We start from the raw sequence: 61453 nt of genomic DNA, 5'->3' as shown, positions 1-61453 counted from the left end.
GTACTATTTTCTTTATATCTGGCTTAACGGATTCTATCATCTCTTCTGTTGTTGACGATGTTATCACTTGAGATTGTTCTACAACCGGCATACTTAGCATACTTTGCTCGGCTATTTGTTTTGCTTCTTCTAAGCCTTTTACAATTTCTTTTATCTCTTTTTCCGTAGCGGTTATTTGGGTGACTTCGACACCTTCGGAAACGCGAAATGAAATTTCGGCTGTAGTACTTGGTATCTTTTTATCGGAAAGAAGTAAACGTTCGCTTTCATGAGTAATTGACACCATCTGTTGTATACCTTCAAATGGTATTTGTTCGGGTACTATTTTTTTTATATCTGGCTTAACGGATTCTATTATCTCTTCTGTTGTTGAAGACGTAACCACTTGAGATTGTTCTACAACCGGCATACTTAGCATGCTTTGCTCGGCTATTTGTTTTGCTTCTTCTAAGTCTTTTACAACTTCCTTTGTCTCTTTTTCCGTAGCGGTTATTTGGGTTACCTCAACGCCTTCAGAAACGCGAAATGAAACTTCGGCCGTAGTACTTGGTATCTTTTTATCGGGAAGAAGTAAACGTTCGCTTTCATGAGTAATTGACACCATCTGTTGTATACCTTCAAATGGTATTTGTTCGGGTATTATTTTCTTTATATCCGGCTGAACAGACTCAATCATATCCTCAGTTGTTGACGACGCAATCACTTGAGATTGTTCTGCAACGCCCATGCTCAGCATACTCTGCTCGACTGTTTGTTGATTTGTTTTTTCCAGGTTTCTTATTACTTCTTTTGCTTCTTTCTCCGTAGTAGTTACTTGAATAACTTCGACGCCTTCGGAAATGCGGAATGTAATATCGGCAATTGCGGTTGACGGCTTTTTATCAGGAACAAGCGAGTGTTCTCTTTCATGAAGAATTGATTCAATTTGTTGTATACTTTCAAATGGTATTTGCTCTGGTATTATTTTCATTATCCGAGGTTTGGTCAATTCTGTCATTTCCTCCGTTGTTAACGACGCAAGTATTTGCGATTTCTCAGCAACGTGCATGCCTAGCATAGTTTTTTCGGCTATTTGCTTAGTTGGTTTTTCTGGAGTGGGTAATTCTTTTTCCGATTCATTATAAGCCACTTCAAAGATCGATAATGGTAACAATTCTTCTAAATTTTGTTTACCTCTATATTCTTCGGGAACTTGTGATTTTGCAAGTTCTTCGACATTACTTACTGTCAAAACTTCTGACATTTCTGCGACTTCTATACTGGATAGTTTTGGCAAAGCTTTCTGTTGTTTTGGTATCTCTTGTGTCGGTAATTCTTGTTCTGTATCCGTAGAAATTACTTCAGACACAGTAATGCAACTCATTTGTTCAACATTTGGTTTTCCTTTTTGATCATCTTTTTTCTTCAATTCGGGTATTTGTTCAACACTTGCAGCAGTTATAATTTCGATTTTTTGAGCTATCTCTCTACCTAGTAAACATGGTGTGGCTGTTTTCTCATCCAATTTTTCTAAATTCGGCAATTGTGCTTCTGTCTCAGTAGATATTACTTGAGAAACTATAAGCGAAGAAAATTCATCTAGTTGTGGTTCACCTTTTTGTTTTGTCGGACTTTTAGGTTTCGAAAATTCTTCAGTATTTGTAATAGCGAGTACCTGAGAGGTCTCGGCAATTTTTCTACCAGAGATCATAGGTATCGCAATGAGTTTATTAGGTGTATCGGAACTCTCGAAAGTTTCTTCGGTTTCGTGAGATAATACTTGAGATATAGTCAAGGAAGATAATTCTTCTACTTGTACTTTGCCCTTATGCTTGTCGGGTAGTACTTGTTTTGAAAGTTCGTCTATGCTCATCAACGTTAAAATTTGATTAGTTTCGGCTACATCTCTAGCAGATAAATTAGTTTGCGCCATTTTTTCCGTAGGTATTTCTGGACTAGGCAGCAACGTTTCCGCTTCATTAGATACAGTTTGCGTTACACTTAAAGATAATAATTCCTCGATATTCGGTTTTCCCTTTTGTATTTCAGGTTTTTGCGGTTCAATAAATTTATCTAAACTTGATACAGTCGTTATTTCCGTAATTTCTGCTACATCTCTGCCATATAAACTTGTTTGCACTGTTCTCTTGTTCGGTATTTCGGGATTGTCAAGAACATCTTCAGTTTCTTGAAGTTCTACTTGTGAAATCGTTAAAGGCATAAGTTCTTCGAGACTGGATTTACCTTTCTGTTTCTCGGTTTCTTTTTTAGGAATGAGTTCTTCGGTATTAGTCATTGTTAAGACCAGTGTTGTTTCTGCAATATCTCTACCGAACAAATTTGGTTGTGCTGTTTTTTCTGCGGGAAGCTTAGTGCCAACTAATGTTTCTTCGGTCTCATTAGAAATTACTTCTGAAATAGTCAGTGGAATTAATTCATCGATTAATCGACTACCTTTCTGTTCCTTAGGTTCTCCTGTAGCAAGCTCATCGGTTTCAAATATTGTTGTTACTTGAATTGTTTCGGCGACTTCTCTACCTGAAATATTAAAATCAGCCTTGCAGTCTTTTGGAAGAACTTTACTAGCTAGTACATTTTCAACTTCATTGAAAACGATTTCGGAAACGGTCACGGATAACAATTCTTCAACTCCTGGTTTGCCTTTCTGTTCGTTTAATTTAGTAGGTTTTACAAAGTCTTCAGTCGTACTCGCTGTAACTATTTGAAGAATTTCCGCAGCTTCTCTGCCTGTTAAGTTTGATTGTGCCTGACGCTGTTTTGGTTTAACGGCTTCAGGTAAGACGTCTTCGATTTCGTTAGAAGCTATCTCAGTAATTACAACCGTTGTAAGACCTTCGAATTGTGGTTTGCCTTTCTGTCCCTCGAGTTGGAGTTTGCTTTCAAAAATGTCCTCCCTTTCGGCTGGTGTTGTTTCTGATCTCACTATTGTTTCCATTGTAGTCTGAATCATGCTTGCTTGAGTGGAAAGTAATTTCTCTTCTCGAAGCTCTTGAGTACTTTGTACGCTTTCTACGAAAGAACTTTCGATAGTTTGGAATAAATCGATATTTGGCGTAGCTTTGACTTCAATTTGCTTTGAAACGATGTCCAATACTTGTTCTTTGTCCTCGATAATTGTTTCTGAAACCTGTAATGGTTTTATTTCCGTTATATCAATATTTGCTTTTTGTGTCGCAGGTTTAAAAAGACCATCGAAAGTCTTCTCGCTTTCTTCGACAATGTTTTCGTTAACAATAATACTTTCAAATGTATCTTGGGCCGGTGTGGCATTCTGAGGTGTTGAAACATAATCAGAAAATCGTTCAGGTACATCGACTCGTGATTCCACCATTGTAGTCTCTATTGTATCGTGTTCGGTAACAATAGTATGAACAGCTGTCCGTGACGTTTCATGTCTTTTCTCTTCCAATGATGCTTCAACATCACCAGATGTTATTTCCGTGATAAATACACCATGATCCTCTTCGAATGTTGGCAAAGCTGTACCGAATATTACTTTTGGATATTTATCGAAAGTACTTTCGCTTTCCGCACTTGGAACTTCATGAACAACGATAGATTGAAATGTATCTTGCTTTATGTGAGCTTCGGCTTGTATCTTTTCAAAAGGTTTTACCGACCCCGTATTTTGTTCAATAAATATTTGAGTCTTTTGAGCAATATCCATGCCAAGTTTTGCTAATTTTACTATTGCCATACTCTCTTTATGTTCTGGAATATTCATCGGTTCTTCTTTGTCTTGTGTTATGATATGATCTATGATAATATTTTTTCCTTCAACGAAGCTAATCTCGGCGCTACGTTTATCGGGCTTGAATTTGTCGACGAATATTTCACCTTGCTCTTGAAAAACTGTCTCGCTGACATCAATACTTTCCAAAGTAGATTGCGTTCTGTGTGCTTCGCATACAGTCGGTTTCAATGTTGCAGATAGCTCTCCGATTTCTTCGCGTAAATTAATCTCCGTTCGTTCGGCTACTTCTTTACCTTCCATCCAAAGTTTTGCCACCTCTTGACGAAGTTTTTTCGTAGCAAATTCCTCTTCAACGTCTTGAGCATTAATAGATTCTGTAATAGCGACGAATCTATTTTCATCTAAAACAACGTGCGCTTTCATTTTTGTCAATGGCGTTTCCTGAATCCTATTTGTTTCTCTCTCCGCCAGAACTTGTTCAGTCAATTGCACTGTCTCAAAAGGTTTTTGTCCAATGAGTGCGGTTACTTTTGTCGGTGCTGTAACTTCACTCATTTTACCTGTACTTGAACTGGGAATTACTTCAGATCTTTCTGCGACTTCATGACCAGGAACAATAACCGAGAGTGCCAAATGAGATCTATCATCCCGTAATGTTTCGAGGGGAGCTTCTTTGTCAGCCATTTTAATTTCCGTAACAGAGGTAACGCGTTTGCCCTCTTCGACATTTAATTCTATTTTGTGCATTTCTGGCATAAATTTATCTTCGAAGGGTTTCTCTTGATCTTGAATCATGCCTTCAGTCACTAAGAGACTTTCATACATTTCATGTGTAGCTGATACCGTTTTAACATTTGGCTTTTCGATGGTTACTTCCCCTATGCAATGTTCGGTAGCTACCGCGGTCGTTTCTGCTATACTATGAGTAGCATCGATATTGAATGAAGCAGCGTGTTTACGCGGTTGTTCCTCCATGACATATGGTGATTCTTTATCTGCTGGTGTTATATGTGCTATACTCGCGATTGCCTTGGCTTCTTCCATATCAATGTTTACAACTTTATCTTTTGGTATTAATGTCGGCGTAAATTGCTCTTCTCCTTCTTGAATAACAGGTTGTGATTCTATTAATGGATTAAAAACTATGTGATCTGGAATTGCGACAGCAACCAGGGGTGCTTCGTTAATAGAAATTTTACCAGTACTAAAATTAGTAATTTGCATTGTTGTTTCGGCGACACCATGAGTTTCGATTAGAGCTTTCTCGGCTGTTTTTGCCTTCGGTATTTCCTTTGGCTTATACTCAGTTTCTTTATCTTCCAAAATTATCGAAGATACCTGTACACTTTGTTCCATTATCATGGTAAGATCAGCTTGAGCCATGGATGGTATTTTATCTTTCCCGAATATAGCCTCCGCTTCCGTCGGCTGCGTTTCCGTTGCTACTATAGCTTCTAGTGGAATACTTGAGAATACAGCTGAAATAGAAGTCGGTTTTGTCTCCGTCAATTCTCCAGTACTGGAATCTAGAGTGACTTCACTCTTCTCAGCGATAATGTGTCCAGCAAATTGAATTTCGGCTCTTTTCTCTGCAGGTTTTTCGGGAATTCGGAGAATATCTTCCTTTTCGCCTAAAATCTCAGTAGACATAGTGGCACTGATAATCTCGTCGACGGATATTCGGGCCGTGTCGGATTTGGCTGGTTTATCTTGAAATTCTGTTTCTGTTTCTGTTATAATAGTTTCGCTTTGAACGATACTCTCAAATGGCAAATGTTCCTCTTTCGCTGCTGCTTTCACTGGTGTTTTCACATTGAGGTTTCCTGGATAAATGGCTGGTGTAACCTCAGTGAGCTCAGCAATTTTATGTGCGTCAAAGCTGGTAGTGATTTTTTCACCAGGAATATCCGGTTTCTTCAAATATTCTCGCTCCTTGTCAGATGCAATTGTTTCAATCACTGTTATGCTTGTCTCTTCTTCGAACGCTACATCAACTCTCTTTTCGTCTGGTTTAACGAAGTCAAACATAGGTTGTTCTGAATCACCAGTTGGCATTTCGGATGTAACAATACTATGATGAGTGATATGCTCGGTCGTAGCCATTGCAGAAATTGTCTCTTCGCGTGTTAATTCGCTAATGTTATCGATTGCGGTTACTTCAGCAGCTTCTGCCACGATATGAGTAGGAATATCGAAAGTAACAGATTTTGGTTGTGGTTTTTCCATTTCTGCAAGCGTGCTTTCTTTGTCACTCGCAGTTACAGAAGACACAACAAGAACTTCGCCCATTACAAATTCAAAATTAGCTCTTTTCTCTGGCGCCGGCATATGAGGAAAAGGCTTTTCAGTTTCTCTTGTTTGTACTTCTTCAGCAACGGCTATTTCAAGTGGTAGTAATGTCGCTTTAGGACGTGCTTCTTGAGTAGATTTGGCAGATAATTCAGTTAGCGCAACACCACTAATAATCTCAAATGTCGACGCTATATTTTGTGTTACTACATCAACTGTAGCTTCAACTGTTTTCGGTGTCTGTTTTTCACCAAGTATATCTTCTTTGTCTTCAGGATGAGTGATTTCAACTGTCAGACTTTCTCCTTCTTGGAAAGTAACACCAATCTTTTTAAAATCAGGTTTTATATCTGTTTCTAAAGGAGATTCTTTCTCAGATACTGATACTTCCATTTGTTGTACGACGTCTAGCCCGCTTTGCAACTGATTGGCACTTTCTTGATTTGGTTTTTCTTCTTTCAATGCACTTATATTGCTTGCAAGAATCATCTCCTGTGTTTCGGCTATTTCATGACCCTCAGTTATGTCTAACACAACCCTTCGTTCGTCTGGTATCTTTTCCATTGACAGCTCTTCTTCCTTCAATACGGTTGTTACTTCAGTGACAGTGAGATTTTCAGATCGTGCGCATACTTGAACTGCAGCATTCTGTTTAATAGGACTCGCATCCTCATCCCTGATTCGTTCCGTTTCGCCGACATTTGTTTCGATTACTATCAATTCTTCCAAAGCTTCTTGTTGTACTATCGCTTTACCTGATTTTGGTAGATCACTGCTTATCTTTCCAGCACTTTGCTCTACTAAGATTTCTGCCTTTGATGCGATGGTGTGACCAGTTATGGACGACTCAATCGTGTGAGACTGTGGTCCAGTATCTGGCGTGTAAATGTTCTCAAGATCATGTGGAATTATTTCTAGAACGCTAGCACCAGGCCTCGTTTCCGTGAGTTCAATATTCGCTACTTTTCCTTCGGGTTTTATGTTTGCTGTATAAACATCTTCTTTTTCTGCGATTTCTTGCATAACGATACTGATAGTTTCTATAGGAATGTGAGATGAATATGCTATTCCGCTCACAGGTTCATCTACCGCTAGATATTCTTCGGTCGGCGATTCTGTTCTTATTTGTTCGCATATCGGAGCCACTTGCGTCATATATTCAGTATTTGCAAATGCACTTTTAACGTCGGTTTTCTCAAGATATTCAGTTTCTTTCTCATTCGCTACGATTATTGTAGTGTGCAAGCTTTCAATCTGATTCATTGAGATTATGGCGGTCATTGTCTCGGGACTCTTATCTTTCCTCACCGGAGCTACCCCTTCCGCTGCAATAGTCTCACCAACAATCGTTTCTTGTAGACTAACTGCTTCGATTTTAGCTGTAGCAGTTGATAACGCTTCTTTTGTGACATCGCCTAAATAATTTTCAGGTTGAGTTTCCTGGACTTCAAGCGAAATCATTGGATGAGTGGGTACCGTTTTGCCGCGATGTGATTCAGGCATTTCAAAGATTTTTAGTTCAGCTTCTTTTTCTATAAGAGTAGTTTGCGATATTTCAATACCTCTAACAGCATCGTAGATCGTTTCGATCATATGAGTTTCCGGTTTAGTATCTTCCTTCATGCTAGCCTCTCGATCATGAGTGAGCGTTTCAAGAACAGTTTTCGCTTCGGTTAATTGAATAGATACAACACCACTCTCTGAGACGTATTTGAGCATATCCTTCAAATCCGCGGGATAATCTGCGGTTTGAACTTGAGATATTAAGATGTGTTTCTCCGGTTTGACCGATGTTTCTGCCAGCACTTCGAATGGTTTTTGATCGGCACTATAAGTTCCTTCAGACTCTTGAACAATTGTGTCTGTTACAGAACCAATCTCCAATGGAGAGATCGATGTAACGGCCAGTTTAGTAGAAGGCTTTTCTTCAGGATGATAGTCTCGTTCTTTTTCTGAAGTTATTGTCTCCATTGTCACAGCTGACATAATTTCGATGACATTTAAGTCGGCTGTAACTTGTTTATCTTTGTCTATTGTTAAATCGTTTTCTTTTTGTTGAGTATCGATCGTTGATATCGTGACTCCTTCCAAAAGGATAATATTTGGAGTAGCTTCGAAAGAATCCGCTTTACGCTCGGGAATATATTCGCCTTCACGTTCTTGCACAAAATCATGACGAATAATAGCCGTTTCGTTTCCATAAGAGATTCCGATTTGGGCCGTTTGACTCGGCGGTAATCTACCTGGAATGTAAGCTCCTTCTTTTTCGGGTGCGTTCATCTCTTCGGTAACACATTGTCGTTGCGAAATTACCGTTTCGGTAGCGACTTCAGTAGGTACTATTAACTCCGGATAATATTTTCCTGGCTTATCCTCGGAATGAATTTCTTCCACCATTAGCGGTTCTATTGTATTTACGTTAACTCGAGGTTTTGAAAGTACTGTTTTTGCAGGTTCCAATTTATCTTCAGTCAAACCTTCCTGTATTTCATAAACTGAAAGTGATATTTGCGGCAATACAATATCTTCCGCCTTAACACTTAAGGGTGTTACAAAATCTTCAGTGGGTATTTCACTTTGATTAACTATAGTCTCTCTAATAGTTGTAGCTTCCTGTACAGTGACATGCATATCTGCTTTTCGACTCGTTTCTGGTGTGATCAAAGTTAGGTTTGATACACCTTCATCGTGAGTCAGCGTTTCGCTGATGAGAAGGCTTTCCTTCATTATTATAGAAGGTGTAGCTTCATAAGAAGCAGCTTTGAAAGATCCAGAGAATTCATCCGTAGACATATGTGCAGTAGTTTCCGTGGTAGAATATGGTTCTATCGATGAGACTGATATTGACGCTTTACGTTCGATAGGCTTGATACTCACCACTTGATCAATTTCTTTTTCGTGTACTGATGTCATTTGTTCCGTTAGAGCGATAACAGTGTCTAATGTGTATTTAGCTTTCTCTAATTCGGGCTTGCCAGGTGCTTGCTCAATTGTACGATCTAATGGTATCACTTGATTTCGTTGGCTAGATACATTCAAAATCATAGATGGCAGTAATTGATCTTTCATTATTTTAAATTCTTCTATTTCCTCCAGTTGTATTTCGTCTTTACCTATGTTTGATCTTTTTGGCTTTAACGTCTTTCTAATTTTTTCAATCATTTCTTTCTCCTCCTCTATGTTTATCTGTTTTTCCACATCTTGCTTTTGCTTACGAATTAATTTGCCCTTTGAATCCCGTTCAAGTTCAATAATCTCTTCTTCGATTTCTTCCTTCGTTCTTTCTTTTTCGACTTCCTCGACCTCCTCGATTTTTATAGATTGAACCCCCTCTTCCCTATCTTGTGTTGTTTCTTCAATTTGATCCCTTGATTTTTTATCTTTGCGTTTGCGCAATGTTGTGTGTGCCTGCCGTGTGTCCTCGTATTCTGTGGAAAGTATGTGAGAATTTTGTGTCAGACGTGAGTGTTGCGTGATGTCTTTATTCTTGCATTCACACACGTACGCACACACGCACGCACACACTCATACTTTATATCTTGCGTACTTTATTCCATGACTAAAGAGCGTGTACTTGATTATGATATGAACGTTACAAACAAACAAACAAACAAACAAATAATAAGTGTTTGGATTTCCAGAAACGTGTGTATGTAGAAATTTATTGTAAATTTAGTAGAATGTAACAATATTAATGTTGTGATCATGCCACATCTTTATATCTCATACTATTTTGTGTTGAGCAAATTATCAATAAATAAATAGAACTTACATTTCAAGGTACAATTGATCCAGTATGAATAAGCATCAAATCACGAGGCATTAATTTCGAAGCTGATATGAAAAATAGTTGATTAAAATGCGACAGTATTATATATTATATTAAATAAAGGAATAGGATTTTTTGTCGCGTGTGGAAAGCATAGCGGTGGAAAGATAAGTGGAAAATATCGCATAGTTATTATTCAAGCAAGCTTCATACATCTGAAAGCATAATAAAACAATGATCATTACAGTTTATTTCAGTATATCTTTTATGTGTTAATATTTTTATATATAAATAAAGAAGATGAAGTTTTAAAAAAGAATCATAAAAAATATAGTATTGATTAAAACTTTAATTTCTACAAAACTATTGTAGTAATCATAACAATAAAAATAGATTTTATATTGCTTTTTTATAAATATAGGATCCATTAATGGAAACTCTTACGACTCCTGAATTAAATCAATTAAAATTATAAATATATATTATGTACTTATGTTAAGTATATGTTAATATTAATTGTTTGCTAACAATAAAATTATAATCCAATAATAGCAATAGCAATAATTTATTAAAGCGAAAAATCAATTTATCCAATTGATAAATCATACATACAGATATTTCATGCGTCAAAATTTATTATTCCAAACCTTTAATTTCTCGAATATCCTGTATGTGAGTAGCTTTCCTATCATCTCTCCTCTCTGCAAAATCAAAAAATGCTTATTTTTTTTTTAATTCATTCTTTATATGAAAAACAACAATATATATAACGAAAATATCGAGAGAAATTTCAAATAAATCCAAATCTTATATATGAATTCTTGGTTATGTATAATTCTTGGAGTTATATCTACATAGAGAAATCACACACACATACATTTTGCAATCTTGACTTACCCATAAAATGAACTTCCATTTTGTGAACGATATCTACTCTTTCTGTAGCATGTTGCTCAGTTTCAATCTAAGAAAAGAAACATAAAAGGAATTTGTAATTTTTGGAACACTTTCTCTAATAATACTTATATAAATTTATATAATGTTTGTATCATATCTGTACCTCGGAAATTTCTGTAACTTCCCAAGCACGTGGCCTGAAATCTTCTGGAGCAAAATGTGTAATGACTTCTTCTACGGTTGCATGTTGAAGTTCGACCATTCTCATAAAAGCACGAAAACCGACTGTCGCTGCAACGAAACTCTCGTCGGTTGTCGTCTCTTCAGTAAGTACTTGAGTAATCAAAGGACCGTGGCCCTTTCTTTCCACCAATTGAACCAAAGCATTCTGAGCATCGGGTGTTTTTAAAGCAGGAAAGACATCAGTCCTGTAAAGGCATTGGTTGATCTCATTTACGGAAACTCCTTGTCGAACCAAGTAGCCAATTGTCGCGAGTTCTCGAAGGGGAGATTCTCCTGGGCCAAATTCTTTTGCATCAAGTACCGCCATTATCTCGTCGACTTCCCGAGCTATATTTTCTTTCTGTCGCTCCACAATCTCCTTTACAGTAGTATCTTCTTTAATTTTTTCCGCTTTTATTTTCTTCATCTTTTTCTGCTTTGTCTCTATACGTTTCATTTCTTGCACACTACTTTCTATATGTGCTTCAGAGACTGAAACTTTTTGTAAAGTTTCCGAGGTAACTTGAGCGTGATCAAGTTTTGTTTTGATAGTAAAATCAGAAGCAATATCTTCACTCATGATTTCTGATACGACGACACTTTCTCGTTCTTCGACAATTTGTTTGGCATGTTCTTCGAATTTTGGTATGTGTTCTCGAAGTTTTTGATCGTCAATTTTCTTGAAGGAAGCTGTTGCTTCGGTCACAATTGGTTCTTGGATCGGTACTATTCTTCGTGCTCTAGAAACCTAAAATGTGCAAAATAAAATAGAAGTTTATGCAAGATACATAGTTACAATCGAGATACTTAAAAAATTGCACGTCTTATAATACCTGCTCGAGTTTATCATCTATGAATTCTGTAGTTTCTAATAGTTGAGTTTCTTTAACATCGACAATTCCCCTGAAAATACAAACAAAAATTATAATTTATGAATGAAACAAATTAAAGATTCCAATATGGAATATGCCGTATTGGATATATGTATACATATGTTGGATAGATAAGACAAAATGATTACTGACTTTTCTTCTATCTGCTCCCTCGGAATAAGTTTCTCTTCATGGATTTCTTCTTTATCTATTTTAATACGTTCAGCTTTTACTTTCTCTTTGATCTCTTTTGCTTTTTTTAGCTCGGTTTTCTTTTTTTTGTATGGTTTCTCTTCTTGTTTTTTTGGCTTCTCTTCCTCTTTGTCGTCCAGCGTTGGTTGTGATTCGCTGGTATCGATATGTAATTTGGCTTTCGTTATCAGCATACCAATTTCGTTGGTAGCTTTACAAACATACGTGGCATCGTCTTCTTTAGTAGTTTGCTTAATTGTTAGAGTAGTCCTACTTTCTTCATCAAATATGCGTATTTTTATATTCTCCGTATTCATTATAAGTTTATCATTCTTATACCAAACAATGTCTAAATTGAAGAAATAATTAATTAAAATAACTTTTACAACTAAATTTTACAATATTTGTACGATGTACGTGTAATGATTACCTGGTTTTGGATTACCAGAATAAATACATTCAAACAAAGCGACATCTCCTTCTTTTGTGTAAATGTCTGTTATTTCTTGGATGAATCGTGGGATAGCTTGAGTAGCTGAAATATTATAAAGCTGTGATTATGAAAAACTCACATAATAACAAAATGTATCATATTGAATTTTTACCTTGAATTCTTACATTAAATTTTGAGTTTGACACCAAGATTACTTGTATTAATTTCGTGTTGTCAGTAGTCTAATTAGACAAAAACGTAGGAATAAAATCAAGCAGAGTTACTTTTAAATGATACATCTTTATTGTTAGTTTTAAAGTAAATTCTACCTAACATTGTGCCTCTTTTATCTTCAATGTAATATTTATTATAAGATATGAATATATTGCTTGCTAATCCAAAATTTCCGCTGTATTGATTTTCAAATAGCAAAAATTCCTGTAATTGTTTTTGATTATCCGCTATATGTATAGTTGCTAAAAGAATTTCAGACGTCAATTTCTCGTCAATAAATAATCTGATATTATTCCCAATGTTCATCAAGGTCCTTGCTTTTTCAAGGACTGGTCACAATTGGATAATTATCCTTTTGAGAATTCTCTTGTTTCTTAATGCATAGTCAGACTGTCGTTCGAGAAACTGTACTCCACATCACTCGGCATGCAATCGAACATTTTCAGATGATAAATTCAAGTCTTACCTCTTAAAGCCTCTTGCATTTCTTCCATCTGTGTGACCCACTCTGGTTTTCTGTACTCTTTTGTTCCGAGTATACCTAATCGAATATAAAACGAATATAAGAAACATATAACGACTATAACGACTGTACAGCGAATCTCTCCGGTATTATTAGCAGAAAATTTGGCTGAGACTAAAAAGATTTATGAATTTGCTTGAAATATGTCAAAAATAAGACGAAAGACAGTATAAGTCGAGGATGTTGCGAGTGTTTGATGTAGTTGATGTAAGGAATGCAGGATAATAATTGGATTTTTACTGGGATGCTATAAGACTTCGATGCTTCTCCGATTGAAGACCGCAGCTGAAAAGAATTTAACTTAACCAAATTAGCGAAACCTTTAGGACCTGTAGACAGGGAGGTATTACCTTCTACTGATAAATACGCCGTCGTAGTTGATACACCGAGCGGATTGTGAGCTTCAAATGTAATCTCACCAGTGTCATCGGGGAAAGTTTCAGCGATCGTTAATACTGATGTACCGTCTTCAAATTCTTCAATTTGAAATTCTTGTGATGAAACTATTTCAACACCCTGTTTATACCATTTTCCTTTCGGTTTCGGTTTACCTTTTACTTTTACTTCCAATCTATATAGGAAGAGATGATAGTGAACACGCATGAACTCATTATACATAGATAGATATGTATGTGCATATTAATTCATATTGGATACAATTATCATTCATCAAATGTATTTTAAACATACCTAGTTAATTCCCCATCTTTGGAAGAAACTAACTGAGGAAGCTTCTTAATTATCTCTGGTACGATTTCTTCTACATCAATGTCGAAGATAGGAGTTTCCTAGAGTGAAAATAATAATTTCAATATCTAACATTGTACCAACTAAAGCACAATTCTATTGTTAGATATATTGTTAGATCTTGCACTTACTTTTGGAGATAGAAGATCTTCTTCCGATCCGCTTTGTCCTGTAGTAAGGGATGTCGCAACTATCGACGATGCAATTTCCGAGTCAGGCACGTACTCGTACGCTAAAAATAAATTTTGCAAAACAGACAACTTTATAGCTATTTGCGTAAAATAATATACCTTCAACAATGAGCGATGACGTGCAGACAGTCTCGCCAACAGAATTTACAGCACGACAAGTATATTCTCCAGCATCTTCCGGAAATACTTCAGTAATAGCTAGGCTACAGACACCTTCCATGTCCTGAACAATTGTAATTTCTTTGCCTTCTTTAATCGGCATGTCGTTGTGGTACCACTCTACTCTGGGCGTTGGTTTCCCTTCTACGACGCAGGTTAAATTAACACTTTCGCCGTCCATAACTTTTACGGGTGACAGTCTCTTAACGAATGTCGGTGAAACTAATTCAATTGCTTCTTCCCAGGTTGTTTTCGTCAAGTTAACGGTGGCCGTACAAGTGACCGAGCCACCGACGTTCTCAGCACGACATGTGTAATTACCAGCCAGTTCTAATGGGATTTCTTTTATCATTAAGATTGATCGATTTTCTTGAGTCACGATTCTTATTTGCGGTGTTGACTGTAACACACAAATTATATTTTTTATTAATTTTGAACGAAATTTTAAATAATATATTATTCTGTGTAAAAATTAAAATTTTATTTTATAATCAAACAAGCATAAAAATTGAAAAGTACCTCAAGAGGTTTGCTTTCATGAAACCATTGAAAAGATGCCGCTGGATATGATTCCACTCGTGTTTCCATGATAACTACTTCTCCTTCTGCAACAAATTGAGGCTGAATGGGTTCCACAAACATTGGTGCTTTCACTTCGCTCGTAGTGTCTTTGCGTTCTTTGACGGTAACAGAACTCGAACTTCTCGCTTCGCCGGCTTCATTCTGAACTCTTATCTCATATTTGCCGCTATCCTTAGTTGTTGTTTCTGTTATATTTAATTCGGCTGTACTCTTGTAGATATTTATCTTATGTTTGTCAGTTGGTGTAATTTCAATACCATTGCGGAACCATTTGACTTCCAGTTTCGGTGTGCCGTCAAAATTAGCTAGAAGCTTCAGAGGCTTTCCGCGTTCAGTTATTAAGGCGGGCAAAGGTCGTGTAATTCGCGGTGCTCTGAGAGTAATTGGTTTGCTCACTTTAATGATGTTACTTATTACTAAATTAGCTCTACATTCAGCGCGCCCGTATTTATTTATAGCACGAACGCGATAAATTGTTTCGTCTTCGGGTATTGGTTCTAAAATTTTCAACTTAGCTTCTCCAGTTGTTGGGTTAAAAATCATCTCGGTTCTTTCATTAGGTTTCATTTCCTGCTCACCGCGATACCATTTCACTTCAGGTATTGGGGTACCGGTTACAACGCATTCTAATAAAGCAGGTGCGTGTTCTTCAATCATTAATGGTTTAATCGGTGTTGAGAAATGTGGTGCTATGCCTTCCTCTTCTTTTTCTAAAAAATAAATATATCGTGTAACATATATAATATTTATAATTACTTGGAAATATGAGATAACCTTTATAATTAAGGTATGCGCATACATCTACTTCATGCTTGCTATTTCGTAAATCCATTGTTAATTTAGATGTATATATATTGTAAATATAACTTTTTATATTAAGTTATTAATATATAAATACATAAATTACTACACATATAAATATTAAAGACATTTATTTAAGTATTTGTAATAAAGAATGTGGTCTAGTATTTACTAATTTTATAACAAAATTATAAGCGTTATGTCGTAATATTCTTATATTTTATGATTCTACACAAATTTATAAGATCAATAGAACAAATAAAAAATATAAAACGATTGAGTAAATGTTTAAATAAATCTCAATTAACATAAAAATTAAATAATTCATATATAGATAACATTATTACCAAATATCACAAGATTGACAGTGGATGTTGCCACGCCAGCCGGATTGGATGCTCTACAAGAATACATTCCAGCATCTTCTTCTTTAATTGTTGTGATTTCTAAGGTTACTGTTGTCTCAAATATAGTCATAGTATAATTTTCGCTCGCATGGAGTTCTTGTTCATTTTTATACCAAGAAATTTCAGGGAACGGATTTCCTATGACAGTACATGTAAATTTGGCAGGTTTTTTCAACTCAGCAATAACAGGTTGTAATTTTTGAATAAACCTTGGAGCAATAGTTTTGTCTTTATCTGTAATCGATATGTCGACCTGAGTACGTTGTCTGCGTTTTCTTTTACGATCTTCTATTTGCGTGATGTCTTCCTTAATTTGTAATTTGACATCCTCTACTTCTTTTTCAGTAATACTAGAAGTGATTTCTTCAGGCATTTTTTCTTTTACCTTAGATTTTGTTGTGACTGATTCAACAATGACTTTATCTTTTTCTTCCGAAATTTCTGTAATTTGCTCTGTAAACTTAACTGGTTTTGTTTCGATAACTTTATCTTTCTTCGTTAATTTTTCTTTATCTACTAGTTTTATTTCAACTTCTTTAGGTAATTTTTTCTTATCTTCTACAAGAGTTAATATATGTTCTTTGGGTTGTATGGTTTTTGGCTCTAATTCTTTCAATTTTTCAGTGGGTTTTAAAATAACAGTTTCTTTCTCTTCTTCTATCTTTGAACGTACTTGCTTTTTCTTCCTCCATGAAACTTCACTTGTTGTAATTACTTCGTCAGTTATCTTATCTTCTTTATGTATAGGTTCCATTTTTCTTTCAATCAGATCCTGAGTATCTTCAGTTGTAATTATCATCGTCTCTTTTTCCTCGCAAATGTCTGTAACAGATTCTTCTTGATCAATAGGCACTATTGTAACTTCCTCTTTAAAATCAACAACTTTTTTTGTTCGTTTACGCCGCCACGGAGTTTCTGTTGCCTCTATTGATTTCTTCTCAATAAGTTTATTGTCTATTGTTTTTGTTACTATTTTAGATACTGGTTGTAATTTTACTTCTTCCTTTTCTACTGGTGTTAAAGTGATTTCTTTCTTTGATTGTTCTTCCTTAGGAAGCTTTCTAACAGGTTTTAATACGACCTCCTCAGGTTTTGGCTCTTCAGATTTCTGTATCTTTCTCACTGGTTTCAATTGGACCTTCTCCGGTTTCTCTTCAACTTTTTCCTTTTCCACTGGTTTCAAAGTAATTTCTTCCTTTGACTTTTCTTCCTTAGGAAACTTTCTAACGGGTTTTAATATAACCTGCTCGGGTTGCGGCTCTTCAGGTTTCTGCATCTTACTCATTGGTTTCAATTGGACCTCCTCCGGTTTCTCTTCAACTTTTTTCTTTTCCACTGGTTTCAAAGTAATTTCTTCCTTTGACTCTTCTTCCTTAGGAAGTTTTCTAACGGGTTTTAATACAACCTGTTCGGATTGCGGCTCTTCAGGTTTCTGCATCTTTCTCACTGGTTTCAATTGGATTTCTTCCGGTTTCTCTTCAACTTTTTCCTTTTCCACTGGTTTCAAAGTGATTTCTTCCTTTGACTCTTCTTCCTTAGGAAGCTTTCTAACGGGTTTTAATACAACCTGCTCGGGTTGCGGCTCTTCAGGTTTCTGTATCTTTCTCACTGGTTTCAATTGGACCTCCTCCGGTTTTTCTTCAATTTTTTCCTTTTCCACTGGCTTCAAAGTGATTTCATCCTTTGACTTTTCTTCCTTAAGAAGTTTTTTAACGGGTTTTAATACAACCTGTTCGGATTGCGGCTCTTCAGGTTTCTGCATCTTTTTCACTGGTTTCAATTGGACCTCCTCCGATTTCTCTTCAACTTTTTCCTTCTTTACTGGTTTCAAAGTAATTTCCTTCTTTGATTCTTCTTCTTTTGGCAGCTTTCTAGTAGGTTTTAATACAACCTGCTCGGGTTTCGGCTCTTCAGGTTTCTGTATCTTTCTCACTGGTTTCAATTGGATCTCCTCCGGTTTCTCTTCAACTTTTTCCTTCTTCACTGGTTTCAAAGTAATTTCCTCCTTTGATTCTTCTTCTTTTGGAAGCTTTTTTACAGATTTAAATGTAACTACTTTAGGTTGTGTTTCATGAAGCTGCTCTTCACTTGTTTTTAATTCTAGTTTCTGTTCAATTTGTGTTGATTTCTTTTCACGTCTCCATGGTATGTCCATTTTTTCGGTAGATACGTCTTCGTAAATAATTTTGTCGATTTTTTCAGATGTAGCTTCTGATTTTAATGTCTGTGTTGTTATTGGTTTAAGTATGATGTTTTCTGATTCTTCTTTCTCTTTGGGTAATTGTTTTGCTGGTTTAAGTACAATTTTTTCTATCGGTGTTTGCTCTTGTGGTTTATCGTGCCATTTTGCCGGTTTTAACACAACAGATGTGAAATCTTCAAGCTGAGGTTCTTCTTTAACAGGTTTTATTATTTTAGTTTTTTCAGGTTTTCGCCATGCTACTTCGGATACTTCGTTCATATCAGATTTTGCTTTATCAGCTTCAATTTCTGAAGTCGTCTTTTGAACTAAAGATTTTGGTTTACGGCGCCACGGAACTTCTGAAATTTCCATAAGATTATCCTCTTCCGGTTTAGTTTTAGGTTTCATTACTTGAAATGATTTTATTTCTTCAACTTCTCTTTTTTCTTTTGCCTTTTTACCTCTATCCCATAAGACTGGTATTTCTTCTTTTTTAGACTTCTCGATTATATCATCAGTTTTATCGATACTGAGAATCGTAGTATTTTCTTCTTCGGCGTATGGTATTCTTTCAGCAAACTTATTTTTATTGCTCACTTTGCTAGTAAACTCGTCTTTGGTTATTTCGATAATAATTTTATCTTCTTCTTCGTGATATGGTACATTTTCTTGCGTTTTGTCATCAATGAAGTCTGTACTTTTTATTTTAACATGTTTTAAATCTACTTCTTTTAATTCTTTCTTCAATGTTACTTTATCCATCCTTGATGTTGGCTTTAATGATATTTCCTCAAGAGTTTCTTTTTGTACTTCTTTTAGTTCCGGTTTTGTTCTTTTTAATATTATTTTTTCTTCCATCCATGTCTTTGACTTTGGCTTTTCTTGTGGTATTTTTTCTTGCTTCTTTTTATAAATGTTCGTATCACGCTCTGACATAATTTTAAGCCAAGTAGTATCTTCGTCTTCGTATGTTGTAATCACATCAACGTCATGTTTTTTTCCTCGTATTAGCTTTTCACTTGTACTCGGTTTTAACTTAATATCATCGTATATTTCAGTTGAAGCTTGAAGTAATGTAGTATCTTCCTGTTCAACATATTCAGCACTTTTAACGATTTCTTTAATATTTGCCTTTTCTTTCGTGACAGGTTTTAAATCTATTTTTTCCACATTTGGTTTTTGAGGTACTGGTTTAATGAACTTAGATGATTTTAATTCTACTGTTTCCAACATCTCTTTTTCAATTTCTTTTTGAATAGGTTTAGATTTTCTCAAAATAACTTTTTCTTCTATCCATGGTTTTGCTTCATCTGCTTTATCTATGACTGTTTTATCTGCGTCTTTGCTTGCTTTTCTTTTTTTTTTATCTGTAGTAACGTCGAGCTGTGTAACTTCTTCTATTGAAATTACTTTAACTTCTTCTTTTAAAATTGGTTTTAGATCTGCTTTATCTAAAGTTGATTTCACGAGATCTTTCTTTACTATTTGCGAAGGTTTCAATGAAACGGTTTCGAGAGTTTCCTTAGATATCTCTTTTCTTTCTGGTTTTGCTTTTTTCAAAGCAATTTTTTCCTCCGTCCAAGGCTTAGGTCGTTCTACCTTTTCTGCGAAAGGCGTCTCTTTTCTTGACTTTTTCATTTCTTCGTCCTTTGAAATTGTAAGCAAAGAAGTATCCTCCTGTTCGAGAAAATTTATTTTTTCTATATCTAATTCGGAAGTTATTTTTGTCTTTGGTTTCATTTTCTTTAAAATAATTTGCTTCTCTGATCTTGGTTTCTCGTGCTTCTCTTCTTTCGATATGGTTTCATCTAAACGACGCGACGTTTTTAACAGAGTAGTATCATCGCTATCATATTCTTTTGTTATGATCTTTGTTTTCTCTTTAGGCACTGATTTCAACTGAATTTCTATACTAGGTCTACGTATATCTTTTTTTTCAATTTTCGTCGGCTTTAACTCAACTTCTTCTAACTTTTCTGTCATTACATCTCTAATAATCTTAGGAGTTTTCTTCAAAATTACTTCTTCAGTCCATGGTTTTATTTGACTTTCGAAAGCTCGAAGTTTTTCCAATGAAGAATCTCTTGATTTTGTTCGTAGTTTCCGCCATGGAAGTGAATCGCAAGTTTGAAGTCGAGGCTGAACGTATCCTTTTCGCCAAGGCAGCGATTCATCGCCGGATTGAAGTTGTACTTCATGCGGTAAACCATTTTCGTTGAAAGCTAAAGATCTCAGTATTATATCTTCCTTCAAATCTTGATCAAGTTTCGTATCTACTTCACTGGCACCTGTTTCCGCGGGAACCGCGTAATAGGCTTCTTTTCTCTCTGCAAGTGGAAAATTGTTATGGAAAATTATTTTAAGTAGATTTTAACGTTTTCGACTATTTGTTTTACACTAATATACATTGAATTAGAAGAAAATTTTGTACATTCACATTATACGATACATGCTATTAAATTAAATTAAAGAACAATTTATGTATTTATAAACTCACAACAATTTATCAATCATAACATTATAAAATTTATTAAATAAATGTTTTACAATTGTATGTAAATTTATTTTGTAATCACCGATTAACAAGGAATGAATTTTAACCGAATTAACTTCTCATGGTAAAGATGAAGGCATTTTGCCAAATAACCAACCTTGAAAGAGTGGATTATTTGAGTTATTAATATTTAATATGCAATATGTAATTTGTGAAAGATTATATTTAACGAACATCTATCTTTTCATGATATTACAATAATAATAAAAACGTTCATAATTTTGTGACAATTGTAGCAATTAATTACTCACAGACAATTATGGAAATGCATGAAATTTTTAACCAAATTTTGTTAACAAAGAATATTAAAATGTAACACACATACACATACTTATATATTTATGTACATATATATAAATTTGTATATACGTCGCTTAACGAATAATTAGAAAATAAAGTTTATTAACAAGTCAGTCAAACATTACAGTTGTTTCGTAAAACGTGTGAATCTACATCGTTTATGTTATGTTATTTTTAAATAGTCTGAATGTCTAAAGAGCTTGTCATCTGCGTCTCGACTGCGTGGGAGTTTCTTTTGCGAAAAAATGCAAGAAAAAATTACATTGCTATTCCAATAATATAATAATATCGCGACATAATTTTCTCTAATATATATTATATATTACATGTTTCAAGGACATATTAAAGAAAGATCTCGGATGATGAATAATAACAAAATTTATTAAATATAATCGCGCGAACCGAGGCGTTTGCTTGTAGAGCTTCGGTTTGCGTTGCTTGTGAGCTTCCCTCAAGTAGTCTCCCGCAGAGTAACTCGGTGGGGATCTTTGACGTATAAGACACGTCCCTACTTCATGCTACATCTAGTCGTAATAGTAATCAGTTGAAAGTCGAAGACGAAGGAATGAAAGAAAACCCGACAAAATCGCTGTCGCGCTTATTCTTACGATAATGATGTTGCAGTTATTGCATTAGTCAGTGAAGTGAATAAAAAATAAGATTTGAAGAAAAAGAGACCTTCTCGGTTGACAAGTTTTAACGTTTATTTCTAACGTTCATTATTTCAATAGAAGTTTTTTTCTTTTATGTGATTGCTATGCCGTTATATTCAAACTGGACACATGATCCATTTTGCCGTCGTAAAGTGATTTATTTAAAATATTCGTGTATAACGTATGAAGAGTGAATTGTTCAACAATGTATATACATATATCTGTTTTAAGTAAATATCTCAATACACTCAAAAATATTAATTTTTACATAATCTTTATTTTAATTGTGTTTCCCAAATATATAAAGTGCTTTCGTGCTCATGCATTGATTTTTTTCTTAGTCGTTTAGTCAAAATGTATGTGTAAAGTGCAGTTATTATTTAATTATTGACATAATGATGTAACAGAGATTATTGAAAAAGCTGTCACGCTTCATCGGAACGTTAAAACTTATCTATTCACAGTTGAATATTGAAATTATATATGGAAATAAATACAAATGTAGATGAGTGAGTGAATACAAGGATAGAGATCTACTATTTTCTGCACGATAACATAGTTTATTACATAAATTATGTAAGATAATGATCAATATGATTATATACAGAATTAAAAATAAAGACAGAGACAAACGCAGATACGTATTCGCTTTTACTTCTCTATCTTGATCTATAAGTTTTATGACTAAATATATATATACATATACACACGTGTGTTTATATAGTATATTGTACATCGACTTTTTTTATTGTCATATAAATTAATATTAATTAAAAAAAAAGTAACTTTTATATAAATATCTTTTACAAATAAATTAATGTAAGTAATAATGTCATACTGTCAATCGATGGACTGTATTTTTAATTGTAATATTTTATTTTTTGTTCTAATTACGGATAAATCGAAAGAATACAAAGAAACAATAGATTGTTATTTGTCTAATCTTCAAATAAATAACAAACGATTTTTTTTCGCTCAAGCTTAATATTTATGTTGACTCATTGAGTAGAGTGAAACAAAATTATAAAAAGTACTTGAAGAATTTAGTCTATTACTGACTCACATTTTTTCATAAAATATTTTGATTACATTAACAATAAAAATGATTGTGATAATGTTTATACATTATAAATGGTCTATTGCATTAGACAATTGCAACGTAGCCTATCTTGCAATATATCTTGAAGTCCAAGTTGCTGATTTACTAAAAATAATTTTAACTCATTTTGTGGAGTACGCTGACACGCTCTTCTTCGTATTATTCCTGGCACGACTGAATCACTAGCAGCTGGCTCGAGACGAAACCAAAATAGTCAACTACCTCGGCCAGCTTCCTCCGAAATTACTGTGCTGACGAAGCATCAAGCGATGGTGATTTGGAATCAAAGGTGGGATAAATATGGACCACAGAAAAGAATATCTCCTTGATGAATCAGCGTGTTCATTTGTTCTCTTGGGAAGTATTATTGTTCCATCTTCAAGGTCGTTTACAATTTATAAAAAAAATTATGTATGTGTATATAGGTATACATATATATATTCTTTTTTTTTTAATCATGTTCAGAACGAAAAATAGACCGCGTGTGTTTTAAGGAATTTCTCTTCATTTCCAAAATAATTTCAAGATAGTTAAATTGGAAATTGAAGTTTTTTGAGATATATTTTTTCGATTTGATATATGAAATTTCTATTTATCTCGATATCTGAACAGATATCTAATAAGATTTAGCGCTAGTTACAAGGGACGAATATTCAAAATTATTTATGTCAAATTTAAAAATTTTATATATATATATATATCATAATATATATATATATATATATATATATATATATTATATATATCATTAAAATTTTGTTCTTGGTTACAAACTTACATCATATATGTGTGTATATATGTATATATATATATATATATATACATATATGTGATGTAAGTTTGTGACCAAGAATAAAATTTTAATGATATATATAATACGCTCAAATAATTAGTTTAAAGATCCTGCAAGTATATGTGCATGCACATGATGCATTTTGAAATGTATACAAACTTACACATTTTTTATTTGATTAAGTAATAGTAAAAACTAAAAACATTTAAAATATAAAGTTGAATAATAATAGATTATATAATATTTTTAAATAGCTTTTTAAATAGCTTTCATAAGTACGCGAATGACCTAAACCATCGTGGTCGACGAATCTGCAGAATTCTGAACCAGCGGCCAATTATAGCCGCTATGCGTAATGTAATACACACATCACGCGCTTAAAAATAGCCTAAGAAAAGGGCCTAGCTCAGTGTGCACACGACACTGCAAGACTGATTTTCGCTTGGAACATGTTTTGCACGACAGAAAAGGCTGATGTAAATATATTATATATATAAATTCTTGAGTGTGTGTGTGTGTGTGTGTGTGTGTCAATCAAACCTCAATTATGTGTTTCGATAATTGATCGACAATATTTGATCAAGGAAAAATGAGAAAAATTAAATATTTTTGTTCCTATTATGATATTTCCTTTGATATATTACTTAATATATTACTGTTCCTATAACTATCTGTCTCTTTAAATGTTAAATACGCCGTGTTATGTATTTTTTCTCTCGCACATCTATTTGTCAGAGTCCGAACGAAAGAACATTCTTCGTTACAAAAGCCTTCCTTCCTCCAACAATAGGTATTTTTTCCTTTATCATGCTCCTTTATTACAAAAGCAATTGAATGTAATAATTTACATAGATGATTTACGCATAGCGCGAAATTTGTAAAAATGTATTTCATGAATAATTATATAAATTTAACATGTTGGATTAGAATCATCGCTTCAAAGATTCTCCTATAGGGGATCATAAAAATTGTTTGTACGATAAAGATTAACGACATATCTATAATTGAAACGATGGTTATCAAAACGGCAACAAACGGCAACAAACGAGACTTGGACGTATTTAGAACATTCGGTTTTATTGCGATTTCCATTGTACAATAATAAATAATTGATTAGTAGGATGTTAGATGATATTTTTATGTGCGTATATGTGTATCATTTGTAAATTCTTAATAAATGAATATATATATATATATATATATATATATATATATTTATAATTGTAAAGTATAGGCGTACATATATATTGAGAAAATTGTGTAATATATGTATATAAATAAATAAATATATATATATATATTTTTTTTTTACGATATACTTTTTATAATAAATATCAAGACTATACAGTGAACGAGTAAACGAGTTACGTATTCAACGCAGACGCACATCAATATTTTTCTTTCTTCTTTTATCCATATTGACTGTAATATCGCGCAAAGTTTCATTTTTGATTCTATTACCTATTTACAAAGTTCATAATATTAATTCTTTGTGAAAAGGCTGCGAACATCACATTTTTGTTATGAGATGCAATTCAAAACTCAAAATATTAACGGTACAGACATTTCGCTTTATCATTCGCCTACGCTAATTTAAAAAAATGCTCGCGCTTGTTCCGACCTATTACATTACAACGAAAGTTTTGAGTTTTATTTTAATTTTGTTGTTACAGCATCTCAATTTTAACAGCACCTTCGCGACTTTCGCATACTTAAATGATATATATGTCTTAAAATATTTTTTTCGCGCGAAGTTTGTAGTTTTGTAATGCAGCCTCTCAATAACCTATTGTTATTAATTACTCCTCGTTTCACTCGCTCAGCTATTCTCAAAATATGATGAGTTAGTACAAACTCCCCGGACGCGTACGATTTTTAATTAGAGAGGATCTGTTTGAGATGGAAGTTGAAAAATATAGCAAGATAAGTCGGTTACGTTCTTTCAAGAAGGCAACAATAAAGCACAAAAGAAAAAATACGAGTATTTCTACGGATATTTACGGCAAATCGCGCTGCGCGAAGACAATTGTACTTGAGACGATGTCAAGAAGTTAGTCGCAATGAATACGTTAGACGAAAATTAGTATATACATTAGCAACGATCAATTGTATATTGGAAAAATTCTTAAGTTCAACGAGTTTTTAAGTTTCACTCTACATCAACATTTATTTTATATTCATTCTGTTGTATCATGTGCCATTGTAAAGCAACTAATTGTTCCGAAATCCCAAAAACTGTGTATAATAATTTATAATTCCTGTGAGATATTATCGCTTATGCAGAATATCAAAAGATAAAGAGTTGCAATTGAATAATAATTGAAATTTAATCAATGTACAAGATGTACAGATAACAGAGTAAAAGAGTTAGAATATAAACTTTTCCAAGATTAAAATAGACTTATATTAATTCACTAATATTATTAACTTGTTAATGTTAATCAATTTGTCATGCTTCTGTCTCGAATACACGTTCGTCTCCGGCAATTCTTGGAGATGTATAATATAAGAACAATCGCGCATGTGTCGTGTTAGCAATTGATTCTATATCTTTGATTCAGTTCTTACTTTTGACGATGAGTTTGGCGGATGTTTCTACAGTACCGGCTGAGGTTGTAGCGCGGCAAGTAAAGGTGCCAGTATCCTCCTCGTAGGTAGTTGCTATTAGTAGCACCGCATTGTTGCCTTCATGAATCATCTGAAAATGATACGCCATGTCTTCCTGAGTATCATGGTCCTAAGTCGAAACGTAAAATCTCTTTCGATGTTTTACGAGAGAACAGTAGCGAGATATCTACCTGAAAGTCTGGCGATTGTGGAATCAAGGCACCCTCTCGATACCACTGAATCGTTGGCTTAGGCTTTGCCGGACTCACTTGAGTCTTAAATTGAGCTGGTTGTCCTTCTATCACTATCTGATCCTTCAAAGGTGTCAATTTTGGCAGAATATCAGCTGTGTCGGGCGCTAATTGAAAGTGAAGAAAAATTGTTAATTTTATATAGTACGTTAATAAAAAGCAATTTAAAAAGATTGAATCCGAATTTATTTTTCTTTTTGTCTTACCAAGAACTCTAAGATTGGCAGACGTCATTATTTCACCAGCGGGGTTTTTAGCGATACATTTATAAACACCTTCATCTTCGGGAAAGGCTTCAGAAATCCTCAGAGTACAGAAATCGCCTTCTTTTTGCATTTGAAAGTACTTGGACGGTTTGATTACCTATTATGCAAAAAACGCGATAAGCATTCGCGAGTGAAATTAATATCAAAATTATTATTATAGCTATATCGTATATTATACCTTATCAGCTTTTTTCCATTGTATAGTAGGAATAGGTTTCCCTGTGATTCTGCAGGCAAAAGCAACAGAAGTTCCTTCTTTAATGGTTTGATCTCTTAATGGTTCTAGAACAGTTGGTGCTTTTTCTGCTGTTGGCGTTGTAGGTTTTGCGATCTTTGTTGGAGATTGAGGTCCGCGAATAGTACATTCCGCTTCGCAACGCGCTTCTCCGGCACTGTTAATCGCAACACATTCATATTTCCCAATGTCCTCTGGTACTGTCTCCAGAATCAGAAGTGTATAAATATTGTCTTCTTCCAAAGCTTTATAACGGATATCCGCTGTTATCTTTTTACCGTTCTATAATAAAAAAAGACATTCAAAAACAAATGTTAGTGTCGGTCCACAAGGACTTTAAGCCTTACGCCGTAAGATATTGACCAATTACAATCAATTATTCTCTTCATATTCGACTACGATCTATTTCTTACTGCTTAGGGCTTAAAATCCTTATTGTGGACCGATACTTAATCAATTTAAATTTCTTACTATGTGTATAAAATAATTATTCAATCGAACCGGCAATTTTATAGCTTACGCGCGCGCGCGCGCATGTGTTTGTGTGTGTACACTTATTTTACCTTGAGCCAATAAACATCCAGAGGTTTAGTGCCGGTAATTTTGGCATCGAATCTGGCAAGTTGTCCGGTAGCAACAGAAGCAGATTGAATCGTGGATAAGAAACTGGGTGGTACCGCGCCACCTCGTCCAGGCTGCCTTCTGCGTTCTTCTACAACTAAATTGGCACTACATTTAGCTTTTCCTCCTCTATTCTCAGCGATGACGGAAAAGACACCAGAGTCTTCCATAAACACTTGTCTGATAATTAACACCGATTTGGTACTGAAGGTATAAATTTGAAGATCGGCTGAGTTTTGTATAGGAAAATCTTCACGGTACCATTTGATAGTCGGTAGTGGATCGCCATCGAATTCAACCTCAAATTTGGCCTGTTCTTGCTCAAATGCTCTACAGGGTTGAATTTTCTTTGTGAAAATGGGCGGTTTGGCAGGTTTAACTTGACCTTCCACCATGCGTTCTTGCGTCTTCGCTTTATGTTCTACTTCTGTAGTCTCTGTTGCTGTAATTTTTCTCGTTATTTCTACGTCGCCCTTGACTTCCTTTTGCGTCTGTTTTTGTTTAGCAACATGAACTTCGCGACCATGAACTGTGGATTCAGACGGTTCCGGAGGATATTTTCCTGTGGCTTTAACACGTTCTGTATCTATATCCACTTCGGTAACAAATGGTTTTTTCACATATTTTGGAGGTGGTTGTACCGATTCTTGTTGAGGTGGTTCCTCTCTAACGAGTAACGAGAAATTAGTAATTAGCAATTATTTAATTATCACCAAATTTTTAAAAGTTTAGTAAAATATTTATATGCTTTAGTAATATTATCAAATATTCGTTATATATACTTACAAATTTTCTTCATACTTTTGGGCCATTCCCTTTGCTAAGGAATGTGCAACGATCTTGTCACCGGGAATAGCAAATTGATGCGAGGTTTCCCTTAATCGGGTCTCTTTGAGCACTTGTTCCTCTTCGAGATTCATCAACTTGTTGTAATAATCTTCATTTTTCTTGCTCTTGACAGATTTTTGCCACTCAGTCTCAGGCTCTTTAATAACTTTCGGGCCAAGATGCTCTGTGGCAATCTCAATTCCTTGGGAAACACTTTGGTGGCGTTCGTCGAATACACGTTCCAATTCTGTGTCTTGCCGCTCGGTCTGGTATTGTGTTAGTCCATAATCGTACCAGGCTAAAGAAACAATACATGATAATGGTGTGCCCTGATATATCTCGTATTTTTCGTAAAGAAAAAACGTGTTTAAACATATCGTTTAATCTCAATATCGAATACAGCTGCGTCCTTCAGTGAGGCATTTTTGCAAGTATTAACATTCGTATACATTTTTGCTTGAAAATGTAACGAATCATTTGCGTTATAATTTATTACAAGATCAGATTCAGATACCTCATTGAAGCATCGTTGCGCATCCCTTAATCAAGAAACAAGAGTATCTAACCGGAAATCATAATACCTAAGACACAGTACGTGAACGACGATACAACACATATCGACGACACCTATAGATAACAACAGATAATAGAAATCGAGCTGGATATGGAAAATTCGAATAATTAACATATATTTAAAATTATGCTTTGTTATATTATCAAAAATACTGTTAGACTAAACCATTTGTTTTTTTATGAACGTGCTTTCCTTCGTGTTATAAGAAGGTTTTTTTATATAAAAAGAACAAATCTGCTAAACTGTGAAATTCCTTCATCTGATTATAACTAATTTTTTATTATAAGTAATTCTGCATAATTCATCGAATACTTTTTTCAACGAATTAGTTTTAACATACAATCGCTCGCTACTTTCCGTGCGAGGCATCAAAGGAGGGATGATATGGAGAACGAGCATATCTATCGAAAAGAAAGAGAAAAGGAAAAACAGAAAAACAAAAATACAAGAAAAGCTATAAATTAAACACATGATAGGGATTAGGAGCAAATCATATTGATTGCGCAATATTGAGAGATACGGAAATCTGCTCGATATTTGCACTTTCTACAAATAATACCTGATGTAAATTACTTTAACAGTAAGAAAGCAGCATAATTCTTATAATGCTTATAATGAATATAAACAAATATTAAATAAATATCTTAAATATAGATTAAGGAATAAGTCTAAATGTGAGATAAATTGTGAAATAAATTGAGATTAAATAACTTAAAATAATGAGCAATAAGCCCGTGCCCTCGAGCGCAACAATATATGATTATATATTTATAAGAAAAAAAACATAATTAATAAAATATAAAACAATATTAACGCTCTTCCGACGATTATACATTATTTCTCATACCTGAATATTGATGCGAGAGATACGATACCTTTGATATAAGACGCTCTAATATTTCCATCGATATTTCCAACCATGACGAAGAAGAAGGAGAAGCAAAAGAAGCTGTCGGATTTGATATGATTTTCGTGGTTTTGGAGTGCAAAATGTGGAGAGCAGGAAAGAAGGGATTATTTATGTTCGAATGATTTGGAGTGTTCTCTGTATTCGAATAGAATGCACGTGTCGTATCGATATACGTATATATTATATGTACTGTGTTCCGGTTGCTCGATTCTATCCAATCTACGCTCGCTTCTCGCGAATCGTTATTGGAGGTTTACAACTACTTTTTTCATTTTCACATGTTATATATATATATAAATATATATATATATATATATATATATATATATATATGTATGTGTATGTGTGTATTCTTGTAATCCGTTCAAATTTTTACATTGACTGCGTGATGTATGCTATGAATCCTTCGTAGTACTTTTCAAGAATGTTATTAATTAATTAATTTTACACTTTTTATATATTCATATCTGTTCTACATAATATATACAATCTCATTGCTTTATAAAAGTATAATTTATTTCATTGTGAGATACGAAGAATTCACACAGCCGTATATATGTATGGTTCGGAGTCGGAGTGAAAACTTACGTCTTGGTGAATTTTTCAATACACCACGATAATCGTCGCTTCGTTGCTTGACCGTTAAACTCGTTTCCGTACGTGCTTCGCCAACGGAGCTCCTTGCAATCACTTCCACCTTACCATGATCGTATTGTCTGGTCTTTGGTATATCCAAATGATACATGCCGTCGTATGTTAGTTTATAGCGAGATCCCTGCGAGGAAAAGGAAAATTTAATATAATCACATTATAAATATAATTTCGCGAAAAGTATATTGGCATATTTAATATATAATTATATGTATTACAAGTGCTAATATTTCGAAACTTACATTAACTACTGTATGTCCATTTATTATCCACATAACTCGAGGCCTTGGATGTCCAGTGACTCGACAACAGAATCTAGACCAGTCGCCTTCTTCGACGGTTACCGGTTCTGGTTTACTCACGAAGATAGGTGCTGAGCGTACTTTCTCCTTTTCATCTTCCTCTTCTGGCACGCTAACAAAGTGCGAATAATTCTTTAAATAACATTACATCATGACCACCTGCATATGTCATTTTTACAATGTTGGACGAAGAGAAAGAAAAAATCTATCAATTGGAAAATGACCTTTCTTTTTTGGAAAATCTTTTTTCTTGCAAACAATATCTCAAGATATAAGTACATAAAATAGAAATAAATGCTATTCATCTTATTAGTTTTATCATTTGAAGAAATTAATTTTTTTTTTGTACACAAATATGAAGCATAAAATAATATTTTACATTTGCCATGCTGCTTCCATTTCTCTGATCTTCTCTATGCTTTTCATGCCTTTTGGAAGTTGAGACTCGTAGATAATTCCTGGTTTTCCCGCAGTTTTAATTATAGCCTTGGTCTCGTCCATTCCATAAAGATTCGTAGCTCTGCATAGATATTCGCCACTGTCTTCTGGATAAACCCAACCAAAGTTCATCGCTACATAGCCAAAATCGTAAATAGGCGTAAAGCGATTCTTATGAGGTAATGGTTTCCCGTTGAAGAACCATTCCACCTTCATATTTGGATCACCCACGGGTGCCAATTGGCATTCGAACTTGGTACTATTCATTTCAACAAGATCGGTGTGATCTTGAATCTGCGTGACAAAACGAGGCGGCTGTTTCTTATCAGCGTCATATAGATCGTCTTCAGTTAAATGAATTTCCGAAGTATACTTTTTAATTGTCGCTTCCATCTGCATCAAGGCCTCGGATTTTTTCATACCTTTTGGTACTTGATTTTGCAGAATGATGCTCGGTAATTCTGTGAAAAAGAAACATTTATTTGATGAATCCGCTTCGATACAGTTAATTTGGTTTGAAAATTAAAAGTTGGTAAAAGATTTTACAACATACTCTTGCAAGATACAGCAGCTCGAGTGGTATCTTCTCCAAGATCGTTGATGGCTTTGCAAACATATTCACCAGAATCCTCGGGATAAACATATAAGATGTCCATCGATACGAATCCCATATCGTAAACTGTTCTATATCTGTGCCCTGCAGGTATCAATTTATCATTTCTGTACCATTCGATTCGTAAATTCGGATCTTCTTTGGGCTCTACACGGCATTCGAATCTAACTGGTTCACCCTCATCGACAGTTGTCGATTGGATTTGTGTGATGAAATGAGGCGGTTGTCGCGCTGCTTCTTCCACAGGAGCTTGAGAGACCGGTCCTCGTTCCAATTCTTTTAACTTCTCACCGCTCATTCCCATTGGTAATTGAGAATCAAAATCTATTGTTTTCTTAGCTATGAGAGAAAGAGAGAGAAATGGAAAATTATTTTGTTTTAGATTATATTAGCAAATATGTAAAAGTGTCTGTTATATATTTATATAATTTTAAGCTCGAAATATATTAATATACCTACATATTGCATATACAACTTACATTTGCAAGTAATGGTGGCCTTGGTAGTAGCAGTACCCCACTTGTTGGTAGCTCTGCAAATATATTCACCGCTATCTCGAGCATATGTGTACGACATATCCAATGATATAAAGCCAAAATCATTAATTTGATGAACTCGAGAGCCTGTCGCGAAAGGCCGTCCGTTGTGGAACCAATCGATACGCATAGTAGGATCACCCACAGGCTCGACTCTGCAATCGAAATGACTCGATCCAGCTTCTTCGACTTCAATATCTTTAAGTTCGACAATGAATCTCGGTGGATTCGGCGTTTCTTCCTCCGCCAAGATCTCATCTTTCTTGTATAGAGACTCTTCCAATTTCTGAATACTTTCTGTACCGGTTTTAAAATTACTCGGTAATTGAGGCTCCAGGATGATACCTTGACGTCCACGAACTTGAAGCTTACACGATACTGTAGCTTCGCCATGACGATTGGTGGCTTTACAGGTATATAAACCGGAATCGCGTTGATAGCAATTCGCAACTTCTAAAATGACGAAACCAAAATCGTGAATTGTCTTGATTCTACTACCAGCGAGAAGAGGCTTGCCGTTGTGGAACCATTCGACTCTCATGCTGGAATCGTTAATTGGCTGTAGCCGGCATTCAAAATGAGCAAGAGAATTCTCAGCCAAAGTTAAATCAGAAGGAGTCGTGATAAATTCTGGTGGTCTACCAGTATCATCCTCGGGACTGATCTGACCCGGAACAGCTCCAAGACCTTCCAGCTCGGCAATCTTATCAATCGTGCTTTCCATACCTTTAGGTAACTGAGATTCCAAAATAATACTACGTTTACCCGTACACTTCATCGTGCACGTTGTCACTGCCTCTCCGTAGTCATTTGTCGCTCTACAACTATATTCGCCGGAGTCTTCAGGGTAGATAGGAGAAATTTCCAAAATGACGAAACCAAAATCGCAAAAAGTGCGGAAGCGAGATCCCGTTCGCAATGGTTTACCATTCCAAAACCATTCGACCTACCAAACAGAACAATATATAATGTATACATCTACGTATCTACATGTATAATATATACAGGTACGTATAGACTTTAACGAAATTTAATGAAATTTAATTTACCTTTAATTTTGGATCGTCCGTAGGAATTACTCGTGCTTCGAAATGCGCGCTTTCTCCCTCTCGTAAACCATCGATATTACTCAAAGGTACAGTGAACATAGGTGCCTTGCCACGTTCTTCCACAATTTTTTCGTCCTTCGTACGTATCATCGAATCTTCGAGATTCTGAATTTTTTCTAGACCGCCTTCCATGCCCTTCGGAAGTTGCGATTCCAAAACGAGATTAGCTTTGGAGAAGCATTTGAGCGTTGCTCTTGTAGAATCTTCGCCATATTTGTTAACGGCTCTGCATTCGTAAATCCCAGAGTTCTCTTCGTAACAGTAGAGTATATCTAGGATAACGATACCAAAATCATGGAAGGTGCGATATCGATGACCGTGAGGAAGTTTCTTGCCATTGTAATACCACTCGACTTTCAAGTCGGGATCATTCACTGGAGTCAATCTGGCCTCGAAGTGTGCGGACTGACCTTCTACTAGTTTCGTTACGTCGGCGATCTGCGTAATAAATTTCGGTGGTTCAGCAACAGGAGTCGTAGGTGTAGTTGCTTGCTCTCCGGTATAACTTTCGAGCTCTCGGATTCTAGCAAGCGAGTCCGGCTGCAGAGAATCTAAGTAAACTCCGCTCTTGCCAAAACATTTGATTGTAGCTTTTGTATAATCCTCGCCATATTTATTGCTAGCTTTGCAAACGTATTCCCCGCTGTCATGAGACATCACACCAGCAATATCCAAGACTACGAAGCCGAAATCAGAAACCATCTTGAAACGTGATGAATGCCGTAGAGGCTTTCCATTATGGAACCACTCGACTTTCATATGCGGATCACCCACTGGAATTAGAGTACACTCAAAGTGAGCCGATTGACCATCTTTTAAACCTTCCAAGGATTGAATCTGCGTCGTGAATTTAGGTTTTTGTCCCTTGGACTTGTCGACGCATTCTAGTTGCACGCTAATTTCTGCTTTACCCCATTTGTTGGTAGCTCTACAAGTATAAGTACCTGAATCTTCTATTTTAGTGCCAAGAACTTCGAGGACAACCATGCCGAAAGCGTAAACGGTTCTCGTACGGTGGCTAGCTTCTAAAGATTTGCCATTGTAGAACCATTCAACCACCATAGTTTGGTCACCAGTAGGGATGAGAGATGCTTCAAAATGAGCAATCTCTCCTTCCGAGAGATTGGTCAGATTTTCAAATTGCGATGTAAATATTGGTGGTTGACCTTCTTCCTCTCCTAAGGGAACTCCTTCTTGCCGTTTCAAAGATTCCTCCAGATCTTGGATCGCTTCGAGACCTTCTTTGCCTTTGGGATGCTGCGACTTTTCAATGATATTTTCCTTTGTGGAGCAATAAACCGTCGTTGAAGTAAAGGCTTCGCCTGCTTTATTATAAGCTTTGCAAGTGTAAATACCAGAGTCACGCTCATAAACGTCCGTTAAGTCCAAAGTGACAAATCCAAAATCGCTAGTCATTTTGAAACGCGAACCATGTTCTAAAGGTTTCCCGTTAAAGTACCAATCAATTTTTAAATTAGGATCATCCTTTGGCTCGACTTGTCCCTCTAGATGTAACGGTTCAGATTCTCCCAATTTAAACTCAGGGCCGAGAGGCACTGTCCATATCGGTTTAGGATATTCATGTTCAGGAGCTTCTTCCGGTCTCCGATATTTCGATAGATAAGCATCTTCGGCTTCTTTCACTTTCTCAAGTCCGACTTCTCCTTGTGGATGTTGCGTTTGAAGATAAATATTTTGCTTGCTGGTGCATTTCAAAGTACCAGATGTCTGTGCACTTCCTTTTGAATTTGTAGCTTTAACGGTAATCACTCCAGAATCTTCTTCGTAAGCGTAAGTCAAGTCCAGAGCGACGTAGCCAAAATCATAAGTGCTTTTAAATCTCGCACCGGTCGGCAAGGGTTTATTGTTCAAGAACCATTCAATTTTCATAGTCGGATCTTTCGATGGTTCCACATTGCATTCGAAGTGAGCATTATCGCCTTCGATGCATTCCACGTTATTTAAATGAGTGATGAAAACTGGTTCTTCGTAAGTAGGTTCCGGTTGCTCGGTAGAAATTATATGAGGCTGTTCCAAAACATCGATTTTCGGCAGAGCGTCAGGATGCAAGGTGTCTCCCAACAACCAGTGACGATCGGCAATTTTCAAACTACAGGTTGACACAGCTTCTCCCAAAAGATTAGTTGCTTTACAGGTATAAATTGCGGAATCGTCGGGTCTTAGCCCGTTGATCGACAACGTTACTAGACCGAAATCAAATGTACTACGAAGTCTCGTTCCAGTTTGAAGAGATATACCGTTCTTGAACCATTCCACTCTTAAATTGGGATCAGCTCGTGGTTCCACCTGAGCTTCTAAATAGACACGTTGACCCTCTATCAATTTATCGTAACTTTCGAGATGTTTGGTAAAAACTGGTGCCTGTTGCGGTGTTGTGTCAACAAACATTTCCGGCACTTTATTCATTTCTGCTTCCTTCAATTGAATCTTCTGCCATGCGTCCCTTTGTATGCTGTCAGAATCAATGGCTGAACGCGCTTTTACTTTCAGAGAAATCGACGATATTGCCTCTCCTGCATTGTTAATCGCTTTACAAGTATAAACTCCAGAGTCTTCGGGAATAACTTTTAGAATGTCTAACGTTACATATCCAAAGTCGTGACTCACATGAAAGCGTGAACCTAAATATCAATGCACAATGATTTTGTTAATGTCAAATGTCCACAATACTAATAATATATAAATTTATCGTGCTAAAGAAAGCTATCTTACCCATTTTTAATTCGACACCGTTTATATACCATTCAAATCTTAAACTAGCATCGCCGACAGGAACAACTCTGCATTCGTATCTAGCCATTTGTCCTTCCCAAAGTTCAGTTGGTCCAGTTAGCAACTGCGTGAAAATCGGTTTATCAAAAATCTTTTCCTGTTCCTCGGGTCGTCCGGCTTCCTTGGCTTCTAGCTGAGCGATTCTACGTTGAGCCTCCGGATGTTGAGTATCTAACTGTATGCTCGCCTTAGCTGTACGTGTGGAGTAATTTTTATTAAATAAATTAAATATCGTACTGAGAAGCTTAAATTAAATAAATAAAATTATTTACTTTTAATCTTCATCGAAGCTGTAGTAACAGCTTCGCCTAACGGATTAGACGCGCGGCACATATAAACGCCTTCATCTTCATCACGCACATGAGCAATATCCAAAGATACATAGCCAAAATCATGCACTTTTGTGATTCGCGAACCTGAGGAAATTGTAGTAAAAATTAGTTTCAGTGAGAATTACATTGTCGTAATATTATATCACACCCTTGCTTTAAAAGTAACACAACAAAAGAAATTAAGTTTCCCAGAAAAGAGAAAAAACTATTTTTCAACTTGACAAAAAATTGTTAATTATTATAATTAACTGATCAAATAAAATGTCAAAAAATCTAAATATTGTTCGTAATTACAAAGACAAATATTAATAATAATTTAAGAGATCGTAAAAGAAACAATTTCGTGGGTATACTAATAAATATATTTAATTTATATCAAGATGCGGCTATACAGATATATCTATAAATGCGGTACCAGTTTTGACTTGACTGCAGTCTTCATCAGCCGCTAAACAGTTAATAAGTATATACTTAATACATGATTACATAAAAAACTCGAAATAATAAATAAGTAAAACGCGAATATAGTTCATGTCAACGCAGTTTGTCAATAATTAATAATTAATATAAAAATAATGAATAAAATGAAACGCAATATAATATAACTCATATCATCAATCTCTATAACAAATTGATGGAAAAGTCCCGAATAAACCCGAATGACGATCTGTAATTTATCCTCATTATCTTTAACACGTCCCTTTATTCGTCCCGCGTAATTAATCAAAAAGTGAATATGAGGAGGCCGATAATTAATGTGTGATAAAACAGGAGGCAGTTTCAAGAATCACTTTCACACCGTCATAACGACTGTATTAATTAGAGTGATGACTTCTAATACAATCGTTATGACGGTGTGAAAGCGATTTTTGAAACTGCCTCCTGCTTTATCACAGATTAATCATCGGCCTCCTCATATTCACTTTTTGATTAATTACGCGGGACGAATAAAGGGACGTGTTAAAGATAATGAGGATAAATTACAGATCGTCATTCGGGTTTATGACTTTTCCATCATTTTGTTAGAAATTGCAGACGATATGAGTTATATTATATTGCATTTTATTTTATTACTTTGTTGTTTTACATCAATTATTAATAATTACTGACGATATGAGTTATATTAGATATATTGCGTTTCATTTTATTCATTGTTTTATATCAATTATTAATTACTGACAGACTGCGTTGACATGAATTATATTCGCATTTTACTTATTTATTATTGCAAATTTTTTATGTAATCATATATTAAGTATCAAACGTTTAGCGGCCGATAAAGACTGCAGTCAAGTCGAAACTTAAACCGCATTTATATGATATATCTGTATATCTTGATATAAATAAAATATATTCATTAGTGTATCCACGAAAATAACTCGTTTACGGCCTCTTAAATTATTATTAATATTAATCAAATAAAAATCTCGGCACAAAGAATATTTATGTACACGTTACGCAAGTATTTTATCATATCCATCCTTTTGATATCTATTTCCGCTGTCAATTACGCGACTTAATTGACTTAATTGTTCAGAATTCGCGATGCGGGTATCCTCGCGTCGGTAAATCGACGTGGCGCCTGAATAACGTTACCGCGCGGGATAGCGTGCTTGCCGGGAGCGTTGTCGCGCGCCGTGCGACAAGATGGCCGGGCGAGAATCCAGCCGTTTCAGATATACTCTCGCCCGGCCATCTTGTCGCACGGCGCGCGACAACGCTCCCGGCAAGCACGCGACCCCGCGCGGTAACGTTATTCAGGCGCCACGTCGATTTACGGCGTATGTAGGTACGGCGGGAGAGTAATCGAGAGCGGGAGACGGCCGATTGCCGAGTATTTTCGACGGGGTAGAGAATCTTTCTTAATCCCCGGTAACGCATCGGTCACCCTGATATAATGCAGGTAGATATATGTAGAATGTCGAGTGCACTTTGGCGGGACGGTGCGAGATGCGCGCCCCGTTTCAGACTAAGTCCCGCGAAACGCGTTGAACGACCGAGAATTATTCGGCCGGGCGAGGCCAAGAAATCTTGGACTCTGGGCGCCTCGAGAAACATAATTTTTTTGTTCATTCTTGTTCGTTTCACCCTTAAAAAAAACCCTTAAATCACGCTTTTTGAATTGTGTCACTTTTGAAGAAAAGTTGCGATATTACATAATATTTTGCATCTTATTGAATCTATGTATCTAATGATTCTCTTACTTGTCTCAAGTGGCACTTCGTTTCTGAACCATTCCACTTTAAGCATAGGATCACCTACAGGTATGAGTCTGCATTCGAAATGCGCAGTGTGACCCTCGGCAATGCTATCGATATTTTGCAATGGTTGAGTAAAGACTGGCCGCTGTCGAGTTTGAGGCTCTGGAATCTCAGGTCTTTTCCATGGCTGTTGGGCTTCGAGCTCCCGGATTTTGTCCATTCCCTCGGGCCGTTGAGAATCCAGAATGATGTTATCTCTTGGGATTACTTTAAGTTCGATGGATGATACGCATTGTCCCAACGTGTTAATCGCTCGTACAGAATATTGTCCTGCATCTTCGGGTACGGCATGACCAATGTCCAAAGCCACGTATCCGAAATCAAAAGTCACATGAAAACGTGCTGCAGATGGTAATGGTTTACCATTGTGAAAGAATTCGATTCTGAGATTTGCATCATGCAGGGGTTCTACTTGGCACTCGAAGTGAGCTGTTTGCCCCTCGTATACTTCAGTTGTGCCCTAAAAAAAGTTTTTATATTCATTCCATTTGCATCACATATTTGTTAACCTTTATATGTATATATTTGTTACAATAATTTATATAATAATTACTGATATATCATTATTATCATTATTATTATTATTATTATTATTATTATTATTATTATTATTATTATTTACCCTAAGCTCAGTGATAAATCTTGGTGATGTTACTGGCGGTTCCTCGATTTCTAATCGCGCAGGATGACCCTGGGCCTCTAATTCTCGAATCTTTTCTAGACCATCTGGATGTTGAGTATCCAAAAGAATGCTCCGTCGTGCTATGATAAAAAAATATCATAATTGTTTTGTTTTCTTTCGATAACTGCATTTCTATTATTAACTTTATGCTTGCTTTTTAAATAAATAAAAAAAATCCGATTTTACAATCAATCTTGATCCGTATAGAGTTATCGTCTGACTCGATGTATTATATCTTGAAAACTTATTATGCGTGACATGGTTAATGATTTTCTTAAGTATAACCAATATTTTTATATCGTCTGCAAGACAAAAACTTGTTTGAGCTTGCAAGACTTTACAGATTTTAAGGAAAATCTTCTTTATAAAAGTATTGTCGTTATTCGTTCGACAAATCTTTTCCTTTTTGATCAATTTTATCGTTGTCGATGAATGTTTTTCAATTTCTTCACGGACGGGAAATTAGACTTTGGATATTGTATGCTTTTTGCTGACAATTATGTAGAACATTAGCACAGAACTAACATATACACGAATATACTCCAAATTCCGAATGCAGCATGATAAGTACTATTATGGACACTTACAGCTCACTTTAATAGTGCACGTGTTAACTGCTTCGCCAGCCAGGTTGGTTGCTTTACACATGTAAGTACCAGAATCTTCAGGATAAGTGTAAAGAATATCAAGAGCCACATAGCCAAAATCATGTGTTGTGCGAAAGCGATGACCAGTTTTAATAGCAATCCCATTGACAAACCTAAAGAGAAAATTAAATAGAATTCAATTGATAGAATTATTTATTCGGTAGCAAGTTATAATTTTATCGTCGTATCAATTTTATTCTACTTTTTAAACATTTAAGTTCTAGATAAATATTTCTTTGATTATATAGATGCTATAATATATATTATTCATGTGCATTGAGTATTGAGCATACCATTCGATTTTTAAGTTCGGATCATTAATTGGCTCCACACGACATTCCAAATGAGCGTGCTCGCCTTCTTTGAGATGATCCAGATTGTTCAACGGGGTCAAGAATACAGGTTTCTGGTGAATAACCTCCTTTTCAACTTCTTCTTTGATTTCGACAGTTTCCAGTTCTCGAATTTTTTGCAAACGTTGTGCATCCAACGTATCGAGATATAAACCTTGTTTTGCTGTTCAAATGAAATAATTAATATAAATCACATATGTCCATACTTTTATTATCAGAAATATTGTAAAATCACAAGTTGTATAAAATTTCGTTCACACTTGCAAATTTGCAAAGTAATGAAAAATCATCTCGCTTTATCTCGTATTCTTTCGTTTGTTTCGAAGGTCCACGAAAAAGAAAACATTATTTAACGGGTACACGGTTACTATGATAAATGTGATTTATGAATATAAATAATATACATATGTAGAGTAAAATATCACTTACAATCCACGCTGATTACGCAAGTAGTGATTGCTTCGCCAACAGCGTTTCTTGCTTTGCACATATAGGTACCCGAATCTTCAGGATAAGCATAAAGAATATCGAGAGCGACATATCCAAAATCATAAGTTGTTTTAAATTTATGACCTTGAGGAATAGGACGTCCATTTCTAAACCATTCGACCTTCATCGTCGGATCATTTACGGGAGTCAATGTAGCTTCGAGATGAGCGCTTTTGCCTTCTGGAAGGTGTTCAATATTCTTCAATGGTCGTCCAAAAGTGGGCTTCTCGGCGATAATTGTATCTTCTTCGATCACTCGTTTGTATCTTGAGTCATCTTCGAGATATTGTATCTTTTTCAATGCGCTCTCATGTTGCGTGTCATGAATAATTGATGCTCGAGCTAAAAAGAGATTTTTATTTGAATTCAAATAATGTAAAGCGATATAAAAAAAAAGGGAAAAGACTTATTGTTAGATCAATACAAGGAAGAGAAGAAATAAAACATAATGTATGTAAATTTAAAATTAAAGATAAAAATTTAAGAAACAAGTGATTAACACATACGCGCACACATATAATAAAATCGATAAATCTGAGTTACGTTATCATGCAGATGCCCTATTATATTACTCACACTTCACGTCAAGATTAATCGAGCTCTTCGCCGATCCCAATTTATTGGTGGCTTGACAAGTATACGTGCCCGAATCTTCAGCATATACAGTCAATACGTCCAACGATGCAAATCCAAAATCACAAGTAGTTCTGTATCTGTGACCAGTGGATAATGGTTTGCCATTATGAAACCATTCCACTTTCATATTGGGATCGGGGTAAGGTTCTATACGACACTCATAATGTGCGCTTTGTCCTTCGACTAGACTGATAGGTCCATTCAGTTGAACCGTAAAGGATGGCTTGTCCTTTATCACAATCTCCTTCTCCTCACGACGTTGATATTTTGTAGTATCCTCCAGAGCTTGTAGCTTTGACAAAGCGCCCTCATGTTGTGATTCGAACTGCAAAGCTGCTTTAGCTGCATTTTAGAAGAATTTTTGACATAACGTAGTTATACGAGAATCGTCAAAGGAAATCACATTCGATGTATCGAACGATGTATTCCGTAAAATAACGAAAATTTTCAGTAGACTCACAATAAATCGAGTAGATGTGCAATACTTATTTGTAAATAGTAGCAAATAAGTTTAACAATAAATAATACATCAAGCCAATAAAGTATAAAAAGTATAAAATAACCGATAGTTACGTAGCAAATAGATATAGGATTTCAAACATTTTTAGTTTAATTATATATAATTAAAGCGCATGTTAATTAATATTAAGCTAGTTTACCAAATCTATAAAAACAAATAAGTGTTACTGACAAGATTCTGTTCTTAAAATTAATTTGTAGATTGTGTGAAAAGTACGTAATAAAAGTTTGTAAATACCTTTGTAAGTAACTATATCTGAGATGTGCGTTATGCGTTAAATTAATAATATACGTACACTGAACAAATAATGTTGCTGAAGTAGCTGCTTCTCCAAGTTCGTTTATAGCGCGACACGTATAAGTGCCAGAATCTTCGGGATTGACGTACTTCATATTTAAAGCGACATATCCAAAATCATGCATGGTCGTTACACGATTTGCTTTTGAAGAATTAAAAATAACAAAGAATATTTTTAAAAGAATCTTAATATGAGACGACATGTTTTTTAATATAACATAAAAATGCTTACAGGCTGAAATAGGAACTCCGTTACGTAGCCATTCCACCTTGAGTTTAGGATCTCCAACTGGGATAACGCGTGCCTCGAAATGTGCTGCCTGATTCTCAGCAACACGGAGATCTTTTATCGGCATTGTAAAAACAGGAGCTTGCGTAATAATTTCCTCGGTTGCAGGTTTACGTTGATAACGAGATGTATCCTCTAACGAACGAAGACGTTGAAGAGTTTCTTCGCTCTGAGTCTCTGTGTAGATTGACTTTTTAGCTATCAATAAAAAGAAAAAAATAGTAAATTAATGTTGTTAATATTTAAAAGAAATTATCCAACAAATTTTAAAGAATTTAAAGTAACAAAAAGCAGCTTACAGTGAACGATAGCGGTTGCAGAAGTAATAGCTTCACCAATAATATTTTTAGCTCTGCAAGTGTATGTTCCAGAGTCTTCTGGATACGCGTACATAATATCGAGAGCGACGAAGCCAAAGCTGTTTGTTTCGACAAATCTCGAGCCTGCTTTTACTGGTTTATTATTATGGAACCATTCAATTTTCATTGTTGGGTCAGACACTGGAATTAATCTGCATTCAAAATGTGCTCGCTGACCCTCTTTTATCTCGACATTGTTTAATGAAGTTGTAAAAATAGGCGCCTGAGTGGTAGTTTCTTCAATAACTTCTTGTCTATAATATTTGGATTTATCCTCGAGATAGTGAATCTGCTCAAGTCCAAGCTCGTTTTGCGTGTCCGTTAATATTTGTGCGCTCGAACGACATGTTAAAGTACAGAGTACTTCGTCACTTCCTACCAAATTAACAGCACGACAGGTATACGTTCCAGAATCCTCGGCAATCAAATCAATTACGTCCAATGCAACGTAACCAAAATCATGAATTGGACGGAAGCGATGTCCTGCAAATTAATTTGCAAAATCAAATATAAATTGACAAATATGAATCGGACATTTTTAATAGATTTGAAAAAAGAAGAAATGTAGTGATAATTAATATGTGGTTGTATGAAAATAAATCTAATGCTGCAGAAGGGATAGCAATGAAATTAATGAGAGATTACCTATCGTTACTGGATGACCATTTTTAAACCATTCGACTTTCAAATTCGGATCCGTTACAGGCTCCAGTTTGCACTCGAAATGGGCGTGTTGTCCTTCCCGAAGATTTTCTTGGTTTTTCGGTTTTGTAATAAATTTCGGTTTTACATTGACGACTTCATCCACTAGTTCATGTCTTTTATATCGTGAAGCATCCTCCAAGTACTGAATTCTTTCCAATCCCTCAGGATGTTGAGACTCTAGAAGTAAATCCTTCTTAGCGTGTACTCTTACAGAGCATGAAGTAACTGCTTCGCCGAGCTGATTTCTAGCTTGACAGGTATATACGCCAGAGTCTTCTGGATAAACACCGAGAATGTCTAGAGCCACATAATCAAATTCATAAGATGGTCTGAATCGATGGCCAGTTTTGATCGGTCGACCATTAACAAACCAATCGACTTTCATAGTCACATCACCAATTGGTTGAAGACGACATTCGAGATGAACATTGGTCAATTCTACAGTCTCAATATTATGCAGAGGTCGAGTGAACTGAGGAGCTTGCATCACAGTGACTTCCTCTTGTTGAGTTTTGCGATATCTATACACGAGCAAAATAATAAATAAGACAAATAATTGTGTGTGTGTGTGTGTAAAAAGATATGAATTACAATAAAAATTACAATAAATAAAAGCATACCTTGATGAGTCTTCCAACATTTGTATATGCTCAAGTGATTGTTCATTTTGCGTTTCAGTGACAATATCGGATCTTCCGATAACTCTAACGCAAGCAGAAGTATGCGCGGTACCTAGATGATTAGTAGCTCTGACTGTATATTCGCCAGAGTCGTAAACAGTAGCGTGTACTATATCAAGTGCGACGAATCCGAAATCGTAGTAAGTTCTGAATCTAGAACCGACTGTGACTGGACGTCCGTTTTGGAACCATTCAACTCTCATTGTTGGATCGCCCATTGGTTCCAGACGACACTCCAAGTGAATATTTTTGCCCTCGCTAACTGGTTTAGGATCACTCAATGGCTGGATAAAAATTGGTTTTGATTTGGAGATCTCTTCGATATGATACTGCGGTTCAACAAACTTGGATTCTTCTAAACGTTGAGTCTTCTCGTAAGTGCCGCGATGCATACTGCTAGTATCTACGCTCGAACGCGCTGAAATAAAAATCAACACACAATTGTCGTTAATTGTCTATTATCTTAGCAAATTGCTTCATTGCGGCATAAATAAAATTGTATGTATCTTACTCTCTACAGTCATGGTGGCAGATAAACGAGCTTCTCCACGAGAGTTTTTGGCCACAACAGTATATGTGCCAGTGTCTTCAGAACGAACCTGAAGAATATCAATGGAAACGTAACCGAAATCGTGATACGTTTGAATTCTATTAGCAGCAGTTATGGGTTTGCCATTGTGGTACCATTCGATCTTCATACTCAGATCACTTTGAGGTTCGACGCGTGCCTCAAAATGCGCTCGTTGACCTTCTACGATTTTATTGGTACCTTTAAGATTACCCAAAAATCGTGGTGCTTGTATAATCTGCGTTTCTTCCTGAATTTGTCGCGAATATCTACTCGCATCTTCGAGAGACTGAATTTTTTGAAGACCAGTAGGATGCTGGCTGTCATAAATAACATCATTCTTGCTAATTACACTCAATTGAGCAGTAGTGTGAGCCTCACCGGCTCTATTGTAGGCTCGGCAAGTATACACGCCAACATCATGTATCGTTACGTATTTGATGGTTAATGCCACGTAACCGAAATTGAAGAAAGTTGTAATTCGAGAACCTAATTCCGAATACATTCCGTGAATATATATAAATGTACGATATATATTTATGTGAAGAGAATTATGTATTACTCACTGGCTTCTACAGGTCGTCCATCTTTCAGCCACTCAACACGGAGATCGGCATCACCAATTGGTTCGAGGCGCGCCTCAAAATGGGCAAATCCGCCTTCTCGTATGCCGCTCTGATCCTTAATAGGCGATTTAAATTCCGGTGGGCTACTTGGCTCAGGCTGCTCCTTCACGTATTTTTGGTGCATCGCCTGTTGATATGCTTCCAATTCCTCGGCAGCCTCTATGTATCTCAGTTGTTCGGGAATACCCAAATCTGTTGTTACGCTTGTTCGCGCTGCACAATAATTAACACGTCAATATTCGAAAAATATTGAGATAAAAGTTATTTGAGAATAATCATCCGTTACGAAACTAAGACTCACCAAAGACACGAAGAGTCGCAGAGCTGATGGCCTCTCCTAAGCGGTTCACAGCTCTGACAGTATAAGAACCTGCATCTTCAGCCCGTAGGTGCATTACATTGAGTGAGACGTAGCCGAAATTGAAGATGCTAGTAATTCTTGAGCCTAGTAAATAATAATAATAATTAATAGTCTTTTACATTAATTTTTTTTTTTTAATTAAAATCGCTTCTTTTGAAAATATCGATACTCACTGGCTGTGATTGGTTTTCCATCCTTGTACCACTCCACTTTCATAGTAGGGTCGCTAACAGGTGTCAATTGCGCCTCGAAATGGGCATTACGACCTTCCTGTAGCTCACCAAGATCCTGGAGCGGGCGGATGAAAACCGGCCGCTGTGAAGAGGTTTCCTCCACGCTCTCTTGTCTTTGATACTTGCTGTAATCCTCGAGCTGTTGGATGTATTGGAGGCTGTCGGGGTGTTGGCTTGCTTGTTCAATCGTGGCACGTGCTGAGAAAAAGAGAACTTATATGATTGGAGAAAAAAAATCTGTAAAATGTTCTTTTTCATCATTACTCACGGGTTACGCTGAGGGTGGCTCGAGATTCGGCAATTCCGGTCGAGCTTACAACGCGGCACAAGTACTCGCCGCTATCTTGAAGAACGATACTAATGAGATCGAGTGAAATAAAACCAAAGCGAAAGACGGAAGTCGCCCGAGAACCTGTGAAAGATATATGCGCCAATGCAATTCGGTTAACCAGGTAAAGTTTGGTCGCGTAAAATAAAACGTGATACAAAAGTTTTATTTTACTAACTCGCATCGAGTGCTCTGCCGTTGACATACCACTCCACCCTCATAGTGGGGTCGCCCACCGGTTCGATTCTGGCCTCGAAGTGAATTCGTCCACCTTCGATTTGATGAACGTCCTTTAGCGGTATAATGAAACGTGGCGGAGGATAAACTTTGTCTTCTTCAGGGGGCGGCAAATAAGGCTTCGCGCGTTCCACATGTCTCAGGTAAATCACTTCGGGGCCAGGCGCTGGTCTGCAAACATTTATTACTCAATTTATCTGTATCTCACAATACACTTTTTGTTCGAGAAAATAAAAGTCGATTTCATGAATAATATGGGCCTCTGGGACTTTACATTTTATCTGCGCTTTAATGGGGATATAAATTAAAACATGGAAAGAGATTGTGCGGCGACGCTGCCGCGCCGCACAATTGCACACGGCGTGCATGTGCCATTAGTACGGCGGACGCCTGTACGTAGACCACCCGTCGTACAGCGTGCTTTCTCGCGAGTACACACAAAAACGACTTTCTTGCGAGTGACTTTCAGCCAAATAACAATGTTTGTTATAAACAATCGCCAGGAGACTAACAAACGAACTTTTCCTCGTAATTGAAAAACGTTTGAGGATGTAAAAATTGGCCTATTTATTACATTCTCAAACGTTTTTTAATTATACGGGAAAAAGCTCGTTTGTTAGCATCCTGGCGGATGTTTATAACCAACATTGTTATTCGGCTGAAAGTCACTCGCGAAAAAGTTGTTCTTGTGTGTATGTATGTACATATACTCGCGAGAAAGCGTACGACGGGTGGTATAACTACGTTATACAGGCGCCCGCCGTACTAATGGTGCGTGTACGCCGTGTGCAATTGTGCAGCGTGGCAACGTCGCCACAAAGATTAATGTTAATTTAATTTGCTAAGTCAGTAAACACTTGAAAAATCTCTCACTCTGGTTCGATGACTTTCGTTGGTCGGGGTAAATTCAGGCGTCTTGGTTCCGGGGTCGTTCCTTTTGGCGTCTCTACAAAAAGTCGTGCTCGAGTTGCGGTGGAGCCGGCTACATTTTGAGCTGTACATTGGTACCAGGCTGCGTCTGAAAATTTAGCGCATGGGATGTCCAAAGTCGAAGCTCCGCTACCATCGCTCGATATACGTACTTCAGGACCAGGTGTTATCGGTACACCATCCTGCAAAAGTTTTCGATGTCAAAGAAATCGTAATTATATAGTAGATAAAATTTGAAGAAATTACAATACCTTTTGCCACGTGATACGTGGATTGGGCGTGCCGACTGCGCGTGCCATGAAGATCACGGGTTCTCCCTCTTTTACGCTTGTTGTAATAAAACGTTCGACAAATTTTGGCGCAACTACTTGTTCTTTTTCAATAACGCTCAAGTTGCACTGACAAGAAGTTTCGCCAGCTTTATTTCGAGCAATGCACGTTACTACGCCAGCGTCGGCACGATTCACGTTCGTGATCATCAACGAATTGTTACCAGATTCATTTACAAGAATTTTATGAGTCATGTCATTGGCGACTTGTTGGCCATTAATGTACCAAATGACTTCGGGATATGGACGACCAGTTACGCGACAGTCGAATCTGAAATATATTATTGCTAATGTCGTTATTGTCTCTCATGTTAACATTACAAACACACCTGCACTCATCGAAAATAATATGTATTTAAGAGCGAAAGAAAAACTATAGAAAGATACTAAAGATGGAGAAGAGCGAAGCGTACCGCGTCATTTTGCCTTCAGTAGCTTCCTTATCTGTGATGGTACGAACAAAATTCGGTGGCAGAACCTTGCTAGAGTCAGTTGATTCAATGGTCGATTCTACTTGTTGAGTCTTAATAAATTCTCTTTGCGGTTGATACGGAACTTGATCTACTTGATCGTTGGATTCAATTGCCAAATAAGCGGAACTAACAGTGCAACCTTGAGGATTCTCAGACAATAATGTATAATGACCGCTGTCTTCCGGCAGAGCGATTCGAATTCGTAAAGTAGCTTGCTGATTCAAGTAGCTCGTCTCCACGCGCTGAGAATCTCGAATTCTCTGGCCATTTTTGAACCATGTTAACTACAACAATTTAACATATGTTAAGTTGAAGGACACTTTACATATTTTATAAACGATTATCGTTTCGTTAATGACAGATGAAATATATAGAAATTTATAGTTAGAAATATAATATACATAATTGTATAACATTGCGTTGCATTGAAGAATTAAATGTGTCGAATGTATTTTTTGATATCTCAGTTTTTTCAATGCACTTGAAACTTACTCTTGGTTTCGGATTGCCAGTTATCTTTGCGGTGAAGACAGCGTCCGATCCTTCAATGAGTTTCGAATTTCTAGGTTTCTGAGTGATTTGCGGAGGTGCGACCGGTCCCAAGGTACGATCAACTGTCGTAGAAATTTGCAGGTCGGACTCACCCGCAAAACGTCGAGTAATTGATTCACGGAATTCCAATTCACGCAACAATCTGTATTCAAAGGTGTCCACCTGCGCATTTGAAAAGTAATGAATATTACTTTAAGCATATCGTTATTTTATTAAAACAACTAATACTAAATATTTGACTTTAATATACCTTAAAATCTTCAATGCTTGTACTTGTGCCATTAATGTAACTTCGTTTATCTGTCATTTGTTGATGACTACGTTGTTGGAAAAGTTGACTTCCACTTTGCATTTTTTGTTCACTCGTCTGAAAGCTTTGCGTAAATTCTTTCTTGTAAGTATCTGTTAATTGCTGCGCTGGAGGACCAAATCCTTCTGGCTGTATATAAACCGAGCAAATAGCTTCGCCTGAAAAGTAAAGAAAACATAAGCTTTTTCCATTTTGTTTTAACGTTAATTCTAACAGAAGAACAAAAAGTTTCAAAATGTATTCTAAATGGAAACTGCCCTTGTAGAAGAAACTCTTACCATATTGATTCTTTGCACTGCACGTGTATTCGCCCTCGTCCCCTGGACCGATCTGATTAATTTGCAGTATGACAATTCCAGAATTTTCATTATAAGACATTCGAATCTTTCGTGATTCTAGTAACGGCACTCCTTTGTGTGTCCAAGAAACTGATGGTCTCGGATTACCTCGAACACAGCCTTCAAAAATCGCATTACCGCCCTGCGCAAATCTGGCATTTTTGAAGATTCGCTCGAAAATTGGTGGCGAGGGATCCCCAGGTTTACCCGTAAAGCTGTCAATAATTTAATGAGATCGTGTTAAAAATTGTGTTAATGATAGCTATAGTCCTCTTATAGTTACAAATAAAGAGCTACAATTGATAAGTGTCGCAATACTTACACTGGTACCGTTGGCGTCGTTTGCATAACGATCTCTCCTTGAACTGCAGAAATAAAAGAAAGTTAATTTACTTCTACATAATTAAAATGTAAATAATATTAAACATAATTAAAATTAATCTATTTTATCTATCTACATTATTTAAATTCAATTCCCCTTCCCTGCAATTGAAATTCAGAATTATAAACTTGTATGTATTTTTGCAATGGCCTGTTCTCACAGACTAACGAGTAAATTGGTTTAAATTACGATATGTCCCGATGTAGACATAATTTGATTTAAAAAAATGCGGCACCATCATCGCGCGTAACGATGACAGAAAAAATAAAACAGCTTGTGATTCGTGTTTCCTTGGTTTGTTCTACCCTAATTGGAAAATACGATAAAAGTTATACGAAGAAGAAAGATGTACACGCATAGTGATTTAAATATGATCATGTACAGTTTTACTTGACTAATAAATGAGCAAATTTCAGAAGATAATCAGTAGCTAGAAAATATCTTCTGCGGATGGCAGAAAGCCATGTAAAAGAATGAACTTAATCATTATAACATAAAGAAATAAGAAAATTAATTTCTTATAAAATTTTTTTTAATGTTTACAAATATTTCAAAGATTATCTGCATTCCAGAAATAAGATTTAATATAATTAAATCCAGTTTATGTGCATAAAAGGATAGCTAATTACTGATTGATCATTTTATATAAAACAATACGTTCACGTTTTCCATTTGAATATGAAACTTGACATGTATAAATAGATTTTCTCAATTCATATTATTCAATTAATTTATTAAGTTTGTGTAGATTAATTATTTAATTATAAAAAATTAATCATTTTCCTCATTGTACGTGACATTGCGATTAAACATCGTTCGCTTTTACGATTCGCGAGCCATGAAGGGGATGAAGGACGTATATACTGCTACAAGCACGGGATTGTATTTTTGCATTTGGATAGGGATCACGTTACCGTGAGCCATTTTAGGCGCAACTATCTTTGCTCAGCGCTGCGCACCGCGACGAGTCGCGACGCGATGCGTCTACCGCCGTGCCTGGACCAATCGCGTTTTCCGTTACGCAAAAGCAGTCACTGACGAAAATAAAATCGGGTCCAACATTTCTCTTCTTCTATCTGCGTACGATTTTGCGTAAGATTTGTACATTTTATATCCACATATTGAATTTTTAAATTTAAAATATTATCTTGTCTTTTCTTTCGTTAGTCTTTCCTATTTTCACTTATTTTCTACCATCCTCTCATCATCGTTCTTTTTAATCGATGATCGACTGACTGGTGATGCCAAGACATGTATTATGATCAGCTGTTTAGATTTCTAAAACATCTACGTTTCGTCAAATTTATAATAAACATATATTATAGAGCAATTAATCGATTTTTACATATTTGTACAATAAAATAAATATATTTATAAAAACAAATTATTGTATAATTTTCTTTACTACATTTAATTTTAGCGCGCGCACGTGTGTGTGTGTGTGTGTGTGTGTGTGTGTGTGTGTGTGTGTGCATGTGCGTATGCGCGCACACATGTACATGTATATATTCAACATATTTTGTGTAATTAAAATTTTAAGCAATTATATTTTATTACTCGTAAATACATATTTTTAATCAGATTTTTCGATTTAATCCTTCTTTGTGTACATGAAAAATAGTAGTTTAACGCTTTAGCCACTAGCATGACGGAGTTGCTTACTGTACATACATTGTCTTGTAGTTTTACGCACGTTGAAATATAATCCAACACGTTTCGATGCACATCGATGTAAGTAAGATTCATAAACCTGTCAGTGTTTATATTATTTGGCAGCCATAGCACACTCTGACACGTCCATATATATTTTTCAATTCTTTAACGTATAACGCAGTTGGCAAACGTACTTTAGTAAAACTATTTTTGATAGCAGAAATATATATATATATATATATATATATATATATATATATATAATTCTAACTACTATTTTATATATATAAAATTTTATTTACAAAATATAATATTGAATGCATAATACAATATATATTATGCACGCATGCATAACGCACGTTTTTGAAACTTCTACAAGAATCTTCAAAATTGAAGTTTTCTATGAAATTATTTATATTCTATTTTTGAAAAACTAAAAGTGATAGTATTAATTATCATAACAAAAAACAAATAAGAAGAAAATATTATTAAACAAATATAAATTTTAAACTTTTAAATTTTACGTTTTTTTTATTTTGTAAATAATTAAATATTAAAATAAATAATTTCTCTTGTTTTTAGAATGTTAATACATGCCTATTTTGCATAAACTCTGTAATAAATTAAATAGACAAAAAAACAAGATATAATAAATATTTTTTACAATTTACAACTAGTGTGAAGTTTTCTCAATATCACGTTTATAAATATTTAGCATATTATCTTAAATTATATTTTATTACTTTAATCAAATAATATCCAACTAACTTTTATATTATATGTTGTTTTACTTTTTTATATATTACAAAAGCAAAAATTTTTTATCTCTAAGAAAAAAAGCTCTAATATAAACAAAGACAAAATAACATAATAATAGATTCTATTTTATTGTAAATAAAGTTGCAAGCATATGTAATATTTGTTTTCAATTAAGCAAATTATGTGTGGAGTATATAATAAAATTAACAGTGATAATACACTATATTGAATTAAATATAAAATCGCTTTGATTGTCTTTTTTTTTTAAACAACAGATCAATTTTTTACTTGTTGAAATTAAAATTTTGAAAAGTAAATTGTTAATAGAAGAAAATTATAAATACTATTTTAAATGTATGTTTCTTCTTGATATAATACGCATAACGCGATGGTATTCCTCCGACAGCATGTGAAAGAATTTTTGAAACGATCATGTCGAGAGTGTGGAGAACTATCTTTAGAGCTCTCGCACGGATGGTGCTCCTTGTACAGAAATAGAATACGAATATTCGTTGACGTTGATATCAGAAGAAATATATTAAAACTAGTTTAAATATATTTTCACTCTTTGATAAAAAAAATTAAAAGAAATAGAAATATCGTGAAAATATGTATATAGCAATGATGACTATCTTTTTTTACGAGCATTCGCAATATCTAGAAATTACATTGTAAAATGTAATTTTATAAATTTTCTAATATGCAATAAATCTTGAGTATAATCGATATAAATTTTCTGTTCTCTTCTTGCTTAAATTCTTCATATTTTCGATAGACTATTGTCCAAGAATCAAAGTAATCTTGTCTTGTCTTGGTTTTTCAATCATCACAACTGACCTCTCTGCTGACTGGTGATCTGTTGTCGTGTGACTTGTCTTTCCGTCCTTTGCTGAATGTATTGTTGCTGTTCTTGCATGACAGCTTGTTGCTGTTGTTGTTGCTTTTGTTCTTGAGATTGTTGTCGCTTCATCTTGGATCGAGAAACTTAATAAAGTTGTAAGTCGTTCGGTTGGCAAGAAATTGTGACCAACTATTTGACTTAATAGTAATAGTAGTAAATTGCTAATTAAACTGGAGAATCTAGAGAAATCTCCGTTTTATCTTTTTTTCTCGATGCTGTGTTTTATCACCCAAGATTTAACAAACAAACTCTTGATGCACAACGATTGAAGCAAATCACTCGCACTTGTCTCGCTTTACTCCGCAATACACGCAGTTTTGCTGGTAACCGCGGCTTAGTTCAGACAGTCGGCAGAAATTAAGTCATCGTCAAAAGTCTTGTCCCCGTGATTCTTTAAACCAAGACGTCGGTCGAATGCGAATTGGACGGGTTACGACTTAACGCTTAGCTAAAGCATAAGAAGATGGAGAGGGTGTCGCATAGTCAGAGTGGGGACATTTGAACGCCCTGACGCCTGACGCGTGCGGAAGTTGCTTGCTTAAGAGGAACAAGAGAAATATGAGGGTGTATGAGTCAGTTGAACATATTTGAAAAAAATTTCAACAATTTTTATATTTTATGATCTGTAGGAATGAAGAGGAGGAGGAGATTAGAGGTATCAATATTCAATATGTATTATATAATATATATTACAAAGTGATAAGTGCGCCAAATATCATGGCATATATTTTTTGTGTTAATTTTTATTTCACAAATTTATTAATTTAATTAAGATTTTGTATTTACTGCACTTGCCGTTTTTTATTTTTCTGGTAATCATTGATTTATAATTAAGAAAAAAGCCATATATTGGAAAAATATAAAATATGGAGATTAAAAATTTGCTTGCTAAATTTTATAGATGGTTAGAGTATATATCTTATCGCGTACGATTAAAGCGGTAAAATCTCAATGGTAAAATCTCACGCAGCGTTAATTCTTGCGCTCACTGACAGCTACCCACGCATCTTTACATTATGTCTCTCTCTCTCTCTCTCTCTCTCTCTCTCTGTATCTCTCTTTCATTATTTCCCTCTAAAATTAAGTATTCTAAACTTTCAAGCTTGAATGCGCATGATAGACGCATTCTCTTTTCTTTTTCTTCTTAGCGCCTCTTTATTTTTTTACGTCCACCGTTTTGTCGAATAAATAGTACAAATCTTTATATTCTTATTCTTATTATTATTATTATTATTATTATTATGATATACATGTTGTGTGTGTGTGTGTGTGTGTGGGCGCGCGCGCGCTTCAGAATTTACGCATTTTTATTATTTTCCTCTCTCTCTCTCTCTCTCTCTCTCTCTCTCTCTCTCTATCTCTATCTCTTCCTAATTTTTGTCTCGCTCTATTTGATACATTTATTTTTTTTTTCTTGATGGAATTTTGTGGTAGGAAACATTCTATTGTATGTGCGTAATCTCGTTGCAGCCAAGTTTAGCCACACGAGCAGCCCCTGATCGCGACTCTGAGAGCGAGCACCGCCTGCGCACTGTACGCTTGTATATTCGAACTAATGTCGCTGCACATTTCTAAAAACATGTGCAAGCACATCAATGAAATTAACAACGTGGGAGATATTCTCGTGAGGACTTGAATTCTATTTTTGAGACGTTTTTAATATCGTGCAGGAAACTTGTGGACTTTTAAAAGAATCTTCTTTAAACCTTAAAGATTTTGTAGCTGTTTTATATACACACGGTTACAGACTATAAACAATTATAGTTTTCTATTTATCAGCAATGAGAATGATTCTGTCTAATCATTAATGTTTCATTGACGAATCAGAATGACACATTGATTGCGATACTTGTATACTATTATTATAATATACTTTCGACAACAATACATATCTTGAAACGTAATGTATACTTTACACCGCAATTAATCTACATCAATCTTTTATAAAATACGTTTTATGTATTTATTATTGTATCAATGAAAAGCAAATGTTAATGGTTACAATTCACGCAAGGAAGGAAGTCTCATCTCGCACTTTCGCGCCCAGAATATCGGTATAATCATGAAGAAGGTAGGTCACGCATGAATCATCGCGTTTCGTCCAAGATGCATGCCGCATAGCGACGCGTCTATTTTGAGATTCTGTGAAATAATCTCGGCCGAGATGACGAGAGAACTTTTGCATTTAATGATTTTATAATTCAAATACTAAAGACAAACGTATATATTGCTAAGAGCATCACGATCTTATATATTTCATCCATATATTATCATGTTCTACTTTAGGCAATTGCCATTAAGAAGAGACGATACAACTAAAAATTGCATAAACTCGATATAAAATTATTTCAAGTTGGAATAATCTAAATCGATACTTTGTTTGTTTTTTCGCAAAACCGATAGTTTTTTCATCCGTGAATATCAATTACGTATGCATCATATTTATAATTTTACACATAAAATTAAATTGTTATTATTTTATTATAGATCCGTAGATTTAGATTTTAAGTACTCACCGTCTTTCTCGTACATTCCATGACTATATAATGGGAGTCTGATATCCAAACATGAACCACCGATGTTAGTTCCATTTTTCGTGTAGATAGTATTTAATTCATGCCCGATGTAATTTGTTATCTGTATTGCATCAAATTCTCTTTCCACGTTTTCGCAATTATTTCCTTCTATGAAACTGTTATATAATTTGATAATGAAACTTAGTCAATTATAATGAATTAAATGGATTGATGCAACTACCTGTAATTTGCAGTTAATCCGAGATCATAAAAGGACTCATACAGTTGCTTGCGATTTGTCAAAGTAGATTTAACACATTTGTCTTGCGATAAGAATAGGTCTTTTAAAGCTACGTATTTTGGGAAATGATCCTGTGGAAACCATTCAAGCATGCATTTCTTGTGATTGTAGTGAGTGCTGCATATTGATGATGTGCCTATAATTAAATATCAATACTGTTTGAAAAATGTAACATTATAACTCAAATTTTTATTATTTAACTGATAATGAGTTGTGGAGAAAACGGATTAACACTCTTTTCACAAATAAAGTCGTTTGTTTTTCTTCCGTATATTTTTGGATTGCCGACTCACATTTTCCTCCACATTCCACAAGATTATTTTAACATCTATTTTCATCAGATCATTTCTGTTCTTCATGTAAGAAACAAGTTGAGCTTTATAATATCTAGAAACTATATTACGAGAGTACAAGACAAAACTTTATCGTTTATGTGCAAGATAATATTTTAATCACTAGTTTGTTTTAGTTTTAATAAGAAATAATTTTTCTTTTTAACTATATATAAGTATGTGTATAAAGTCATATAAAAATATTATACATAATAAAAATTACAATTAGTATATTAATATATTATATAGTATTAATTATAAGAAAATTACAAAATTAAGAATTTTTAAAAAATGTTTAAGTTTAATCGAAAAGTATAGAGATATATTATTAAAGAATTATATATTAAACTATTATGATGCTACATATAAAAGAGTATTTCTTTAAAGGAAAAATAAATAAAAAACTTTTCTCAAATTTTTCACAATTTCTATAATAAGCATTGCAATTAATTTAAAATTAAATGTTAAAATTAAAAAATTATGCTATTTGTGAAAGATTATTTGCAGAAGAGTAGCATACAATAATATAATGTTGATATGATAATCTAACACTGTTTACTTAATAAATAATCGAAGGCTTACCTTATATTTCTGTTCACCATCAATGCTGATACATTACAATGTCTTATATACGTCAAGAAAAAGGTAATTACAAAGGCAGAATAAAAAGGAAAATGGAATATAGGCAAGAATGGGAAATAATTTATTAAACCATTTACCCAAGTTCAGATTATAGAGAAAGCATACATTTATTTACATAATATATATAAATATTATTGTGAATTCATGGATAGCGAAATTAATAAATAAGAATTAACTCCTTGCGATGAGAAAACATATTAAAATATCTTACTTTTAATTGTCTAAATTGCCTTCTGCCATTTATTAAATATTAGATAATAATTATTTACGTAATTTACAAAATCTTGAGCATTCATAAAATTATTCAAGAAATGCTGATTTTATGACTGTATTTTTTGAATTAAATAATACGTAAATTATTCTCTGTAACTATAATTGACGCAAGGAGCTAATAGCATAGCGATTCATAGCCGTACATGCCCGTACATACCCATAATAGATCCCATATTCCGTCTAGCTATAAAATATTAACTTCTCGTGTTTTAAGCAAAAACAATTAACATAAAAACTTGTAAGAACTATTAAATAATTAAAAGTTTTATTTAGAGCGATTGAATATTCTTATTGCATTTATTTACGTTTAATAATACAAATAATTTTCTCTTATCATGTTTTTAAACAATCTAACAATGACAGTTCCAACAATGTTATACACATGATACATAAATAGAATCATTTAAAATGATATTAATGTTGAGGTTGAAACAGTAAATCACTTTTATTTTCTATTTTATCAAATTTTTTATTTTTAATCATTACCTTTGGCAAAGCTAATTCTGACAACGAGACAAAATCTTGTAATTCTAATTTAATAACAATATTGGCAAGAAATAATTTTATTATGCTTAAAGAAAAATTAAAAATATAATATTTCAATAAAATCACAATATTTAAAATAGATAAGATATAAACATGGAATAAAGTGTATAAGAGAGACAAAAGTTTTCTTAATTTGTTTAATGGTACCTAATTAAAATATTTTATATGTTGTTTAAAAAGATTGACAATTTTTGCGTTCTTATTTCCTTTGGTATTATTAAAAAGTTCGATTTAATTAGTTTCTACCAAAATGTTAAATCGAATATTTGAATAAAATGTAACAAGAAATGATTATGTTCATTAAGACAAAGCTAATTCGCTTTTGTTCGATCTTTTAGAATGATTAGTAGCATCACTATGTTTATTTCTTTATATTGCGATAAAAATTGTTGTTTATTCCCAACAAAAAGCAAGCTGTATAGAAGAAGCAGTTTGTCATCGAAGTACTTATCTCCCATCGTTCAAAAATTTGCAAAAATTTTTTCTCACATAGAAAATACAATACATCGAGCATTATATATTATTATTATTATTATTTTCTTCATCATATTAGTTTGTAGCCTAGGAAAGTAATAATCAAATAATACGATACAATGCAAATCTCCGATACCATAGCACACCAAAATTAAGAATTAAATGTTCCTCCACCTTTTCATTTATTCCATTCAATTGTTTATTCCCTCTCTCAGCAAATCTTTATGAAATAAGGGCATACATAGATCGTCTGTTACCTGGAACCTCCAAGTTGGCAGAAGTTACAGTAGAACCTAAGCTATTCGTTGCCGTACATGCATAAATTCCAGCATCCTCTGCAGAAAGAAAGTACATAATTATCTGACAGAATTATTATCTTCTTCAATATTTAAATATAATTACAATAACAAAATAAAAAAATTCGGCTCGAAACAATAATAACACAAAAAATAATGGGCCAAAGACGAGCAAATAAAATTAATGGATGTTCGATAATTTATTCATTCATCGCGATATATGTATGAATGAATAAATTATCGAACATCCATTAATTTTATTTGTTCGTCTTTGGCTCATTATTTTTTGTGTTAAATATAATTATTTTATTAAAATAATTTTGTAAAAATGCAAAAATAAATTAATATAATTGAAAGATTACAGACAAAAAAAAAGGGCATAAAGTATTACTTGTATCGTACCGGGTAAAGCTCTCATTATTGTGAGACGGCAAACGCCGTTTCTATATTGAACTTCGTGGCTCTCAGAATTTTCGACGATTCTACGATCTTTTGACCAAAGAATATTGGGCTGCGGTTCAGCTTGAACGATACATTCGAATCTAGCTGGTTGTCCGCTTACCACTGCAATATCTTTCAATGGCTGTAATAGATCAAAATTTCTTTTTTAGCATGATTCTTAAGATTAAGAATTATTTTGAAGTTAAGAAAAAATTTTTAACATGATTAATTTAACTGCATTACCGTAATGAATATAGGAGCTTTCTTCGGTAATATTTCGATATAAGGCTGAATTACTTCTTTACTCGATGACACACCATTGCTAGTCGGCCAAGGTGAACCTACGATTTTTTATGAAATTAATAGAAGGATATTACTAAAATAGTATATAACATATAATAAAACAAAATTGACGAGACAAAGTATTTAAGCGCAATCTGGTATAATAACATAACAGTAAATGATAAATTGTTAGAACTTAAATAAACCTAAATAAATGATTGATATGTTAGCAAGCACAAAAAGTATAAAGAAGCACTTAGTTTTTAAAGCAATGTTAAGCAATATTAAGAAAGGTGCATTACACCTTACCTAATCATTATTACTCACTTATTTCCTTAAATTAATTAAATTTATTTTCTAAGTTGTGATACTGTAAATTTGCTAGAGATATCTCGAGAAAAATCCGAGTATGAAGGAAGCAAGAATGCAATTTGAATGTAAACTATAAGAAGCTACAGCTTTTCAAAACGAGAGAGATTATTTAATAAGTAACATTATATTACAATAATATTATATTACACTAATATGCAAAAACGATCAAAGCGAAGCAAGATGCTGTAAAAAATTGATAAAATCAACACGCGTTCTCGATGGCAGGTATGTACCTGCAGAATCCACATTGCTAGGTGGTCCAGTAGTGTTACTCTGTTTTGGAGAAAGGCTTGGCAGACTTGGACTAAGAGAAAGCGGGCTGGGTGTTGTGTGATCCCATCTTGATGGTGACATAGAACCAGGTATGACGAGACTTGGAGGCGCAATTGAGCTTTTTATACCTTCCTTATTTGATTGTTTTCTAATCAAATTTTTCATGTCTTCACTTTCAGAAAAGTCGCTCTCTGATGTTGGCTCCCATTTGACAGTCTTTGAGTTTCCGAATTTATTTCCTGTCTTGCTTTGACGGGTTAAAAATGTGCCTTTTTTTGTAAAACCATTCGCTTTCTTTTCAGTAAACTCATGGATTATAGGCACTTCTATATCGCTGGAACGTCTCTGTCCTTGAATGGTCTTTTTGTTGCTTTCAACCGTCCTTTTACCCTCGCCAGGTAAAACGATACCGAATTCATAGCCAAAGTCGTATTTGAAATATATGAGTCCAGTGTCCGGATCAATTTGTTTTGTTCCTGTTTTTGCCAATGAGCATTATATACTTGTGTTATACTAATGTAATTTATTTATGAACTTATTCATGTGCATAATATATTCTATGCAGAGATTACATTCAAATCTTAAATTTATGTGCTAAATGTGTGTGTGTGTGTGTGTGTGTGTGTGTGTGTGTGCGTGCGTACGTGCGTGTGTAAAATTGCGTGATTCGTATGTATATATGTATATATTAAACATATATATAGATATATACATATGTTTAATGTACAAATCACACAATTGCAACCAGAAATTATAACACACACAAATCTGTCTTTTAAATTAAGAAAGGTAATATTGGTATTACCATGTTCAGAGACTCGCGATTCTTCTCTATAAGTTCTTGGCTCGTCACTATCGGTTACTTTGGAATCGTTAGGATGCTTCAAAATCGGTTTGCCCTGCTTCAAATCCGATTGAATATCACTCGCAAACTTTTCAGTTTTTGATTTGAAGCTGCTCGTCATATCACTCATATGACGGGACGCGATGTCTGCGAAGATTTCAGAACTTTGTATTATAGAACAAGGATTTATTTACTTTTCAAATAGAGGTGAAAAGAAAACTATTTGTGCAAGATTGAGCAATTTATATATATATATTTTTTTTATTTTATATATATATATATATATATATATGTGTGTATATAT

General features: G+C 34.8%; 3 protein-coding genes across 3 annotated transcripts; all 3 read right to left on the bottom strand.

Annotated features, from left to right (window-relative positions):
• Positions 1 to 9617: 9617 nt before the first annotated feature.
• Positions 9618 to 54003, bottom strand: LOC105459810 (titin). The gene is made up of 53 exons (XM_011706106.1): positions 53494 to 54003; positions 50185 to 50227; positions 49803 to 50077; positions 49465 to 49682; positions 49155 to 49376; positions 48603 to 48946; positions 48112 to 48460; positions 47804 to 48042; positions 46872 to 47101; positions 46634 to 46777; positions 46306 to 46563; positions 46073 to 46216; positions 45712 to 45984; positions 45089 to 45634; positions 44518 to 44995; positions 43838 to 44418; positions 43133 to 43675; positions 42777 to 43031; positions 42543 to 42686; positions 41668 to 42069; positions 41032 to 41433; positions 40543 to 40765; positions 40190 to 40362; positions 39543 to 39682; positions 38864 to 39380; positions 36600 to 36743; positions 36268 to 36519; positions 33475 to 36176; positions 32369 to 33371; positions 31830 to 32228; positions 31218 to 31737; positions 30779 to 30950; positions 30474 to 30660; positions 28360 to 28699; positions 27516 to 28239; positions 26896 to 27234; positions 26658 to 26814; positions 26392 to 26558; positions 26162 to 26291; positions 15953 to 20521; positions 14742 to 15514; positions 14163 to 14622; positions 14004 to 14104; positions 13816 to 13913; positions 13476 to 13696; positions 13069 to 13143; positions 12366 to 12470; positions 11897 to 12284; positions 11705 to 11774; positions 10813 to 11619; positions 10650 to 10716; positions 10400 to 10453; positions 9618 to 9967 (listed from the first exon to the last, which is right to left on the bottom strand). The coding sequence occupies exons 1-53, from the start codon at positions 53624 to 53626 to the stop codon at positions 9960 to 9962; spliced, it is 22308 nt and encodes a 7435-aa protein (XP_011704408.1). The 5' UTR covers positions 53627 to 54003; the 3' UTR covers positions 9618 to 9959.
• Positions 54004 to 54958: 955 nt separating this feature from the next.
• Positions 54959 to 56879, bottom strand: LOC105459809. The gene is made up of 3 exons (XM_011706105.1): positions 56315 to 56879; positions 56074 to 56249; positions 54959 to 55872 (listed from the first exon to the last, which is right to left on the bottom strand). Exons 1-3 carry the CDS (start codon positions 56464 to 56466, stop codon positions 55835 to 55837), a joined length of 366 nt encoding a protein of 121 aa, XP_011704407.1. The 5' UTR covers positions 56467 to 56879; the 3' UTR covers positions 54959 to 55834.
• Positions 56880 to 57430: 551 nt separating this feature from the next.
• On the bottom strand, positions 57431 to 61336 carry LOC105459811 (myosin light chain kinase, smooth muscle-like; the record flags this gene model as incomplete). The annotated part of the gene is made up of 5 exons (XM_011706107.1): positions 57431 to 58976; positions 59340 to 59520; positions 59622 to 59719; positions 60266 to 60781; positions 61111 to 61336. Coding segments are annotated over 5 exons (1134 nt in total), but the record flags the coding sequence as incomplete, so codon positions are not given.
• Between the last annotated feature and the right edge of the window lie 117 nt (positions 61337 to 61453).

Source organism: Wasmannia auropunctata, unplaced genomic scaffold (assembly GCF_000956235.1).
Source record: "Wasmannia auropunctata unplaced genomic scaffold, wasmannia.A_1.0 LD333614.1, whole genome shotgun sequence".
Taxonomy (NCBI): domain Eukaryota; kingdom Metazoa; phylum Arthropoda; class Insecta; order Hymenoptera; family Formicidae; genus Wasmannia; species Wasmannia auropunctata.
Note: the sequence above shows the minus strand (reverse complement) of the source record. Positions and strands in the feature narration are given on the sequence as shown.

Bases quoted from the DNA above. Each gene is read 5' to 3' on its own strand.
- LOC105459809 (XM_011706105.1), bottom strand. From the start codon at position 56,466: ATGCTTGAATGGTTTCCACAGGATCATTTCCCAAAATACGTAGCTTTA. The intron at 56,250-56,314 runs GTAGTTGCATCA...ATTATATAACAG, and splicing joins GGATTAACTGCAAATTACAG to TTTCATAGAAGGAAATAATT. The intron at 55,873-56,073 runs GTGAGTACTTAA...TGCAATTTTTAG, and splicing joins TGGAATGTACGAGAAAGACG to TTGTATCGTCTCTTCTTAAT.
- LOC105459810 (XM_011706106.1), bottom strand. From the start codon at position 53,626: ATGAAGCGACAACAATCTCAAGAACAAAAGCAACAACAACAGCAACAA. The intron at 33,372-33,474 runs GTAAATTAAATT...TCTGTTTGGTAG, and splicing joins CGGACGATCCAAAATTAAAG to GTCGAATGGTTTTGGAATGG. The intron at 30,951-31,217 runs GTAAAATATTAT...GCACTTTGTTAG, and splicing joins ATGGAAGCAGCATGGCAAAT to CGTGCCAGAAGAGGAAGATG.